This window comes from Bidens hawaiensis, unplaced genomic scaffold (genome assembly GCF_021521415.1).
Source record: "Bidens hawaiensis isolate Kalapana, Puna unplaced genomic scaffold, B.hawaiensis_p1.1 tig00002602_1, whole genome shotgun sequence".
NCBI lineage: Eukaryota > Viridiplantae > Streptophyta > Magnoliopsida > Asterales > Asteraceae > Bidens > Bidens hawaiensis.
The window spans coordinates 2620874-2692962 of record NW_027491141.1 but is presented as its reverse complement, the minus strand read 5'-3'; the positions used below and the strand labels follow the sequence as shown (position 1 = coordinate 2692962).

At 38.1% G+C, this 72089-nt stretch overlaps 1 protein-coding gene across 1 annotated transcript; it reads right to left on the bottom strand.

Annotated features, from left to right (window-relative positions):
• Positions 1–24721: 24721 nt before the first annotated feature.
• Positions 24722–33272, bottom strand: LOC143620550 (bifunctional 3-dehydroquinate dehydratase/shikimate dehydrogenase, chloroplastic-like). Its single transcript, XM_077092225.1, has 10 exons — positions 32923–33272; positions 27215–27320; positions 26896–27114; positions 26485–26825; positions 26359–26422; positions 26156–26264; positions 25573–25722; positions 25314–25462; positions 25052–25214; positions 24722–24970 (listed from the first exon to the last, which is right to left on the bottom strand). Exons 1-10 carry the CDS (start codon positions 33135–33137, stop codon positions 24927–24929), a joined length of 1560 nt encoding a protein of 519 aa, XP_076948340.1. The 5' UTR covers positions 33138–33272; the 3' UTR covers positions 24722–24926.
• Between the last annotated feature and the right edge of the window lie 38817 nt (positions 33273–72089).

The window sequence follows — 72089 nt, the reverse complement described above, 5'->3', positions numbered from 1 at the left end:
CTGCTTCAACACCCATGGACACTCATGAGAAAATGATAGCAGATGAAAAGGGGGAGCATGTAGATGAGCATGAATACAGAGCCAAAACTAGATCTTTAATGTACCTAACTGCTTCAAGACATGATATTATGTTTGTTGTATGTGTGTGTGCAAGATTTCAGTCAAGTCCAAAGGTCTCTCACATGACAGCTGTCAACAGGATTTTTAGATACTTGAAGGGAAAACCAGATTTTGGGATTCGGCACCCAAAGAACCAATCCTTTGATCTTATTACCTACACTGATAGTGATTATGATGGATGCAACATAAGCAGAAAGTCAACCTCTGGTGGATGTCAATTTTTGACAGATAGGCTAGTATCTTGCCAATGCAATAAGCAAACCAGTGTGTCCATCTCAACTGCTGAAGCTGAGTATATTGTTGCATCTGCCTGATGTGCACAAGTTCTTTGGATTCAGAATCAAATGTTGGATTATGGTCTGAATTTCTTGAACACCCCTATTTTCATTGATAATACTGCTGCATATTTTATTGTTAAAAATCCATTCCAACATTCTAAGACCAAGCACATTGAAATCAGACATCATTTCATTAGGGATTGTAATGAAAAAGGTCTAATTGAGATGAAAAGAGTTGATACAACTAATAATTTGGCTGACCTATTCACAAAATTACTTGATAGAACCAAGTTCAACTTTCTTTTGAAAGCCCTAGGAATGATCAACTCTGATGAAGTCTGATTAATGATGTGTGCTCTATGTGTAAATTGACTACTTTGATAGAGGGTCTAAGTAATTGTTTTGTGTGTTTGACTATGCTATTGTTTGATGTTATTAGATAAGTGCTTAATTGATTATTTGTGCAACTTAGGTGTCTTTGATGCTTATGATTGTTTATCAGTTGACTTGTAGGATGTCATGATAAGTATTTTTGAATTGATATACTTGAATATATGTTTATCTGATGTCATAATTGAGTGTTTGATTATGTGTGTAATCTGATCTGATGAGGTTGTTAGGATTTGTTAGACTATGCATCGTGTGAAGTCGGTTTGTTTTAATGATGTCATTGATGATTATGATTTAAATATGTTACACTTGTGTTTGTGTCAAAATGTGCTTGTGTGTCAAAAAGATATGCTCAAATGAAAACTCTTAAGCAAATTTTTGATCAAAACAATTTTTTTAAAACAGATCAAGTTGTTTAATGGTGCAAAGATATGATAATACTATTCAGTTCAAGCTTTATAGAAGCTCAAAAAAGGTTTTCAATGAAAAGACTCAAAAAAAAAGTCACTTTTGCTTAAAATTATGTTGTTTGCTTAAGTTGAAAGGACATATACTTGTATATGTTTGGTCCTGTCATCTATTTCTAGATTCAAAGGTAGCCATTAACCTAAATACTGAAAGCATTCGGGGCAATTGTGATGTGTTTTTATTCTTTCACTTAAAATTATGCCAATAACTCTAAGTTGAAAGGACATGTATTCTCGTATGTGTTTGAACCTGTTAGCCACTTGTGGACGATCAGGATAGCCATTTACCTGACATCTAAGAGTGATTGGGGTGACTGAGTTTTTTAAAATGAGTTTTTCAAAATGGGAAATGATAGTACATTGACTACTTAGCCAATCATATGGATTTAATAGGCTAAAAGGACACTTAGTACAGTCATTAACATGCATGGTTGCTTTCCCATGATGTGTAAATTATAAGGTTATATAAACATAAAGAATCTGCTAAACTTAATGTGGAGTTACATTGTTGTCTATGCATGTTCCAAGATAAATCTTTCCGAATGATAGGCAGAATAGTGATTATCCAGTCATACACGAGCCCGTTGGTATTTGGTCCCCAACATGAAATATTTATATGAATATTACAAAGAACTCAAATGAGCAAAATATATTAAGATTAAACAAAACAATGTTGTTATATGCTCACAACCTTATAAAAAATCATAAGTTATGTCATTAAAAAGTTTTTACCAAATATCAGGGGGTCAGAGTCAAATCGGGGTGATCTGGAGAAAGCCAAATAAGCCTTCAGAATAGATATGGAGCATCAGAAAGCAATATGTGGTATCCATTTAGTATTATGCATCTTAAATGAACCTTAATCATATCACCAAAGAAATGAAATTAATGCTAAGTCTAGACCTGCTGTTAACCTGTCTATACTGTCATAATAATGCTGAGAATGAAGTATTGAGAAAGCTACTTAGTCAATATGATCCCATGATTGTGATCTTTTAAGAAAAATATAGAAAATGTTTTGAAAGGAAAGATAACTGAAATTTGATCTCTTAATGCACCATTTGCTCTTAAACAATGATCTTTAAAGATAAATATGTATGACAGTTGGTTTAAGTCAAAAAGAGTTGCATTTTACCTTCAAAAGGTCTGAATATGATTTTTCGTGTAAGTTTTGATGTTTTATAATCTTTTCGAGCAAACTTAGACATTTTGGTCTAAGTTTATCCTTTTCGAGAATGCTTTGAGGTTTTTAACATTTTCGGGTAGAGTTTATTGTTTTACTTGAAATTTAACATTCCTAGCAAGCTCAATAGGTCTAAATATGATGATACTAGCAAACTTTGTAATTGAATATGTTACTTCTAGCAAGCTTTAATGTTTTTTAGGTTTTCTAGCACACTTAGGTGGTTTTGGTTGATTGTTTGAATTCATTCTAGCAAGCTTTGTGATTGTAAGTGTGTAAGTGAATTTGTCTTATGTCATCAAGTACACTCTAAAATTCTAGCACACTTGTTGATTATGTGTTACTTGTGAATATGAATATGTTTCTTTGAAATTACAAGTGTTTTTAAGCAAGCCTTGTTTTGCGGGCACACTTTATGTTTCGAGCACACTTTGAAATCTTCAAGTGTTCCCTTAACATACTTGGCAATTTTAAAACTTTTCTTTTCGAATACACTTTGTGCTTAGAGTCTTTCTCTAGCACACTTTGCACTCTTGAAGTATTTCAAGCATACTTTGCTTTAAAGTATACTTGTTTGAATATTTGTTAACTGTTTAAGACTTTTTCGGGTAAGGTTTATGATTATACAGAAATTCGAGCACGGTTGACATTTAGAAATAGGTCTAAGATATTATTTTGGGATTCTTAATTGATTCCTAGCAAGGTGGCCTATTTGATACTTTATACTTGATTATTTGTCTTGTGATTCATTTCTCGAGCAATCTTGTATTTCGAGTATGCTTCCTTCATTTGACTTAGTTTTATTTCTGGATACTTTATAACTTTTGAAATAAATGTGGAATGAGCAAGCTTTGAGAAAGTGGAAGGTACCTAGCAAGCTTTGTAAATAATCACTTTTTCGAGCAAGGTTTGGTAAATGAACTTTATCGAGCAAGGTTTCAAATGAGAATATATTTAATGGATAATGTTACTATTTGACAGATATTTACTCACTAAATGACAAAATGCATTTAAAACCCACTTTCAAAAAGGTATAAGAGAGGGACTTAGAGAATTTGTTCACATTTTCATCTCTCGCTCCTTCCACTTTCGCTCTCGTTTCAGAATATCAACCGACTAAACTCAAATTCCTAACCCTAATTTAACAGCCCACACAATCCAACTCGGTAAGCATCAATTAAGTGTTTTCCGACAATGATTATGTGATTATGGGCTTTTAATATTCATCTTTACTAACTCTCTGTTTCTTTTGTAGGTTATAAATTTGTTGAAGATCAGGTTCTTAGAGAAATTTCATATTATCTTCTTCAAATTATAACGTAAAACTATTCAAAGAAATGAACTTTATGACTAATCTTTGGTTTGAATATGTTTATGTTTGAACAGGTATGGCAGACAATGACCCGACATACCAATTTGAGCACAAGCATAACATGTGTGCTCTGTTACAAGTTACTTCGGACAATGAGGAGGTGGCATACATGATAAGGTGGCTTCAAAGATCAAACATACGATTTGCATTAACAAAGTGCCCTGTTCTCTATCGAAATCATTTTTTAGATTTCTGGCGCTCAGCCACACTTCGTGATGATATAAATGATAGGCGTTTGGAAGCTACCATGGCAAACCAAGAAATCCGAATCACTGAGAGACTTATCCGGACATGCTTACAACTTCATGATGATAACCACAACCCAATAAATTTTAACACTGATCATCTGCTGAAGATCTTTACACAAACGATGGGTTTTCAAGGGAATGTCCATGAGGGACAGTTCCAGAAAGGCATGTTTCCGAACATTTATTGGTTCTTAATTCATCACATTATACAAGGATTTGCTCTTCGAAAGGGATCTTGGACTCTGATGAGTAAAGATTTGGGTAATGCAACAGTAGCCGTTGTTTATGATCTACCATTCAACTTCTCACGGATGATCTTTGAAGGGATGGTGGGTATCTTGAGGAAGCCAAACAAAGAGAAATTCTTAGCTTACCCAAGATTTCTCCAAATCATTGTTAACCGAGAGCTAGAAGATTTACCCACAATGGGGACAACTCACGTGCTTCAGAATCCAAATGTATACAAAAGGATTGCACAAGAAGATTTAATCCAAGAGTTGAGTTTGATATACTTCCCTGGTTAATTAATCATGATACAGAGATAATGCATGTACCTGAGTTGACATCAAAGGAGGAGGAAGAAAGTGAGGAGGAGGATAATGAGTCTGACGATAGTGATGATGGAGATGAAGGAAATGATGGTGCTTCTAATAATGTTGGAGTGATTGATGAAAATGTTGGACATAATGATGACATGGTTGATGCTCAGGGGGAGTTACATAATATACCTTTACCTACACCAACAGCCACACCACTACCCATACCACCAACCACACCATTAGTTACACCACCAGCCACACCACCATCCCCACCACCATAAACAGACACATATATTCCATCCCCACCAGCCTCACCAATAACCCAAAGCCCACCTGAAACCTTAAACCGAACACCACCTCAAACCATTGACCAAACTACATCCCAACCCTTAACCCAAACCCAAACCTTTAACCAAAACCTAAGCCAGCCAACACATGAACCTTATATCCCATAAACACTTCCAACTCACTTGCAAACTTTCCCATCCACACCAATTCAATCCCCAACACACTCACAGACATTAGACCAACCCAACCAACCATCATTCACAATAACCCATACCAGAACACTTTTGGTCCAAAACATCAATCCTTTGCCATCAACTAGTGAAAACATTTTTGAGAACCCAAGCCCTCCTACTGACCCAATCCTTCCACAAACCCAAACCATAAATCCACCCACCAATCCTATATCTGAACCTTTCTTTGACTCACCACCTAATACCCCTCCCCATGGTCATAATGTTCAAAGAAATCTTGATTTGATACGTGAAAATGTGGAGTTAAGAGGAGAAAATGATGAGTTGAATAAAGAAAATGGTGATTTGAAAGAACAGCTGGACCAAGCTCTTCTGAAAATTCAATCCCTTGAGGCAGAAGTTGAGAAGACCTCAGCTTCCCCAAAGCAGGGGTAGAATGTATCTATGGCCACTGTTGCTGAAGAGGTTATAGATGAAGAGATGGCGGATGTGGAAGTGGAGGTTGAGGCTGATGGACTAACAAGTATCTTGAATACATATGGAGACAGTGATATTGAGGACAGTGATAAGAGAATAGTCATGGATGAGGACTATGAGGTGACAAATCTGGTGATGATGAACAAAATTATGATGTGGATGATGAGGTGTTGAATACCCTATATGGAGATTTTGATGATGCTTTGTTGAGAAAAGAAAATGAGATTGATGCTGAGATGGAGAATCAAACCACTGATAATGTGGTAACAACAGAAGCAATAGCAACTGATGTTGTTGTTACTGATGTTATGACTGATGTAATTACCACAGATGTACTGACTGATGTATTGGATGAAGGTGCTGCAACTGAGGAACTAATTTTAATAGAACAAGAAACTCATGAAGAAAGTTCCAAAAAGTTTGAGCATGACAAAGAGAGGGAAGATTTATTGGATGATATTGACAATTTCCCCTCTGAAACAGAAGAAGAAAAGAAAAAAAAGGATAGAGAAGGGGAAAGCCATAGCTAATGATGAATAAGAGCCTGTTGTTACACAGGAGGTAGCTGATGAGGATGAAGAGGATGAAAATTTTAAAGCTGTTAAAAGGCTTGAAAATGTGATAAATGAAACAAGGAAGAGGGAATTTATGCAGTTGGTTGAACAAGAATCATTAATTGAATAAGCAAATATTGTCAAAACCCTTGACCAGGAAGAAAATGTTGAACAAGAGGTGATTGAGGTGCTAATCAAAATGAAACAAGCTGCGGAAGTTGAAAACACCTTAGCAACAGTTATAAGCAAGTTTTCTCAGCCGGATGCACCAACTACTACTGAAAAGCCTACTGATGAAACTGACACACAAATGGTAGTAGATGAGGCTGGAGAATCTGTGACAAAAATTGCAACAAGAAAATGGATAAAGCAAGCAGAGGAGGAATATGTGAAAAATCCTCCAGAAATGTGGAGTTATGATTCACCACCTCAGAAGAAGTTTGGAAAGACCTATACAAGAAAGAGGAAGGCTGATGAGCAGACTAATAAAGAAAAGTTAGCAAAAAGGGCTAAAAAGGATGGTGATCCTGATTATAGAGTTGAGAGTCACAAGGAACATGAAAGCCCTGTGATGGCTGTTCCTATTCAAATTATGATGCCAGATGATAAACCTAACCTTAATGAACCCACAATAGAAGCATTTGATGACTCAACTGAGAAAGAAGATGACACTGAAGTTGATGAAAGTGCTGAAGATGATTATGATAATGAAATGATGATGGTTAAGGTGAAAAATCAGAAAAGGTTGATATTGTGTCACCTCAAGTTGAAATGGCTGATGAACAGAGGGTAAATATACAACAAAGTTTGGATGAGGCAAGAAGGAGTAATCCTTTGGTAATAAAATTGATAAGATTTGGATATGGATTTGAAAGATTGGCTCCTCTGTCTGATGAGGGGTTGCAAAAATTGATTGATAAGGAAGATTATGAGATAAGGAAGATGGTTGAAAAGAAAAATATTGATTCAATGAGGTATAGAGAGTGTTCTCTAAAACAAGGACTTAATGATAAAGATCTGAGCAGAATGAGTTTTGATGATTTGCAAAGACATTACAATACAACCAGAGAAACAATTGAGAAAGAGGAGAAGGAGAGATTTGAAAAAGAAACAAGACTAAATGAAAGATTATAGGCTATGATGAAGAAGTATGGAGGAAAATGTAAATACTTGATAGACAGAGGGATGGCTCCAGAGCTTGTTGATAGCCTTACAAAAGATCAGGTCGAATCCCACTTTAAAAGACTATCTATGAAATCTGAACCTGAAATATCAGTGAAGAGGCCAAGGCTGGTAAAATTGGCTGATAAGATCAAGGAGGATAAGAAGAAAAGTTGGGAAAATGAACAACTGGTTTTGTTGGAAAGGCTGATGGAAGCAAGAGGAAGACTTAATGAGCTTGAAGGAATGAGCAGATCAGACAAACTTGCTCTACTCATGTCTGAACTTGAAAAAGGATAATTTGGAAAGAGCTGGAGCATCTAACACTCCTATTCCTGTGGAAGTCAAACCAGAATCTGTTGAACACAGATACCCATGGTAAGATGAGGAAATGATCAAAACCCTGAAAGAAGTAATGAAAAATAAGGGTATGAAGGAGAATGTTTTTGATATGCTAGGAAAAGCTCAACTGAAAGAATTATTTTATGAGCAAAAGGCTGAATGGGAGAAACTGTTGACTGAGGAAAGAAACCCCAGAAGCTTTGTAGCTGGACCTGGTGGAGTGAGGTTTGTGCCAGCCGGTCAGCTAGGGGATGAAAATATAATGAATATGATTGGAAGACTTTCATATATGGATGTGAAAACCTTGTTGATCTGTTGAATATGCCAGCTGAGATGGTGATTGAAGTGTATAAGAAGAAATTTGGAATAGTAGGGGCCTCTAAACCTATGAAGTCTATTTCCTCAAGGACCTCAGCTTCAAGAAGACCAAGCTCCACAACCAGAAATAAGCCAAGAAGAGATGCACCACAAAGACAAGAAAGGCCACCAACTGATGTGGACCTGCCAATAAAACTGTTTCTATGACTCTGTCTCTCAAACATTGAAATTTGTAATGAAAAGTAGAGAACTGAGAGAGATTATCACAAATATGACTTTGCTGATTACAAGAGAGAACAACTAGAAAGGATGGAAACACTAGAGTTGTAAGACTACCATAACAGGAACAAGCTTGTAGGTGGACAACAAAATGAGCTGTCCAAGTACTTGAGAAGTGAAGCAGGGATGGGATTCCCTTTGTTGAATCAAAAGAAGAAGTGGAAATTGACTGAGCATGAAAAGATCAAGAGAGGGAAAAGATTGAGTGACATCAAGCATGCTGAATTTGGCAACCTCTCAAAAGTCAGAAACAAAAATCCACTGGCAAACTTAAACACTTGCATCAGCATGAGAAAGGAAATGACAAGACCCAATCACGAAGTCCAGATTAATGGTAGGATTACCCAGATTGACTACAACAAAAATGAAGACTCGTACATTCTTCGCAAATCTGATGGACTTATCTTGGGTATAATCAAGACTAATGAAGACCTTACTTTTCTGCATGATGAGGATTTAAGAGATATAATGCACTGGACACTTCCTAAGAATCATCCTCATCAACAACGATTGTTTATATTCAAGGAAAATGCTACGAACAGTAAGAGTAGATCGAAGACAAGCAGCCTCAAGCTCCAGAAGACAATGAAGATCTATTTTAGCTTAGGCTTTGCTTTGTAATGTCTACAGACAGAATTTGAACTTTGTAATATTTTGACTTTGTTATGTAATTTGACTTTTATTTGATGTGTATTTTTTACTGAATGTATGTAACCTTATAGGTGTTTTGGTACAACTGAGGTGTTCCAGTCTAAGGGGAGATTGTTGGGTCAAAGATTTGACATGATATGACTTAAAGGAGATTGGAATCTTCTCAACACTCTTGCAAATATGGCTAAGTATGGATACCGAGCACACTTGGACCTCCTAGCAAGGTTTTACTTGTCCTATCAAGGTATTTTGCCTTTCGGGCAAAGTTATATTCTTGAATTCTTCTTAAGTGATAATCCGAGCAGGGTCCACTTTGTCTAGAAAAGGTGTTCTTCAAGTCGAGCATAGTTTGTTTACTAGCAACCCCTTGACTAAACCAAGCTTATGAAGACAAGTATTTGGAAGATCTAGCAAGGTTTCATCAATAAATAGTAGTCCGAGCATGCTTGAAGAATGTTAATCAAGAAATATTCTAAGTACTTTCTCTAGCAAATTTCAACCCCGAACAAGCTACAGTGCTACCAACACAAGTCAAACAGTGTTACCAGTACACATGAGTTTGCTTAATAAGTTATCTTTTAACAGATGGTTGAAGAGATTCATGAAAAACAGTTTTCTCGTAGGACCATATCGATCAAAGTTTGCTATGGTCAAGAATATTGAATTCTGCTAGGTGAGTATTTTCTAAGGAAAATAGTAAAGTCTACCCGGAGAACTGTTTGCCGGCACACTTCAAGGTTACTAGGTCTGCTCGAAGAAGACAAAAGACATAAAGTCTACCCGGAAGACCTGTTTTTACACTTAGAATCTTTTGTAATATGTTTTATGAATATGTATCAATCGTTAGGGTTTCTAGAAGTCTGGACAGCTGTCAGGGGGGGCAGGCCTATAAAATGAATGATCTAGGGCACATCTCCTAACGACAACAGATAATCCTTTACACTTTTCAGACCTACTGAATATTCCTTAATAGAGTGTGACGGTTGTCCTATGATTTGTATGAATAAGCATTCCTTACAGAAACCCTAATTGACTTACATTTGTATGAATCTTTCTATAAATGGGAATCTTTTGAGTTAATGTTTGTGTGTGTAACACTTAACAATCTTTAAGCAACAATCTTGTGTGTTAGTGATTCCGCCGTTAACATACATTTGTTCTTACCCAAAATAGCAAAGTCGTTAACCCTCTTGTCGACACATTTACTGTGTGGGTTGCGACATTAATATTGAGTGATTGAGTGATCATACGGGACCGACAACTCAATGTGTAGGCTTTGTTCAAACTGTGTAGGTTTAAATATCCAATCTCGTTCTTTATAATTCAAAACCTACACAATATTATATACTTACACAAAACTATTTAATAAAATTTATTCATACATATTTCCAAAATAAGCCCTCTGATGTATATAAAAATATACATCTTTTTAGCATCAAATAATCTCAAAAAACTACAACTTCTATCGTATAATATAGTTAAAATAACTACTTATCATAATAAAACATAATTTCAGGTGAAACCAAGCCCCAAACAAAGAAACAAGCGAAAAGACGAAGAAAAACAAAAGAAAACACAAGAAAACGAAGAAACACGCCCCCATGCCTCAAGAAACATGCCCCCATGCTTCTAACATAAGAAAAGACAAAATCTGGAAGCAAAAGCACGGGGCCGTGCTTATCACGCACGGGGCCGTGGACGAGGATACAGAAAAGACAAAAAGAATTGAGCACATGTCACTAAAAAAGCAAGGGGCCGTTCTTATCACGCACGAGGCCGTGGATGAGAATACAGAAAAGACAAAAAGAATTGAGCACATGTCACTAAAAAACACGGGGCCGTGCCTACCAACCACGGGGCCGTTGCCACCTCACACAAAAGACAAAACAAATCTGGCACATGTCAAAAAGATACACGGGGCCGTGCTCATCAAGCACGGGGCCGTGCCTCACTATCCAGATTGCCTATAAATAGTGGCTCATGTTGCACTCATTTGGTGTGCCTTGAAAAGAATTCTCTCCGGTTTTCACTTATAAAAGCACACACTAACACTCACTTTGAAGATCTAGTGAAGAGTTTGAAGGCTTGGAGGTCATCACCACTAGTCATCATCATCAACCATCATTACCATCATTAAGAAGAAAGATTCATCTACATTTGGTTAGATTGTTCCAAGTTTAATCATGTATTTGTTATTATCATCCATCTTAATGTTTATCATTATGCTCATTATGAGCTAAACTCCATTTACCATCTAAAATCTATGAAGAAGCTTTGTTTTACTTGATGATTATATAAAACATGTGGTTTAGTTTGGTAAATTACATGGTTATCATACAATTATCTTTTGATGAGAAATGTTTCACCATCTTAAAATACTAATTCAAAGTTGGTGATTGTCAATTATATTGGCAATCGTTCATGATCGATTCATGTTCTTGAAAGATAGAAATACTTTGATACATTATCGAAACATGGATCCTTATATTGTACTTAGAAATGATGAGATATAAGTTATGATGTATTTCTCAAAGTCTTGGTAATCCGAAAATGGCTTTGCTTAGGATATCATGCTTGTTAAAGAAATCATATGTTAACGGAATGTGTAATTATAACCTACATAAATCAACCAAGGGGAGGTTGTGTGAGTTAACTACAACCACTCAAAGTTGTTAGGATTGGTATTTGAGAAATCGAAGTCAATTATAATCATTCTACTTTACCAAGTGCTTATCTACTTAAATTGACATTCTCGGGGTAGCATGCTATTAAGCATAGGATGGACTTGAAAATATACATGCTATTATTCATTATGTCATAGAATGTGTTCACTCCAAAACAAGGATCATAAGTCCATCATATATTATTAGGACAAGTCTATCACATGTTTAACTATTAATCATCAAGGAACAATGGAGTGGACTCTAGATATTAGATGGTAACCTTCGCATAATTGAATAATTCGTTTAGAATTTCTTATCTTGGTCACCTATGTATTATATATAAGTATCTACATTTTATTAAAAGTTCAAAAAAATTAACCCCAAAATGATTAAAACCTCCGATTAAAGTAAAACAACGATTTATTATTAGAAACCTTTGTGTCCACGGATCGATACTTGGTTCTTACCAATACTATTCTACATATACTATAAGTACACTTGCCTATTTTTTGTGTATTTAGTCTTTGTAGAAATCACTTTTATAAATTTAAAACACGATCTTGTGCAAAAGCAAATCATCCCATCCTATCATATTTTTATACAAGCCGCGCACACGCACATCAAAGTTTTTGGCGCCGTTGCCGGGGACACGGTACGTTTCTAAGAACGATCCAAGTTTTAATTTAATCATTGTTCATAATTGTACAAATTTTTAACTTTTATTTTATTTTATCTTATTTTATTTTATTTTTACTAAATATTAAAATATATAATTTTACGGCTAGCCTAATTTTTTTTTTACCTTACCTTACTTTAATTAATTTAGACCTTAGTTTAGTTTAGTTTAAAGTAGCTTAACTTAACTTGTAGTTTAATATTAGACTAACATTTTAGACTAACTTTAGCTAACTTTCACTTTAGTTTACTTTTGCTTTAGTCCCATGTATGTCCTCTACTTTTGAGCCTGAGCTTGTTTCTCCAATTTCGGAACCGGAACGACTCTTTAGTCGACGAACTCGTAAACGGACATTAGAAACGGCCGAAACAATCAAAGACGAATCGGTAGACGCCACAACATCAGGAGAAAATCAAACTGAAGAAATGATGGCAGCCCAGAACACTGAGCCGAACATGAGCCAGTATGCCAAGCCAACTCTCGAAGGCTACGGCAATGGAGTGGCTCCACCCGAAATCACCGAAAATTTCGAAATCAAATCAATCACCATTCATATGGTGGAAAATTCAGTTCAATTTCATGGTCTCCTCGACGAAGACCCTCTTTCTCACATATCCCGATTCTTACGAATCTGCGGAACCTTTAAAATCCAAAACTGTTCAGAAGATCAAATCAAACTCAAACTCTTTCTTTTCTCTCTAAGGGGACAAGCCCTAGAATGGATAGAATCTCTTTCTTCTGGTTCCATCAACACTTGGGACCAGATGGTTGAACAGTTTCTCCTCAAATATTTTCTGCCCGATAAAACTGCCAAATACCGAGCCAGCATTACCGAATTTCGGACCGATGATGATGAATCATTACACGCAGCATGGGAATGATACAAAAGTCTTCTAAGAAGATGCCCACATCATGGACTGAGCTTATGGTTACAAGTTCAAACTTTCTTTGATGCATAATCCAGTCAAAACAAACAGGCCATCGACCAAATAGCTGGTGGAGACCTGGGATCAAAATAACCTAACGAAGCATTTGAAGTCCTGGAGAAAGCCGCAAAGAAGAGTTTCGCTTACAACCCACCAAGATCTACACCTACCCATAAAGGAATAGGTGAGTGACTGTAAACAAGTCATCATGTTGATTCCAACACTCTTGTCACAGCACAGCTTGAAGCCCTTTCTAAAAAATTCGAACAACTTCAAGCCGAACTATCAATAACCAGACTCACCTGTGACACTTGTGGAGGAAATCATAAGATGAGTGACTGTAAACAAGTCATCATGGCCATGGAAGAATTCGATTTATTCACTCGACAGAACAACGTTTTCAGCAAAAACTACAATCCAGGATAGAGAAACCACCCGAATTTCAGCTGGAAAGACGGAGGTAACACTCAACCTTTATCCGGATTCGAAAAAGACCAATGAATCAACCCTTCCAACCTAAACCTCAATACCAAGATCAAAGTTCTAGTAGCCATCAAAACCCAAGCTACTCTAAGATCGAAGAAATGTTAATCCAGTTAATGACCAAAACAAATGAAGCAAAAAAGAAAGCCGACTCAAGAGCTGTTGATATCAGCGGAGTATTATTAAAACATGAAGTCGATCTCAAAAGTCAACAAGCATCACTTCAGAACCTAGAAACCCAAATCGGACAAACTGCCCGAAAATTATCCAAAAGACCACCTGGCGCTCTTCCAAGCAACACAATCACCAACCCGAATGCAACAGCTAACGCCATTACACTCAGGAGCGGTACGACCACTGTTGTCTCACCAACTTCATAATCAGTTATGGAGAAAAAGTCTCCTGATGAAACACCGGAAAAGCGGACCCCAACAAGCATAGTCCAGCCTAAGGAGCCAGTCCGAACCTATGTTCCACCTATTCCTTACCCTGGAAGACTGAAGCAGGAGCGATTGGAAGCCCAGTATGGGAAGTTTCTAGAACTCTTTAAACAACTCCATATCAACATCCCTTTTGTCAAAGCTATTGCTCAGATGCCAAAATATGCCAAGTTTCTCAAAGAAGTGCTGACAAACAAAAGGAAGCTGGAGGAGCTCTCGCATGTCACCCAAAGTGAAGAATGTTCAGCTGTCCTTCAAAGCAAGCTGCCACCAAAAATGACCGATCCAGGGAGTTTTACTATCCCTTGTCTCATAGGAAATTTGTCTGTTAGCAATGCCCTGGCTGACCTAGGAGCTAGTATTAATTTAATGCCTTAAGCGGTTTTTGCAAAACTAGGGATAGGAGAACCAAAGCCCACCCGCATGAGCATTCAGTTAGCTGACCGATCTGTTAAATATCCTCGGGGCATTGTTGAAAACATGCTTGTCAAAATAGACAAGTTTGTTTTCCCAGTAGATTTTGTGATTCTAGACATGGAGGAAGACAAAAGTGTACCTCTGATTTTAGGAAGACCCTTTTTAGCCACCGCAAAGGCTATAATTGATGTTTGCACCGGCAAACTCACTCTCAAGGTCAATGACGAGGCAATCACTTTTGACATAGGAAAATCTATGCAATATCCGCAACATCATGATGACACATTATACTGTGTCAACATAATCGATTCTATCGTGAGTTGCTATGTGTGAAAATCTTCCATTAATACCTCATTAGAAACGCAAATCTTAACTGACACTATTACCAAACCCAATTTAGAAAATGATAATCTCAATACTGTCAATAACTATCAGGATACATCAGAAATAGTATATGAGATTACTGAATGTAATGAAAAATCAAAACCATCAATCGAAGAACCACCAGCCTTAGAGTTAAAAGAACTACCAAGCCATCTCGAATACGCCTTTCTAGAAAAAGACTCTCAACTCCCAGTAATTATTTCGTCTCACCTTTCTAAAGAAGAGAAAGACGAACTTCTTAAGGTTCTAAAAAACCATAAGAAGGCTATCGCATGGAAGATCATGGATATCAAGGGCATCAGTCCCTCCTTTTGTACTCACAAAATTCTCATGGAAGAAGAATACAAACCCGTGGTCCAACATCAAAGACGTCTCAATCCCAACATGCAATATGTGGTGAAGAAGGAAGTAATCAAACTGCTTGATGCCGGATTAATATACCCGATCTCGGATTCACCTTGGGTTAGTCCCGTTCAAGTAGTACCCAAGAAGGGACGAATGACGGTCGTAATGAAAGAGAAGGACGAGTTAATACCAATGAGAACCATCACAGGATGGCGAGTTTGCATTGATTACCGGAAGCTTAATGACGCCACAAGAAAAGATCATTTTCCTCTTCCTTTCATCGATCAAATGCTTGAACGATTATCTGGAAAAATGTTCTACTGTTTTCTTGATGGATTCTCCGGCTATTTCCAGATTCCCATTGCTCCTGAGGATCAGGAAAAAACAACCTTTACATGTCCGTATGGCACCTTCGCCTACCGAAGAATACCATTTGGACTATGTAATGCTCCAGCCACCTTCCAACGTTGCATGGTAGCCATCTTTCATGAAATGATCGAAAACTCTATGCAGGTTTTCATGGACGACTTCTCAGTCTTTGGAGACTCCTTCGATCATTGTCTAAAAAACCTAGACAAAATGTTAGCTAAGTGTGAAGAAGTAAATCTAGTGCTCAACTGGGAAAAATGCCACTTTATGGTAAAGGAAGGCATTGTTCTAGGACACAAGATTTCTCAAAACGGACTAGAGGTTGATAGGGCCAAAAGAGAAACCATATCCAAACTTCCGCCACCAACTTCAGTCAAAGCCATTAGAAGTTTTCTAGGACACGCAGGCTTCTACCGCCGCTTCATAAAAGACTTCTCCAAAATTGCTAGACCTATGACCAAACTTCTGGAGAAAGACGCACCATTCGTCTTCTCTGAAGAATGTGTTGAATTATTCAACATATTAAAAGACAAACTTGTCAACGCACCAATCATAACTACACCCGATTGGACCCTTCCATTCGAGATCATGTGCGATGCAAGTGACTCTGCAGTTGGCGCCGTACTCGGACAACGCAAAGAAAAACACTTTCACCCAGTTTACTATGCCAGTAAAACACTTAACGATGCACAAGAGAATTACACCACAACAGAAAAAGAGTTACTAGAAGTAGTCTTTACCTTTGAAAAATTTAGATCCTACTTAGTTCTTTCGAAACCATAGTTTACACCGATCATGCCGAAATACGATACCTATTCAACAAACAAGATGCCAAACCCAGACTCATCCGATGGATTATACTACTCCAAGAATTCGACATTGAAGTTAAGGACAAAAAAGGAGCAGAAAATGTAGTCGCAGACTATCTTTCGTGCTTAGAATGCCCAGCTTCAAAAGGACACCACGAGGAAATTATCAATGATAATTTTTCACATGATGTTCTCATGCATATCCAAGCAGTCATGCAGGAGGAAGATGAAAGTCCTTGGTTTGCCGATTTCGCGAACTATTTAGCATGTAGAATCTTAAGGAAAGGGATCACTCATCAACAGCGGAAGAAATTCTTCTCCGACCTTAAGTTCTACTTCTGGGAAGACCCTTGTTTAGAATAGGTGCTGATCAGGTAGTTCGTAGGTGTGTATCAGGAAAGGAAGCCTTAGATATTCTCAAACACTGCCATGAAGGACCTACTGGGGGACACCACAGTACCGCCACCACGGTCAGAAAAGTGTTTGATGCAGGATTTTTCTGGCCCACCATATATAAAGACACACATGCTTTGATCCAAGCATGCGATGCTTGTCAAAGAGCCGGAAACATCTCAGCCAAAAATGAGATAGCTCAAAAAGGCATTCAATTATGTGAGGTCTTTGATGTATGGGGAATAGATTTCATGAGCCCATTTCCTAACTCATTAGGAAATAAGTACATCCTTGTAGCAGTCGACTACGTGTCTAAATGGGTAGAAGCTCAAGCTCTTCCCACTAACGATGCTCGAGTAGTTGTACGATTTCTGAAAAAGTTGTTTTCACGATTCGGTACTCCAAAAGCCCTAATCAACGACAGAGGTACCCACTTCTGTAATACCTTAATGGATAAAGTCTTAGCACGATATGGAGTTCACCACCGTTTGGCAACACCATATCATCCTCAGACCAGTGGGAAAGTAGAAGTCTCGAATCGGGGAATTAAAAGGATCCTAGAAAGAACCATAGGAATGAATCGCAAAAATTGGGCAGAAAAGTTAGATGACGCTTTGTGGGACCTCAGGACGGCTTACAAAACCCCCATAGGAACAACACCATTCAAACTTGTTTATGGGAAGGCATGTCATCTACCCGTAGAACTAAAACACAAAGCGTATTGGGCTCTAAGAGCAGTGAATTTTGATCTAATGTCCGCCGGTAAAAACCGAGAAGATCAAATTCACGAGCTCGAAGAACTAAGAGCACTGGCATATGAAAATTCCTGGTCTTACAAAGAAAAGACTAAACATTTACACGACACCCATTTAAAAGGAAACAAGAAATTTCAAGTTGGCGATCGTGTACTCTTATATAACACACGTTTACGTTTTTTCCCAGGAAAATTGAAATCTCGTTGGACAGGTCCACACATAGTTGAATCAGTTTTCGACTATGGGACAGTTGAGATTTCAAATTCTGACGGCCACAAGTTCAAAGTTAATGGACATCGATTAAAACCATACATCGATGGACCATTCGAGACCGTCACAGAGGTACTAATCCTCCACCAGAACTAATGAACATATTGAAATTAGGGTCTGGCCAAGACCCTAATTAACCTAGGCATTGTAAATAAAAATAAAAATAAATAAATAATAATAAAAATTTTTAGTGTTATTATGCCTTGGATGTTTGTTTGCAGTTTTATGATTTAGGTACACTACAGGAAAACGGACGAAAAACATGGGACGCTCTGTCGAAATTTCGTTGGCCCGTAGGGAAGTTCCTTTCCATTTTACCCTCCATACTTTATATGAATCTTATTATTAATCTTTTTATGAATCTTTTCACATTGAGGACAATGTGAGATGCAAGTGTGGGGAGGGGAATTACTTGACCAATTGCTTGCTCAACTAATTATAAGATACTCTAATAACAAAATTTTTGAAAAACTATGTTTATAACAAAACCAAAAGAAAATCCAAGAGAATTTTTTGCAAATAACCAACTACAAATCTATTATAACCAAAGAAAAGTGAAAAAGTAAAAAGAAGTTTTGTAATATTGAGAATAAATTTATGCAAAATATGGCGTTAATACCCAATTCCTCCGTTACTGTGAGATAAACCTCATGCCATATAAATATTTTTTCGGAAGCTTTGAGTGAGTAATATGTTTCATGTGATTTAGAACTTGTCGCAATTATTCATTTCAAGACCGCATGAAGTGTGGCATAAGGAAGAAGGTAATATCTACACAATTCCATCAAACCCATTATCAAATTACAAAACCCAAGAATCCGATCACCTTATCCACTTTCACCGGTAAAATACAACACTGGTCTTTTACCGGCAGACCCTAAAGAACTGGAAATGCATTCTTTCGATTTCAATTTCCTTTGTTGCATACATTTCGCAAAAACCTAAGTTGCCTCCAGAACTTAGTGAGAGAATCTTTCTCTTTAGCAATGAGGTAAGGAAAAAGTGGCGCCAAGATGAACAAAGGCCACAATTCTGTGGAATTTCCAAAAACGCAATGAAGAGAAGAGCAAAAAGGTATGAACGATGCTTAGGTTGCGGAAACTGGTCCCACGAAGGAAGATGTAGAAAAAGTCAAACTCAGTCTCAGCATGAATATACTAAATTAATGAGGGTGGGGGCTATTAGGCTCAAAGCCGAACGATCCATTAAAGTTGGGAGTTATGTTCAGAGCAGGATTGAGGAAAAACTAATCCACATCCTCGACAAAACTGGTCTTGACGATCTGACCTTAAAAGAGTCACTAGTTAAAAAAAATAGCAATCGGGAGAAATGAGCTAACCGTTGAAGACATCTTAAGACACCCGACAATCAGCAGAAGTTGTATTTACCATCCTCATTAACCTAAAACCCTTAAACCACCACCAAATACCAAATCCCTACCCAAAACCAACCCATATTACCTTCTAATCTATGCAACCTTTCACAAAGGTGGAGATTTGAACTTGTTACAAGCTTATTTTCACAGGTTACATCTTGACTAAGAGTGTTCACATACATACATCACAGGTATGATCAGATATAAAACCGAGTGTGAGTGAACATTGTGAGAACGTGACGTTTTGCATAAACGGAAACTCATAAAAACAAAATCACCTTTTTTATATATCACTACATATATTCCTATGATTTAAGGTTAGTTATTTTGTTCCCATTTTCTTGGAACTCTTTTGGGGATGTTTAAGCTATGGTCCTAACTTGCTATTTTTAGAGAATATTTATAAGTAGCTTGCTTGAGGATAAGCAAGGTTCAAGTGTGGGGATGTTTGATGTATATAAAAATATACATCTTTTTAGCATCAAATAATCTCTAAAAACTGCAACTTCTATCGTATAATATAGTTAAAATAACTACTTATCATAATAAAACATAATTTCAGGTGAAACCAAGCCCCAAACAAATAAACAAGCGAAAAGACGAAGAAAAACAAAAGAAAACACAAGAAAACGAATAAACACGCCCCCATGCCTCAAGAAACACGCCCCCATGCTTCTAATATAAGAAAAGACAAAATCTGGAAGCAAAAGCACGGGGCCGTGCCTCACTATCCAGATTGCCTATAAATAGTGGCTCATGTTGCACTCATTTGGTGGCCTTGAAAAGAATTCTCTCCGGTTTCACTTATAAAAACACACACTAACACTCACTTTGAAGATCTAGTGAAGAGTTTGAAGGCTTGGAGGTCATCACTACTAATCATCATCATCAACCATCATTACCATCATTGAGAAGAAATATTCATCTACATTTGGTTAGATTGCTCCAAGTTAAATCATGCATTTGTTATTATCACCCATCTTATTGTTTATCATCATGCTCATTATGAGCTAAACTCCATTTACCATCTAAAATCTATGAAGAAGCTTTGTTTTACTTGATGATTATATAAAACATGTGGTTTAGTTTAGTAAAGTACATGGTTATTTTACAATTATCTTTTGATGAGAAATGTTTCACCATCTTAAAATACTAATTCAAAGTTGGTGATTGTCAATTATATTGGCAATCGTTCATGATCGATTCATGTTCTTGAAAGATAGAAATACTTTGATACATTATCGAAACATGGATCCTTATATTGTACCTAGAAATGATGAGATATAAGTTATGATGTATTTCTCTAAGTCTTGGTAATCCGAAAATGGCTTTGCTTAGGATATCATGCTTGTTAAAGAAATCATATGTTAACGGAATGTGTAATTATAACCTACATAAATCAACCAAGGGGAGGTTGTGTGAGTTAACTACAACCACTCGAAGTTGTTAGGACTGGTATTTGAGAAATCGAAGTCAATTCTAATCATTCTACTTTACCAACTGCTTATCTACTTAAATTGACATTCTCGGGGTAGCATGCTATTAAGCATAGGATGGACTTGAAAATATGCATGCTATTATTCATTATGTCATAGAATGTGTTCACTCCAAAATGAGGATCATAATTCCATCATATATTATTAGGACAAGTCTATCACATGTTTAACTATTAATCATCAAGGAACAATGGAGTGGATTCTAGATATTAGATGGTAACCTTCGCATAATTGAATAATTCGTTTAGAATTTCTTATCTTGGTCACCTATGTATTAAATATAAGTATCTACATTTTATAAAAAAGTTCAAAAAAATTGACTCCAAAATGATTAAAACCTCCGATTAAAGTAAAACAACGATTTATTATTAGAAACCTTTGTGTCCACGGATCGATACTTGGTTCTTACCAATACTATTCTACATATACGATAGGTACACTTGCCTATTTTGTGTGTGTTTAGTCTTTGTAGAAATCACTTTTATAAATTTAAAACACGATCTTGTGCAAAAGCAAATCATCCCATCCTATCATATTTTTATACAAGCCGCGCACACGCACATCAAAGTTTTTTGGTCACCCTACACTTGAAATTACAAACAAGAAAAAAAATATATAAAAATGTTGTCTTGATTTATTCTAGGCGGCCACTTGTTTCCATTTTCATATTCAACAATCAGATCACGAGTTTTATAATTAGGAAATAATATTAAAAGTAAACACCAATAATTACAACCTTCCAAAGTTATCTCTATACATCAAAAATACTAAAATACCTCATTAAAACACATTAAAAATAGGAACCTAATAATTACAATAATACCACAATCAATGTAGTCTATTGATCAATCTTAATCAAGGGTTATAGATAACTTCTAGCATTTCTTGCAATAAATTGATTTCTCTCCTGAACCATCCCATATATATATATATATATATATATATATATATATATAAACGAGGGTGTTATTTAGAGAGAACTCCTCTTAAAGAGAGAACTAGAGAAATAATAAAGAATTATTTTAACTTTTTTTTAAAGTATTTTGTAATTTTTTTTCTTTCATTTTTCTAATAAGTTGATATTGTTTCTTAAAAAAACTGTCGATATACTGCATATGTGCAATAGTGTGCATTTCATATACATAATAGTTTTTTATTTCATATAATATAACACAATTGCATTATACAAAACATACTATTGGATATATGAAAATACAACATTATTGCTTGTATGCATTACACGCTATTACATATATGTAATACAACACTAATGCACATATGCACTAAATGAATTTTTTTTATTTTTGTATGTAAAATAACATTATTGCACATATACAATACAAACAATTACACATATGATATTCAACACAATTGCACAAATAATATACACACTAGTGCACATATGCAATATAAAAAAGTCGATGTATTACATATGTGCACTACAACAAGAATTTTTTTTTTCTGATGAAGAATAACAACATATAATTAAGATGAAAGAATAAAAAAAATAAAAATAATTTTTTTTAATTATATTAAAAACATTTCTTTATTAGTTCTGTAGTTCTCTCTCTAAAAAGGAGTTCTCTTAATCATATATATATATATATATATATATATACATATATATAAATGCCTGATACATTAATCCTTTATCGTAAAATAGGTAGGCGACACTATGGAACGTCGATTTTCAATACCCGCGCCAACCCTAAAATCACAACCACGTGAGCCGGTCTTCGTCCACCTCTGCTCCCATCGATCCCGTCCACCTTCACCATCACCGTTCATGTAACATCTCGAATTTTTGTATTTGTATTCGTTTGTGTTTAACCCGACTTGGAAATATTATTTGGATCTTTTATATTAATAAAAATTGTATTCAATTTGGTTTAACCTATTTTATATCCTCATAACTTTCAAACATGTCAAACAACTCTTAGAAACCCTTAAAATCACTTATTTTGATTTATAACGCATTTTTATAAGTATAGGGGCTAAAATTGTTAGAAAACAAACTTTGGTCAGATACCCCTCCCCGAGTCACGCGTAGGAAACATCCTTGCTCCCTTGCACCGAGCGCGAAAAATTGTTTTGACTCGTTTATTCGTTTTTAATGTTAAATCTTACGTATTTTGATCTAAATCCCGAAATTTAAGCCCCAAGATAAGTCATACGATATTGTAACATGTCCAAATTCATACCTATGATTTTATAAACAATTTTTGTTAGTTAAAATACTTGATTTTGTCATTAATTGATTATTTCGTTTCCTAATCGAGTTTTTTTACCTAATAAACAAGTTTTAAACTTAATATTTAAACAAGGCATATCATAAAACCCGAAATTGTTACTTCAACATCAGCCACCATCTCTGTATTCTCGAATTCCCTACCCACATTGTCGATTTATTCATGATTATTCAAGTTCTTCAAGCCTCCGTTGACTTTCAAGCTTCAAAACTCTTTGACCTCGTTTGTCTCGTTGTTCCTTAATCGACCCGGGTAAGTTGTCTTCTGGTAAAACATGTATTTTCATCTAATTAACAAAAACACACAGTCAATTTCGCTGCTTGAGGGAGATTCGGTGGTCAATTTGATCCCGGTCCGTTTAAGGGCAACAAAGTTAGTTTTAATGGTATTTCAATTACTACTAATTCTCGTCAAAACTAGCTTTCTGACCAGAGGACTTTTTTATTCGTCATGACATTTTGAGTGTACTGGCCAGAACCCAACTCCCAGTTCGAAGTTCAAATTATGAACAGTACTAGCTTGCTGATACATTAAATATTTCATATCTTGAGTATTATACATTTGTTTGACCTGATTCCAACGACTATGCTCTCGATTTTAATTTTGCTTTATTGTCTCCAAGTTTTGGGTTCATTCCTGTCGGATCAATCAGCACGTTATATTCCTCGTTTAACATTATTTTATTATAATCTCGCCTAATTAAAAATGTGAGTAATCACTCCCCCGTGTTATTGTTTTTAAAAAATTTTTGGGGACTCTATGCGTACTTATTAATGCTATCATTTGCTTGCATTTTAACTGTGGATACTCACGATATTGGTTTGCTTATTTGTTTTTATATATATCATATTATCTATCAAAATCTGGTGATTACTTACTCAACATTTGTTGTTGACAAACCTATTTTTACGCATATTGCAGGAGGTTTATCTTGGATGGTTGAAGTTATTGACTGGCTTAATTATTTGACTTTAAAATATTTTGAATATTGTGTACTTGGTTTTAATTTAATAAAGTAATTAGATATTGTCCCTAATATGTATGTTAGTGCCTTGTGAGTTGTGAGCAATCACTTCGCGCCCACGCGTTTCCGCCTTAGGTTTGGGTGTGACAATTCAGCAATTCGTGACCGTCCAACGATTCCGTCCACCGTCGAAACCATCAGCCACCGTCGTGATACACCATCGCCTATTGTTGTTCACAGGTTTGTTCAGATTTTTTATAAGAACTGAAATTAGAATTGAAGCAAATTGATCATTTAGTCTTTGAAACCAATCCAATTAATCATCAATTTGAAGCTTCAATCGATAAATTTTGACTTTGAGTGGTGGTTTTTAACCTTTGAAAATATCATATTATAAGGCTGGACGTTTTAGGCTTTAACCTTGAACGTTTTTCACGTACGTAATGTACATTAAGCGATTATTGTATGTTAACTCACCCCTATATATATATATATATATATATATATATATATATATATATGTATGTGTGTGTGTGTTGATTTTATAATTTATTAAAATTCTTTTATATATATATACATATATATGTGTGTGTGTGTGTTGTTTTTTTAATTTATTGAAATTCTTTTAATTAAATAGGTAAATTGACTAATTTGTCCTATTGCGCAAGACACATGACTTGAATTAACGAGAAAAACTAACTAGGTTACGGCCAAAGGACAAAACAGTGTTGAATTTGTAAACAAATCAATTTTGAAGATTAAGAACAACGAGTGAAATTGAGTTTAAACATAAATAATAATTTTTGTAATTCTGAACCAATAAACCGCCAAAGGTACAATAAACACCCATACAATTAAACAAGTCTAATGAATAAAAAATCAAGAGATAGTAAAGAGTTGGTACAACATAAAGTTTCTACAAATATACATCAGACTGTATCCAAACAATCAACAACAGCAACCCATGTTCATATCGGAAGCTCTTCATCTGATTCTGAACATTAGATCTGTTTCATTATTAATCAATAGATCTTCTTTCTTATAAACCATTCAATCAAAACTTTGATAACACAATCTCTCTCATGAATTCTTCAGGTGCTGCAACAAACACAGAAACCACACCTCAGACAAAAAAAGAACATTAAATATTGTTTTTGGTCATGTTTTATATGTAAGTACCTTTGCCACCAGTGAAAAGATTAAACTGCCCAACCGCCTGTCGCAGGAACATCTCGACCCCACTAACAATAATGGCACCTGCCGCTTCAGCATCGGCTAAAAGTGTCGTTTTCCTAGGCGTGTAAACAGCATCAAATACAACAGAGTAATCTCTCAAGGTTTCCTAAAATAATTATAATAAGAAAACATGTACTGTCACTTATTAGAATATTAACTAGTACATTAAATTTTGTTAAGGACAGTTAATGTTTGAATAACTAACCTCGGAAACAGGGATTCGGTTTTTATTCGGGTGCATCCCGATGGGTGTTGCATTGGCAAGGACCGCGCCTTTTTCGGGTTGGAATGTCGTCAACTGTTCAAATGGCAAAGCTTGACCCGACACTGCTTGAGCTAGTGATTTTACTCTATCTTTAAAAACAAACAATAGAGTATTAGCTTTCATTATTCACTTGGCACATAAACTTAAAACATAGAGACAGTAAAGTTGATATACTTTGGCTTTTCAAAGTCAAACATACCATAGTCAATATCAAAAACTATAACTCGGGCTCCCCTACTTTTGGCGCCAAATGACAAAGCTCTCCCTGCACCACCGGCACCAACCAACACAAATTGTTTCCCGGTTAAGGGAGAAGGAAACGATGCTTCTCCATTCACCAGACCTCGAGCTGCAGTTAAAGGGTAGTTTGGTCATTTTCTAAAGTTTAACAGAAAATTTAAGCCACGTTCATTTTAGGGAACGTCCATGTTACAAACCTGCAAACTATTGGACTAAAGGCGTCCATCAATGTATTATTATTATTATTATTATTATTATTATTCTAGGGGTACGTATTTCTGTCACGACACGAACCTAAAATAAAATTTGAGGGTTTGGATCAGTTTTGGGTTGAACCCATTGGTTGACCTGACAAATTTGCTATGTGACCCATATATAACCCATTTGATATTATGTGTATATTTTTGAAATGTTCTTCTATGTTATAACTAAACTAATTCGATATTATGCAGCATTAAAAAGATGAAATTTTAACAAGTTTATATAGTTTAAATGTAGTTATATTAGTTTTCAAATGTTCTTTTTCTTTTTTTTCCTAATACCTTTAAGTGCATCTTCAATTGCAGTTATAGAAGCTTCACAATCTGTATTATATCCAATCAGTTTCCCATCACTTAGCCTTTTTACAATAGTGTTAACCGCGCCTATAGCCTGAAAGACAAACCAACATTGCATAGGTTATTAAAAAAACTATAAGTTTAGCAAATCAAAAATAAAATTAAATAGCTGAAATGATAATATCAACCTTAGCTAGAGGATGCACTTCATCACAAAATTCCATCACTGCTTCCTTGTATGGTATCCCAACACTGCAAGTAATAATCAAAAGTCAAATCTTGCGGTCAACGTGTATGAGTATGCACATACATACCTGTAACCAGCAAAGTCAGGACTTTCATAAACATTAAAGAACTTTTTAAGATCATCCACAAACATTGGAACATAAACACCATTATAGCCCACATGTCTGAAAGTAGGATTATGCAAAATCGGGCCTTTGCTATGGCTAACGGGCTTTGAAATCAACCCAAAAACTTTTGTATCTGCATCAATATGCTCAACTCCGTATGCTTCTCTAAGGCTAGCAAGAGTTGGTAGACCAGCCACTTGATTCCCTTCAAGTGACCCATACACTAGCACGCCCCCAAATTTCGGACCGAGTAATTGACTAATAAGCCCACGTTCACCCGTTGAGTATGCAATTAAAGGTACCTGCATGGATACAAATATTTTAAAGGGCAGGCCTTCTTAAAGTCTTTTATAAAAGAAAAATAATTTGTACCTGGCAATGTGAAAGCAAATGAAAGATTCTTGATAGTTCTGTGATATCGGTTGCGGATGTGACAAGTTTAATAATATGTGCACCGGTTGATTGCATTCGTGTTACAAGATGGCTTAAATCCTCCTTTGAAGACGTGATTTTATCAACAAAAGAAGAAACTATTATCTTGCAGTTGTTTTGCTGACTCAGCTTGTGTTTTTCCATTATTTCAAAAGCTACCTGAGTATTATATAAATGTACGTGCACATATTATGATAAGTTGATATCTATGTATTGTTTGCATACAGTCAAATAATTGTTAATTACTATATATTGTTACCTGAAGCTCCAAGTCAATATATTCTGCTCCTAATTCTTTAGCAAGTATAAGTACTTCTTGCCTTGTCTTTTCATCACCATCATATAATCCACCATCCCTTTTTGGTCTAAAAAAAGATTAATACCTTATTAAATTGTTAGGTGGATATTAATGTTATAACCAAAGTAAGAAACAAAGGGAAAAGTGCTGCTATTTTGGGTGCCATTTTTCTACTTAGGCAGCATTATATTATGAGCATATATATATTTCTTTTAGCCAAGGTTTAAAAAGGCGGAAACGAGCCTCGAGGCGGACCGAGACGTAAGCCTCGAAACATAATTAAAAAAAAATAAAAAAATATATATAATATATATTAATCACACTTTTAATACTAAAAAAATAAATATGTATATATTATATATATTATCACACTTTTAATACTAAAAAATTAAATATGTACTTGGTTTTAAAAGGCGCGCCTCAGGCGTGAGGCGCCCGAGGCGTTTTTGAAAGCGCCTTATTTTACGTAAGGTGCTAAAATACATGAGGCGCCATGAGGCGGCGCATTAGCTGGCGAGGCGTGAGGCGCTTGAGGCAACGCCTCATGTGATTCAGTCCAAATTAGATTGAAAATGTAGCTGTTTGGGCCATCTGCTTAAAATAATAACGTTGGGGCTCATCTATAAAACATTACCCAACCGTATTATATATATTTATCACTCTATATTTAATTCAAACCACTCTTTAATTTTCGTATTCAAAGTTTATCTTCTCCAAATATCAACCTTATAAACGTTTCAAGTTTATCTTCTCCTTAGTTATCACTACCATCTTTTAAATCAGTTCAAACTCACCTAATTATTACACATATGTTTATAACTCAAGAGGTATTTTTCTTCATTATTACTTTTTACTATACCTTTTACTTTTTACTCTAAGAATTTAAGTGTTTTGCAACTTCTAAATATGTTTTTATAATGTTTAACCTACGTATTAAGTATTCATGTTTAGTTTTACAAATATTTTTTTATCTTTATGATTGATTTTCAAGTGAAATATGCCATGTATAATTAATTTTTAGTATTTTTAAATTGAGCGCCTCACATACGTGAAGCTCTCGCTTCGCGCCTAGCGCTTTGCGCTTCGGAGTTTTGAACCAAAATGCCTCGCCTCGCCTAACGCTTTTATTAAACCAAGAATATGTATATATAATCTAAATAAATAATGTTAGTTTTATAAATTTTATGTAAAATTTTATAAGTTTATGGATCAAATATAAACTAGTGAAGATAAACGGGCTAAATGTTAAGGTACACACACTAATTTTACACTTTTTATGTAAAAGTTAAAAACTTTTAGAGACTAAATGTAAACATGTTTTAGATAGAAGGTTAAATTTTAAAATACCGATACTTTATTAAACCTAAAAGGCTAAAACGCTTCTTCACGCAGCTTCTACTTATTCCTGCAGCCGCTCTTCTTAATTTTCGGTAGGCTTCCGGCATGCTTCCGACGCCGGAATTAGCCGTCGGAAGTCGAGAAGTGCCTTGTATCTCTATTAATACCATATTCAACAAAAAAAAGTCCAAGAAATAAAAAAAATTGGCATATTTTACAACTTCTAGTGAGGCTTAATCCTCACTGCCTCGCCTCGACGCCTCACCGCCTCGGACCGCCTCAAACCGCCTCACAAAGGTCAAGGCTTAGGTTTCGGTATACCCTTATGAGGCTAAGCCTCTTAGGCGTTTTTCTATCGAGGCTGCCGAAGCGTAAGCCTCGAGGCGCGCCTCGGAACGCCTTTTTAAACCATGCTTTTAGCTAGAAGATTTTGAGCTTGATGTACATGATGTTTTTAGGATCAACAAATGTATTTATGTTGGGCTCAAAATTGATAGGAGTTCTTGAAACTGATAATGGTGACGTGGAATTTTAATGTTCAAGGTCCTACAAATTATCACATCTTTGTGGTTAATAAATTATGTTTGGGGACCAGATCCAGAATCCCTTAAAAAGATGAAGAGTTTCTTAAAAAGTTTAATAAAAAAAATAAATTCCAAAGAGTGAGCAAAATTAGGATGTCAGGCTGGTGGGTTGAATTTTTTTCAACTCAAACACGAACTGTATTTTAATTCGTGTAAAATAAATCAACCACAACCCGCACACCTTTAATATCGTTTAATGAAAACATGATCTGTTTAACTTATTAATCAAAATGTGACATATAGGTTGGTTATTTATTATCAAGTTGTAAACATGTTAATTTGGTTGAGGGTTGTGAAAATAATGGGTTAAAGACTTAAAGGCATCAAAAATGGGTTGAATGGTTTGATTAAAGAGGCTGCTAGTTGAGTTTCTTAACTAAACGAATCAAATAGGTAAAGCCATGTACAAACCATTTAACTAAGGTATATTGGTTTTTATTAATCAAAACTATTACTTTTTGGTCGCTACCGGTCTTAAATAACGAATTGGCTGCTGACGTTTTCATGTTTTAATTTTAATGTATTTGTTCCTAACGGTCCGCGACTAACAGAATCCTAACGCCGTTACTTTCAGGTCACCGAAAAACGCTTTTGGCCGGAAAACATAGTTGTCAATAGCGAATAGCGGAAAATAGCGACACACTACCTGTATGCTACATAGCGAATAGCAGTAAATAGCGACTGCTATTTCGTGTTTAGCGGTAAAGTAGTAAAAAAATTTATAAATATAAAAAATAGCTATTTATAATCTTTATATATATATATAATGTCAATTTTAAACTTATTTATGTATAGATTTATAAGGACTAAATGTAAAGTAGTAATAATAGAAGGGTTAAATATTGAAATAGACAAACTAATTTCAAACTTTTTATGTTAAAATTGATAAGTTTTAGGGACCAAATACAAACAACTGAAAGGTAAAAGGGGTTAAATGTTAAAATATGTAAAGTTATTTAAACCTAAAAAACCTAAAACAAAGACACAGCCGCTTATGCAGCCATGTATTCTTCTTCTTCCTTGTTTCCGGCAAAAACTGCAGCTCCGGCACCGGAACCGCCAGAAGTCACTATATTGTCGCTATTTAGCCGCCAAGTAACATGTAGTGGCATAAGGCCGATACGCTATGAAGCGCGCTATAGTCGCTATTGACAACTATGCCGGAAAAGTCACATTTTTTGCCGGAAAACTCAACCTGAACATCGCCACCACCACCAACTGACTCACCAATCATCACCAACCAACCACCACCGCTTGAGCACCACAAGCCGACTTCAACGATGGTTCTAAGGTTCTGACAACCTCAATAATTAGGGCTTTTGTTATAAAAAGGTTTGTAAAGGTCCAATCCAAGGTTACAAAGATGTTTAGGACGAAAATGTTAGAGTTTTTCGGAAAAAATGTGAGTTTTCCGGCAAAAAATGTTTTATAGGCGACCTGCAACTACCGCGTTATGATTATGTCAGTCGCGAATCGTTAGAAACAAATACATTAAAAGATTGGACCGTCAGCAGACAATTCATTAGTTAGGACTGGCAGCGACTAAAAAAATAATATTTGAGATGAATAAAAACCAATACACCTTTAATTAAAAAGTTCAAGTAGAACATGACATGTTTTTAAATGGTTAAAATATCAACTCAAAACTGATTAATTTCATGTTATGTTCGTATCATATCAAAAATTGTCACCTAAGCAACATTATGTTATATTTAGGCCATTATTATATACCTTTAGGCTTTTTAATTAATAATATAAAAAAGTATCATTACAAATTAAAGAATATTTAGATGAGATTTTAAAACTTGTTTATTTACTTGTGAAAAAACAAAATGCATCAAACTATTTCAAAAATTTGAAATTAAAGCTTTTAGTATTTCGTTTTGCTCTTCAAAAATACAAATAAGAAAAAACTAACAATTTTAGTAGCTCACACAAACACTATTATACGGGAATATGAGATAACCTTTGTACGAAATAAAGGGCCACAATAAATAAATAACACCAGCAAAAAAAATGTATTGGAACCGGTTGTGGGTCCCACTCAATATTTTGCAAGCTGGCGTAGAAAATCAAAGAGCATATAGACTAGTTGGCTTTTTGATCTTTGTTTGTTTGTTCTCATTTTGTTTTTATATAATTCCAAATTGTAATAGTTGGAAACAATACAGACACATGAACGTGACAAGCAGCATAAAAATCGTTCATGTGTTTCTAAAGTCAAGATTGTCACCCATTAACTATATGTATTGTTTTTGGATACGTAAATGAATTCAGTCACTTTGCAAACCAATTTCAAATTAAAAAACTGTAAAAAAATACATAATTACGTGTAGGTATTTCTCTAAGTATGATATGCAAATCATGTAACTAACCAACTATGTTAACCTTATACGGTTCTTTATTCAAAATTTATTCTGATACGCTTGTTTATTTAAAAATGGATTATTATGTAGATAATTAGTGAAACTAATAAGCTTTTTTAAGTTGAAAGTTTGTATAGACAGGAATGTAACAGCGAATTGGAAAAGAACTTTAAAATAAGTTCGGTAGGAAAATGACATCTTCGGTTTCGATTATTTTTTTTATGAGTAATAAATTACAAGAAAATGACAAGCTTTATTAAAAAACTTAATAAATTGAATTTCTAAAATTTTGAGTGTGGGTTTAGTTTAAAAAGGTTCGCATTAAACCCATAAACATTTTAGACAAACAAGTTTTTGTGTTAACGTCACATATTTACGGGTGTACTTGTTTATCTAATTTACTTAACCTTTTTTTTTCTATTTAATAAATGTGTTTTGTGCAATAACTTAAACTATCTTGTCATTTAACATATATCTTGCTATGTATATCATGTTTATATTATGTCATATTGTAATATTAACAGTGTACATGCTAATCTAATTTACTTAACCTTTTTTTGTTTAATAAAATGTGTTGTGTATGGTAACTTAAACTATCTTACTATATATTATGTTAAATTTTTAGTTGACAGAGTATAGATCTATAATTTCTTTAAAAAAGTTAAAAGTAATATCTGAATTTGTAATTTTGCAATATTAATATATAAAAAGAAAAAGAAAATAAAGTATTTTATTCAGGTTCAACAAGTTGTGTTTATGTAAATTCACGAGAAGTCATGTATTAAGTTCGATTTCATGCTTATTAAAGCATTCGCATCCATTGTTTTATTTAAAAATTCAAAATTACATTAAAACATACTAAATATTTTTTGATAATTAAATAATATTTTTTATTCACTATTTTTTTTCTCTCGTTAACTCACAATCATTTTCAAAAAATATTAGAAATTATAATTTGAAACATGAACTTTTCAAATATAGACAAAAATCACTGAATTTTTTATATTTTACTTACAACAACCTAAACCATTCTATGTTTAAAAACAACTCCCTGTATAAAAACAAGGGAATTTAATAGACGAATTATGAATGCTTTTAGACCACTTTCAAGTTCATGTCAGGTTCAATTTGATAACCACAAACATGACCGGTTTCAATAATTCTTCTTATTGTAAACTAATGCCACTCGACATGAATAATATAATCTTTCAAAATCCATTGTAATCACCAATAGGTAACCAGAAAACTTAAATTATAAAATAATCATGTATATTATACTAATAATAAAAACCATGAGAAACAGTCCATGAACGGTAACGTAAAAGAGGGAAAGATGACGCAGCACACGAGTTGTACGCCGTGCAATTCTAATTGTACGTACCGGTAGACGACAACAATCGGCAACGGTTTGTTACAAACAATGGTTGGAAGATCTCGTGCCGGTTCGAAAGCCGTCAAGCAGTCTAACCTGACCTCCACAAGGTCTGCACCTTCATTCTTGGCCCGGACCATATCGTCGACCATGTGTTCAACGGAATGACTCATCAACGGTACACATACCATTGTTGTTTTTTTCAACAAACCCACACTACCCATTTTTCTAACTATTAGTATTGGTATCCAAGAACCAACAAAATCTTTTTTTTTTTTTTTAAAAAAGTTGGCTCTTGTTAATGAGGGAGGATTTGGATTGGGAATTTATATTGGGAAAAAAGTTGGTAAGAGATTGGGGGTTGGTGAGTAAAATAATGTGGCAGGTATTAGCTGTTGGGGAAGATTAATTATTAATTTATTAATTACATTGAATTGGACAAGTCAAACATGTGCAAATGGAAGTGAAGAACCCTTCAATGATGGTGCAAAATGATTAAGAAAATGGTGATTTTGTGAACAAGACAGGAGGAAATTTGAAAATGGAAGGAAGGAGTTTGAAGAGGTAGGTCCCAGCAGAGCCCAGTTGGACCCGCAAGACTTACCTCGAAGAGGGACGTCTGCGCAGTTGAACCCGCAAGACTCCTCGAAGAGGGACGTCTGCGCAGTTGAACCCGCAAGACTCACCTTAAAGAGGGACGTCTGCGCAAAGACCAACTGGATCCGCAGGACCCACCACGCTTAGAGAGATGACGTCCTTACGCGCAGTACGCAAGCTGTTCCCGCAGGAAAAGCCTCCCAATGGTGAAGTACCCCGCCCGTTCCCGCAGCTGCGGACACAAGCCATCAGGGAAAGCTACCCTCACTAACAACAAGGCTACACGCACAAGGCACTAACTCTCAATAATTCAGTAGTCACCTGAAGTAATGAGCAAGGCGGGAATACTCCCGCCCAAATGAGCCAGTCTGTACGCTTCTGGAAGATCTGTTGTACTATATCTTGCTCATTCCTTCATTTAACGTTACTCCGGTCCCAAGGCCAGCGAGTAACCGAGAAACCCCGGTAACCACAACCCCAGCTACTGGGGGGAACACCGACGAGCATACACATTTTACGAACACTACCCCGGTTACCCAAGCCGGGGCAAGTGTAGTAAATTTTACGAACACTACCCCGGTTACCCAAGCCGGGGCAAGTGCAGTAAACAATCTCTCCCTGGGATTCACCGATGCCCAGTTGGAGAGACAACAGACGAGGCTCCCCCGCCAAACACTCGATCAAGTTAAAGCGTGGGCCGAAACACGTCAAAAGGAATTCCAACCTGAGTTGGATGAACGCTTGCGTTCACTCCAACAGGCTGACGAATTCGGAAGCACTCGACAACAGCTCAACATGAGCAGTGAGTGCGAGTACTCGGACGAAGATCGGGAGGAATCCGACACCGGCGCAAACCCTCGCCATAGGGCGAAAGGGAAGCGTAAGGAAATGGACTTCCAACCAAGAAGGAATTTCGGAGAAACTTTCAAACCGACGAATGCGGGGAAACCCACGTGACTTCTCCAGAACCTTTAGACCAACTGCTGCAAATGCGGGAACGTCCAAGTTTGCAAGGGACATTGCGGAAGCAATCGCCCCGAGAAGTGCCAAACAGATGTCCAACATCGGCACTTATGATGGTATATCCGACCCAGACGATCACCTGAACAGATTCATAGCGGGGGCAACCGTCAGCAACTGGACGGAACCCACGTGGTGTTATATGTTCCAGATGACGCTGGTTGGAGCGGCCAGGGCGTGGTTTGATCGTTTATCGGTCCACCACATCTATGATTGGGCGGACTTCCAACACAAGTTCAGCCAGCACTTCAGTCAACAGAGGAAATATACTGAAGAGCAGTGGACGATCCTCAACTGCGTTAGAGAGGAGGATGAATCTTTACTAGACTTCATCACTCGCTTCAACTCGAAGAAGCTGAGTCTGGGCACCATAAGCGAAGATCTTGTTCGCGCCGCCTTCATCCAGGGTGCCGAATACCCAGAGCTTATCCGCACGTTGACGGGTAAAGACGGCATGCCATCCACGTGGGATGCCATCATGACGGCGGCCAAGCGCTTTGCCGAAACGGAGAAGCAACTGGGTAGGGATCTTCCCCAGAGTACACACCTCTACACGCAGAGGACTAGAGAAAACAACGTCCGGACCGCCCGGCAAAACAAAAAGAGGAAGCTGGGTATCTGGCAGTCAAGAGTAAAGTTTGACACCTCATCCAGCTCTCGCCCTCTAGTAGGCGGAAGGGATAACACGCACCCATCAAGCCGACAATCCCGATGGACGCCACTCACAAAAAGCGTCACGGAGATATTTGCCACCGAAAAACTCCCATGGCCAAAAGCTCCAATAATCCGGCAGCGACCTAATGCGGATCAGAGCAAATCCTGTGACTTCCACGGGACAAAGGGTCACAACACTGAGGAGTGTACATCCTTGAAGGATATTGTTGAAACATTCGTCAATGATGGAAGACTTACGCATCTCGTGGCATCAATCAAGAATGGAGGGAGGAAAGCCCGTTGACATCAGCATCCACATGGTTCATACTAACATCAGAGGAAGAAAAAGACGAACGACAGAACCATGCGCGTGGAAGGAAGCTGAGGTGCGCTTCCCGCGAGTGCCAAGAGGACCCAGCAAAGAAGGCCCTATCGTCATCAAAAGCCAGCTGGGGCACTACATCAATTCCCGCACTCTTGCTGACAACGGCGCCTCGTCAACGGTGATGTACAGGCAGTTCTTCGACAAGCTAGATGACGAAGACAAGGAACGCCTGGAAACGGTCTGCGCCTCGATGGAAGGGTTCGACAGCAGCACAAACACCCCCCTGGGTATCCTATCTTTCCCCGTCACTCTCACGGACGGGAAATACTCCCGCACAGAAGATGTGGACTTTGTCGTGATAAGGAAGCCACACCACACATACGACATTCTCTTCGGGAGAGACGGGATGGCAAGATTCAACGCCGTGGTATCTTCAGTCCACGGCATGATGGGATGGCCAACAGCTGAGGGTGTAGCGATGATCACCGGCTTTCCCCAGGTATGCATCGCATCTGTCTCATCTAAACCCAAACCAAAGATGGCTAAACCAACCATCACCAAACCGGAAGAATGGGCCTTCAATGGCAAATACCCTGACCAGGCCGTTACCATTGGCCCAACAGTCATTGATCCCACGCGCACCTTACTCAAACGCTTACTACTGAAAAACGCTGACATCTTCGCATGGACACCAGCTGACATGACTGGTGTACCTCGAAGTAAGGCAGAGCATAAGCTGAAGTGTGACCCGGCTTTTACGCCAGTCATAAAAAAGCGCAGAGTAATGGGGGCGGAACAAGCTAACGCGTGTAGAACCCAAGTCAAGGAACTCCTTGACGCGGGCATCGTACGCGTTAGCAGATATCAAACATGGGTTGCAAATCCCGTTATGGTACCGAAGAATAACAAACAATGGCGCATGTGCATAGATTTCAAAGACTTAAACAAAGCATGCCCCAAAGATTGTTATCCGTTACCCGAAATTGATCTTAAGGTAGATTCGTTAGCACCGTTTCGCATTAAATGCTACCTGGATGCGTATAAGGGGTACCATCAAATCCACATGGCCGTTGATGATCAGGACAAAACCGCTTTTCGAACGCCCGATGGCACATTTTGTTATCAAATGATGCCATTCGGACTTAAGAATGCCGGGTCCACATACCAACGCCTGATGGACAAAGAGTTTCATGCCCAAATTGGGAGGAACTTGGAAGTCTACATGGATGACTTGGTCATCAAAAGCCCTGACGCAGAAGCGATGTTGAAAGACATCGAAGAAACTTTCAACACGCTCAGGAAGATAAACATGAAGCTCAACCCGAGCAAGTGTTCCTTTGGGATGGAAGAAGGGAAGTTCTTAGGGGTCATCGTCACTAAAGATGGCTTCAGAGCGAACCCTGAAAAGGTCGAAGCCATTATCAAAATGGAATCACCTACTACCATCAAGCAAGCTCAGACACTGAATGGACGACTAGTCGCACTTAACCGCTTTTTGGCAAACCATGCGGATAAGTCGTTTCATTTCGTGTCAACATTGAGAAACTGTTTAAAGAAAACGCACTTCCGCTGGACACCAGAAGCGGAAGCAGCTTTTCAGGAGATTCGGTCACGCTTGATCGAACTCCCAACGCTCACAGCACCAGAAGCGGGGGAGGAATTAATCCTATACCTTTCCGCCACAGATAGAGCAACCGGAGCAGTCCTGCTAGCAGAGCGGAAAGGCATCCAGATGCCAATCTATTATGTTAGCCGTGTCCTAACAGACGTAGAAACCCGGTACTCTACCCTGGAAAAATTAGTCTTAGCACTTGTACAGGCTTCACGCAGGCTAAGACGATATTTTCAAGGTCACCCTATCACCGTTCTCACCAACTTCAAACTTGCAAACGTTCTAGGCAAACCCGAATTGTCGGGACGCCTAGCCAAATGGGCAATAGAATTGGGAGAATACGCGATAAAGTACAAGCCAAGACCAGCCATAAAAGGCCAGGTCTTGGCCGACATTATTGCAGAAGTCCCCGCTTCGCGGGAGAAAGAGTGCCAGGAGGCTCAACCCTCCCCAGCACAGGGCATCCATGAGGTTTGGCGACTCTACGCTGACGGAGCAGCCAGCAACGAGGGTTCAGGCGTAGGGTTGAAACTAACCAACCCAGCAGGCCAAGAATATACTTACGCTATTCGACTGGATTTTCCAAGTACGAATAACGAAGCGGAGTATGAAGCATTCTTGGCCGGGCTGAGAATTGCGCGTAAAATGGGAGTAAAAAACTTGGAAGACCACGTGGATTCCATGTTAGTAGCCAACCAAATAAACGGGACGTACACGGCCGTGAACGACACAATGGCCCTGTACCTCGCGCAAGCAAAGACCCTTATGCGCAATTTTAACGATTGTAAAGTCATACACGTCAAGCGTAGCGAAAACAAATCTGCGGATGCGTTAAGCAAGCTTGCATCGTTAGCCTTCACCCACTTGGGAAAGGATATCCGCATTGAACTCCTTGGAGCACCATCAGTCCCGCACAAGGAAATCTGTGTCATCCAAACCGGCACAGAAACGTGGATGACACCAATAATAAATTACCTTGCGGCGGGTATACTACTAGAGTCAAAAACACAGGCAAGAAAAATACGTTGTAAAGCACTGAACTATCAACTCATCGATGACATCCTTTACAGACGTAACTTTCTTGGCCCACTCCTAAGATGCGTAGACAACCAAGATGCTGACTACCTCCTAAGGGAAGTACACGAGGGCATCTGTGGAGTACACGCAGGTCCACGCGCTGTTGTAGCCAAGCTAAACAACGCGAGATACTTTTGGCCGGGGATGCATACGGATGCGCAGGCATACATCAGAAAATGTAGGTCTTGCCAGCTCTACGCACCCAACACGCATCGCCCGAAGAATGAACTTGTTCCAGTCACCTCTTCATGGCCATTCCAGAAGTGGGCCATCGATGTGACAGGCCCATTTCCCACAGCAGCAGGAAATGTTCAATTCCTAGTGGTAGCCATCGACTACTTCACCAAGTGGATTGAAGCAAAACCCTTAGCCCAAACAACCGCAAAACATATCAAAAAATTTATTTGGGAATTTATTATTTGTCGTTTTGGACTTCCACAGACTTTGGTGAGCGATAACAGCACCAACTTTGCTGACAAGAAGCTACAAAAGTGGCTGGAAGAACTTCAAATCACCCACACCTTTACCTCAGTGGCACACCCGCAGGGTAATGGTGAGGTGGAAAGAGCAAATAAGAGCATCGTCGACGGCATAAAGAAAAGACTTCTGGAACACATATCCGGCTGGGTGGACGAAGTTCCACACGTCCTTTGGGCAAACAGAACGCTGAAAAAGGCCAGTACGGGAGAAACCCCGTTCAGCCTCACTTATGGCACTGAAGCCATGGTCCCAGTCGAAATTGGTTTACCCTCACCAAGGGTCTTGATTCAGCCGGAAGACAATGATGCGGAAAGACGGTTAGACCTTATGCTAACCGAGGAACGCAGAGACTTAGCCGCTGTGCGTGAAGAGAACTACAAGCGACAAATGCAAAAGTACTACAACACGCGGGTAAAACTCTGCAACTTCAATATAGGAGACTACATACTGCGTAACAATGAGGCTTCGAACCAACAACGCCCAGGAAAGCTGGCCCCGGTCTGGGAAGGGCCATACATTATCAAAGAAGTTCTGGGAAATGGCGCATACCGGCTCGAAAGGCTCGATGGCACTCCCATCCCAAGAACATGGAATGGAGCTCAATTACGCAAATGTTACATGTAGATCAATTCCAAACTTGTAAAGAAAAGGCCTAGAGCCACTTCTAATGGAAATGATTCTCCTTTCACATTGTGTTGATAGCCTTACATTTATACTTATGAACTTCCCACACTGATATGCCGGTATTCACCGCATAAATATGGGAAGAAGTAAGTCGTTGCGTGTGGAAGGCGGCAAAACCCGCATAAACACATAAAACGGTAAAAATTTCTAAAGAAAAGATAAGGAAAACCTTCACGCAGGTCAGTTATAGGTAAAGTTTGGTCATCCCACTAAATGAAAGTGACGGTCCTACCCGCACAATCATGATAGAGGAAACTGAACACTAACCTATTAACAACCGCGCGTACAAAGGCTAACTTATTCAACATACTTAGAAAATTTCTAAGGAAAAGATGAGGAAAACTTCCACGCAGGACAGATATAAGTAAAGTTTAGCCATCCTACTAAGTGAAAGTGATGGTCATACCCGCACAATCACGAAAGAGGAAGCAAAACTTTAACTTATTTATCTGCCACGTTGAAAAGTTAACTTATCCAAGTACTCAAGAAATTGCTAAGTTAAATCAAAATATGCGTGAAATAAACAAGGCAAGGCATTAGCAAATAATCTTTATTCCATCGAAATTCAAATATTACAAGGATTGCTAGGTACATACCCGCATATAAGAGAAGCTATACAAAAATAAAAATCTACTCTAATGGTGGAAAGAGATCTAATGGATCAAGCTTCAGGACCACTTCCACTTGGACCCGCACCATCAGTAGAGTGTGGCGGTTCAAGGAAAGCTTTAAGGATAGCTAGCCCATCATCAGCAGCAGCAATCTCGTTCACCTTCTCCACCACCGGATGCGGGAAGGCAGCATACTGATTCACTGCTTGGTCATACGCAGCTTCAGTATCCACATTGTAAAGAGGGAAGTTGGAAGGCGGGATGCCTTGTTCAACAAACCCTAGACCAAGCAGAAAGCCAGCATTTTCCCCATCCTCATGAGAAGCGTTGAGGGCTGCGCTCATCACATCGTCATATGATGTGTTCGTGATGCACAACCTACAAAACAGAAGTTTGTCAAAAACTCAAGTGTAAGGAAAAGAGTAAAGAAGTTAGAAGTAAGGAAGCTGCGCATACCTGCGACAACGCTTCTCGAAGAAGCCATTCCTTGGCAACCAGAGCCTCCTTGAGGGCAGCTTGAGCTTCATTACGGGCGCGTTCGGCTTCGTTCTTTGTGAGGTTGGCAAACAACACATCTTTGGCTGCAGCCTCTTCGACGCCCTTTAGCTTACGCTCAGTGTGGTCAAGCACCCCCCTCTGGTCCAAGATCTCTTGGAGCTTCTTGGCATCTTCCATGGCCAAGGCATCATGAGCCTGCTGGAGCCTCTCTAATTTGGCTTTAAGTTCCTCATTTTCGATGCGTAGAGGCTCAGCAACAGCTTCAGCCTTAGTGGCCCTCTCGGTTGCGTTCCGTGCAATTTCCTTGGCCAGCTGAAGCTGTTCGTTAACAGCTTGGGCAGCCTTGGAACGGGCCTCGAGCCGGGCCTGAACTTCAACCTCGAGGGCCTGAAGGCCTTCTCCTTTTCCGCAGCAACGGCGGCAAGCTTCGCATTCTCCTCCCGGATAGCCCGCGCCTGAGCCACTTCCAGGTTACGAGCCGCCTTTAACTTGTCGTTTTCACGACAAAGCAGCTCGACGCGCGGCTGCATCCGGGCAACGAGAATCCGAAGCTCGTTGGATAGCCTACCCTCCTGGTAGCTGGCCATGGCTTCCCCCAGCGCACCAGCGGGGGCGGCGTGGCGTGTCCACTCGACACAATCCTCAGCAGTCCGGAGGGTCGTTCCCCGGCGGATACTCCACCGAGGAGCGTACACCTCGTTGGAGTCACGAACTGCAATAAAGCAAAAAACAGTTAGCAAAAGAAATGATATAAGGAATATATGCCAAATTAACCCTACGCACCTGTAGGGTCGACAACAGGCCGATAGCCACCAAACCCATCACCTGAACCTAAGGGATATCCATCCAAAAGGTCAGGGAGATGGGAAGGAGGAAAGGATTGGCTAGACGCCCCAACCCCGTGCATACCTGAAGGACCGGCCTTAGTCGCCGGCGCCGGAGGAGGCGTGGTGGAGGCTGCCGCGGCGGAAACCAACGGAGGTGAACTCACCGGAGGTGAACTCACAACCGTGGCCGCGGCTGCGGAAGAATCCACAGAAACACTCACCGCCGGCTCAGTGAAGGAATCAGTGAATATGGCACTGACAGCCGGCGGAGACGTCGTCACAGTTGGAACAGTTGGCTCAACCGGGTGAGCAACTGAACCAACAACTGAAGCAGGCGCAGTCGCCTGGGTCATCGCCGCAGGTAGGTTGACCAAGCCTACCGTCATGGGTCCGGAGGTGCTCCTCCCCGCTCCACCATGGAATGCGGTAGCATCCACGCCTGCAGAAAGAAGATATATAAGTATAATGGCGGAAAGCTATGCAGTTAAGATAAAGGAAGTTTATACTTACGGGTCCTTTTGAGCTTGAAGGTGCGAACAGGCGGGGACGAACCCGATGGAGCCGTCCGCTTCATACCGGTCACCGCCGTCGTCCGGGGCTGCTCGGAGGTGACGGTCGTCTCAGCCTCCAGAGCAGTGGTCTCAACACCACCTGGGTTCCCCGCCGCCTCCTCGCTATCGGTCTCCGAGTTAGACCGGTTCCTCTGATCGGCAGATGTACATCGTGTCTCTCCAGAACACGGTAAACAAACTTCGTCAATGGGAACCGGAGATTCCCATAGACGAAGAAAGCAACATATACCCCTATCTTGCCTTTGGGGACATCGTACACCGTCTGATGAGGCCCAGGAAACTCAGGCTCGAAAGGCTCGAGCATGAACTTCCTGACAATGTACTGATACGCTTCGACGGTAAGAGCACATTGACATTCGCCAGCAGTACTCTTATCGTCCTTATCAGACGATGACATCGGGTTCTCCGTGTACACATCAGACTCCTCGGCAGTAGCCTCAGGATCATGAGTAGAAGACATGTTTTGGATGTAAAGAAGAACGATTTCAGGAGAATGCTCGACGGAAAAGTTAGAGTATTCGCCGGAAATCGTTTAGAAGAAGAGAGAAGTGAAGGTGTGGATTAAGATGCACCCTCTCCCCCTTTATATACTCATCGCAATGAATGCGATGAATTTAATTCGGAGGAGAGAGAAAACGTAGGTGCAATGAAACTATGACACGTGGCAAAAGCAAGCTGGCAACAGCTGTTGACAGGACGCGTGCCGTAAATTTCGCGGCCACGCGCCCGAAAACTTGCGCCCACGCGCCTGAAAAAGCGTCTGGAATGACCATATACTGTCACGTCGCCATAACTTCCTGCACGTCCTGAAACTGTCAGAAGAAACCGTCGGACTACGCAACCGTCCCTTCAACAGTTTGGACTGTTCTTATCCTTTCACCAACTCTTCGAATTTCAAAAAGATTCAAAAATATTCAAAAATTCAAAAATGAGGGAATATACCCCCTTACCTTGGTACCCAATAAACCGTAAGACAAGTGCGGGTACAGTGTCAAGGCGAAACCCTTCACATACCTAGCACTTGCAGGGAATTGAAGCCAAGAATACCTTGGAATAAAAGAAACTATAAGACGAGTGCGGGTACAGTGTCAAGGTGAAACCCTTCACATACTTAGCACTTGCAGGGAATTTAAACCAAGAAGGATCTTCTGGGCCGTGCTTGCGGAAAGGGAAATAACATCCCCGCATAGCGGGAACGTTGAGGACTAGATTGTCTGAAGCTCCAAGATGGAATTGGTTGTCTGACATAATTGATCACTATGTCCAACTATCAAAACCTCGTGGAGAATCTACACAAGTGAAACTCAACGCTCCTGACTTGCGAGGAGGTTACACACCTACCCGCATCATACCCAAAGATCAGGCAGAAAAGTCGGGAATTTCTGCGAGTGACTTTAGGAAAACCGCGGGAAGAATCCCCAAGGAAAACCTTAAAGCTAAAAACCCTTTTCAAAAACCCTTGCTTAAGTCCAAAAGTTCACCTCACTTATTAACAATTCATGAGAAGAACGTTGGACTGGGGGGACTTGAAGAGGTAGGTCCCAGCAGAGCCCAGTTGGACCCGCAAGACTCACCTCGAAGAGGGACGTCTGCGCAGTTGAACCCGCAAGACTCCTCGAAGAGGGACGTCTGCGCAGTTGAACCCGCAAGACTCACATTAAAGAGGGACGTCTGCGCAAAGACCAACTGGATCCGTAGGACCCACCACGCTCAGAGAGATGACGTCCTTACGCGCAGTACGCAAGCTGTTCCCGCAGGAAAAGCCTCCCAATGGTGAAGTACCCCGCCTGTTCCCGCAGCTGCGGATACAAGCCATCAGGGAAGGCTACCCGCACTAACAGCAAGGCTACACGCACAAGGCACTAACTCTCAATAATTCAGTAGTCACCTAAAGGAATGAGCAAGGCGGGAATACTCTCGCCCAAATGAGCCAGTCTGTACGCTTCTGGAAGATCTGTTGTACTATACCTGACAAGTTATGGACAAAATAGACAAGATCTGACTAAAGCAGCCCATGATCCAATCACAGGGTGACAGCTCACCGACAACAGTACGAGGAGGAGCATGCTCTAGTACAAAATGTCACCATCAGCCGCTGCCTACCCACCAACCCTCATCGTGACACGTACATAGCCTGCAGTTGGTGGAATAGGAATAGTACACAGCCGCCCATGTCACTATCAGCCGCTGCCTATCCACCAACCAGCATGGCATGTACGCAGCCCACAGTTGGCGGAACAGGAATATTATACAGCTGGCTGTACCTGCTTGGAAACCTAGCTTCGGCTATAAATACTCCAACACTTTGGAACGGTATTATCATTTTATCTTCTCTAGCAATCTCTTAATATACACTTATATTCAGAGCAATCTAGTCTGATTCTCACACCGGAGGGTGGTCACAAGGAGGAACCCCCCCCCCCCTTCTCAGTGACGAGCTTACGGTGTCTGTTTTGCAGGTCACCTGAAGAACAACCTTCTTTGCCGGACATAATCCTCGTGGGAAACATCTATTTAACCCCCAGATTGTCCATAATCTGCCCGGGGTCGATTAGTGTTTCTTCAGAGTTGGTGGCCACTATTTATTTTGAGGATTAGGATTGGGATTAAGAGTTTGAGGGTTATTCTTTTGGTAACCAACAATGTATGATGTGGCTTTAAGATTCACCATGAGTTCCTGTAACATGGTTACTACTATTTCATTTCATTTCATTTTAAGTCTTTACGCCACTTGGAACATGATTTGATAAATGGGTTCATTGAAACACGAACATTATTTTAATAAGTGAGTTAATATGTTATCTCGTTTAACGGTTTTTGAAATGTTTATATTCATATTTTAAAAATGAAAGATGATGAATTTGAGATTCTATATTTAATTCTTACACTAACCTTTTAACTTTTAAAGTGAAACCAGTATTTACGAATATGTATCTTGTGGTAGTACCGTTAAACTGATAAAAAAAACTAGACACAATTTTTAACAATGTGCATGCGTTGCGACATGTCAACTCATAAAATTTAGATCAAAACGTAGAATATTATCGTTAAAAAGGATAGCTAAGTCCAAACGGTAAAAAACATTGTTGAAGCATGTTGGAATGAATAATAATAGTAATTAAATAAAATTAAAAAGTAAACCATAAGGGTAATTATGTACTCTTACTAATATTATAACGGTGGTGGGACGGTGGCCTGTGGGAGTTTCCATTCTGCACCAATTCATCTTTCAACCCCTTTAAGCTCGCATCAGTGCCACACGTCATTCCTTAAAATGCATCTTTCAATTGTGATAAAACCCATTTTACATATTTATTTATTTTTGAACTATATTAACTAAATCCTTCTCAAAAAAAAAAAAAAAAAAAAAAAACTTAAAATAAAAATAGCAAAACAAAAATAATAAAATACAAGACTTGATTAAAAGAACATAAATAAAATTTAAAAACTAAATTAAAATTTAATTTTGGAATTAAAATGTAATAATATATATTTATAAGATTTTGTATATATATATTAAAATTCCATATGATCGATTAAATTTAAAACATCTTAAAAATTAATTTGGGCCACTAAAAATCAATTTGGGTGATTATTAAAATTTGTAGATATCACAAATTTCCTAACTCATATCTTTTTCGTCTTCAAGATGCAGCCATCACGCCACCACCAAATCAAGCACCGCCACTTTGCAACCACCAAATCAAGGCCTCATCATAGCGCCGCAACTAAATTAAACCTTTGATGATCTTCATTTCTTTAATAATTTACATTTAAATAGACATTTAAATGGAGCAGGACAATCGAGATGGCTACTCCGAGCAGGGTGTGTTTTTGTCGTGCTAATGAAGGCAGGTGGTGTGTTGGGAAAAACGACTACCTAGCCACGAACAGTAAACAAAAAGTGCGGAATTAATCTTCGTTTAGCTAAACTTTTTCCCGACCCGAATGAACCAATGAGGATGCAAACAAATAGGTAATCTAAAAGTAAATAGGACACAATAATTTTAGTGTGAAATATCTCTCAAGGCGAGAGTAAAAGCCACGGGACTATTAGAGCCGCTTCAAATCCACTATTATCAATATTAGACATACAAAGTCTTCTCTAGGTAAAACTAGAGGCTTACACAAATTATCATATACTTGGTACAAACTAACATCCAGTATATGGAACCAAAATATAAAAAGTAAATGAGTAAGAGGTATCACCGCGAGAGAATAAACTAATATCTGAAACGTCTCTTATCTCTAAACATCAAAAGAAAGGAGTACCAAAACTTCTCTTCGTCTCTTTTTTGATTGTCGACTGAAGAAGAGGAATTCAAAATAATATTCACCAAACCTTTCTTGTGTGTATTGACGACTGAATAATTAGCTTAAAAAAAAACCTTCTAACTTACTTTCTTTTTTCTTGTTTCTCATGTGAAGGCAGAAGCCCACACAAGGCCACATAGGCCCAAACCCAAAACACCACTTTTGGTTTTTCTTGTGTATTGTCGTGAACACAAAAATACACACATATATATATATATATATATGATGAGTATCATTACAGAACTGTTAAATTATTTAAGAACTTGAAGGAACCCTTGAAAACTAACGTTTTTTATAAAAATTTTTGTATGTTAATGTTATTTGAGTGTAGCTTTATCATTTTTTATATCTATACTTACGAGTTCAGTTTTGAAAATTAGTTGTTATACATATCTATGTTTTGTTTTACATTTAGATAATTTATTAGTACATTAATTTTACACATATGTAAACTTGTGATTAATATATGTAATCAAATTTTTTTATATAAAATATGATAAAACTACTATTAAATATTGTTAATATATGAAAAAAATTAAAAAAATGTTTGGTTGTATAGAGTTCCTAACAGTTCTTAACTTTTTTTAGAGTTCTTAAATGATACTAACCATATATATATATAGTCTTTTTCTTTTTATTAAAGAAAATTACGATTTGCCTCCCTAAGTAAAATCGGCGGGCTACCGTTTAAACCCTGAAAACTAAATTGCGCTTGTTGTACCAATGTATTTTTATAATGGTGACATGAGCTCTTGTTTGAGTGTATTGAACCCCTGGTTTTAAGTTGACCGTTTGGTTCAAGGGCACTTTAGTAATTAGATAAATAATAATAATAATAATAATAATAATAATAATAATAATACTAGAGCAACTCATCATCATCATCATCTTCTCAACCATCATCGTCATCTTCTCAGCTCATCAACATCATCTTCTCATTTATACCTATCTTCTCAACCATACCCAAGCACGAACCCTTTTCAGAACTCTCACCACCAAAAACACACATTGGTATAACAAGCGCAATTTAGTTTTTCAGGGTTTCAACGGTAGCCCGCCGAATTTACTCAGGGAGGCAGATCGTAATTTTATTATTTTATTATTCAATAATAATAGTAATATCCCATGTAGGATAATGTTTGTTGGGCTTTCTCATGGGCAAAAAATACCCCTACAAATCTCCCTTTTTTGTCTATGAGAAGAACTCTGATCGGCGAGCAAGCAACATATCTTCAGTTTCTCTGTAACGATTCCGACGAAACCCGGTATAACCTAACCGGTAGACCATAGTTACGTCATATTTAATGTCGGGTACATGAATTACCATACTAATTATACGAGAATACATGGTTCACTGTATTGATTGTACGTGAATATATAATTCATCGCATTGAATATGCGATTAATCGATCGATAGTTATTGAAACCCGAACGAATCGAGGGTTCAATTATAGACGAGATATATGATATTTAGTGATATTTACGAAGTATTAAAGCTTCGGGATAAGTGAATTAAGCACAGAAAAAGAATTTTGATTTAATGGTACGTCGGTACATTAAATGAAACTTTTAATACCAAACCGAGCAAGAGATGATCGATCAAGCCGAAAAAGATGCGGAATAATTAATGATATGACGTTTTAAGTTAATAAATGTCATGGTTTAGGTTTTTAAAGTTTTTAAATCGGTTTTATATAAATTTCATTTTTAAGCCGAAAAACGACCGTTTTAGCCTCGTTTTAAGCCAAATTAAACATTTAACCGAAAAACGAACTGAACCAGATTATCCAAAACATTATCCGGATATCCGAAATCCAAACATGTGGCCTAGAATGAAGAGGTGGGTCCCACCCCACCCTCCATCATAGACCGATCGGAACTATGAGGTTATACCCATTCCTTATTTCTTTTTTTGAATCAAACTCATCCATATTCATCAATTCTCTATACTTCATCATCTAAAAACCCGAGTTTTTAGCAAGAAAACCGAGGTAAAAGTCGAGTTATTTACGTTTCCATCTTCGTTTCTTGAGTTTATTTGCAAGAAAATGAGGTTTCAAAGATGAAAACCGATTCTTGCGTGATCAAGTGATGTATACGGGTTATACAAGGGATCTTGGTCCAAGAAAGGAGTTAAACGAACCAAAAACGATTTTTTACGGTTTAAATCTTTGTTTTTGAATCATAACCGAAACTATAGTGTAAGAGGCTTGATCGTGAGTGTAACTTGCTTGGTATTGTGGTATGTTGGTTGTAGGTTCTGTGTTTAGTGGTAGATAAGGCGGAAAGACGAGTTTGTAGCTTGTAGTGGCGTAAAACGAAAGGTATATTCGGTTATGTTCGGTTTTGAAGTTTTTGGACAGATTGTTGGTCGTTTAGAGTTAGGTCATGAAATTTTACAGGGATGTTCTACACATGAAAATAAGTGTTCTGTGAATTTTTGGATAAAGGATGAATATTTGGTGAATTTAATGCTCGGTTTTGGCCAAAAATGGTGAAAAATAGTTAAATATTATGAAAAATTCTGGAAAATTTGGAGATAAACTTTTTATATCATGTATAAGTCACACACAAAATTTTAGGTCAGTTGGAGAAGTCTAAGTAGGCTTTTCGGTTAAACGAGTTCTAGGGTTTTCTAGCTAGGTTTTGGTAAAAATGGCATGTAAAAAGAAGATTTTGGTTTTGGAAAAATTACAGGGGACTATGTGGATGGCAGGGGACATCCAGGAAAAATTTGGGATTTTTCTAAGATCGTTTGGTATTTACGACATATTTAGTGTTTAAATGGTGTTTAAAAATAGATAAATAAATTTTAAATATAAGAATTAATTCTGAAAATATTTTTATAAAATTCCCCACTGTTAAAAAATGATTTGTGCAAAATTTCAAGATCCGAGAGTAAACGGATAATTATTTGTGCTAATTATCAAACTTTTAAAGTTAAAACGCGTAAACCGGTGAAGTTCGCTTAAGCGAGTTGACTGGTGTATAAAAACCCTAAAAATGAACTATTTTCATATAAATGAGTTAAACAAGTAAAAATAAATCATCCGAAAATAATTCGGATGATTTGAGTAATTTTAACCTATTTTAACAGTTTCCGGTACGCCAAAGACGGAAACGGGTCCCTCGGCCAATCGGGACGTCTAAACCGAGCTATAATTTCACATCTTTAATTAAATTATCAGTCAACCACTATTTTCGGGTCGTGTGTGACCAAACTCATTTTTGAAACATAAAAACGGATAACCGTGCTAGGCACGCAAAACGAGAAAAACGACTAATAGTAGTTGTGACCATGGAACTCTAAACGACATCACAATCTAAGTCCGGAGAAGTGTTTCTGGGTTAACCTTGCCCCCAGAACGGGTACAGTGCTGGGTTAACAGTGTCCCCAGATGTACCGGTTAACTTGGTTAAAGTTATATTAACAATGAGTGTATAGTAACGATCGTAGGGATCATATTACAGATTGGACGTGTTAACTGATAATGATTGTTGTTACCTGCTTGCATGTGCTAAGGTGAGTTTCACGAGCCCCTTTTTCTGAACTGATTTCGAATATTTTCTCGGGGCGGAAGCATGTTTTTACTGAAATGTTTAAGTACATACTGAACGCATGGATTTGCGTGGATTTATATATATATTATTGTACGGGAATCGTACGGAAATGTACTAAGATGGTAATTGTCTGAGTTGCTAACATTCTAAGGCCCCGGAACACGAGTGATTAACTGAAAGCCGGTAGAGTGTGGATAGTACTATTGGTCTGACAAACCCAACTGGTCCGGCATGGATTTGCTGATGTTTCCCAGCCAGTTGCACATGTCTATTTTGTTGATATTTATTTTGCTATGTAATGTTAGACATAGCGGTTTGGGGCAGTTCCGTGGACGGGGGATATGTCACGGGTCCGTGGGCGGGGGATATGCCACGGGGATTGTGTGTGATAGTCATAGGTTTCACTTGTGGGCTCATCATAATTACATCGTAATTCTGGGTTAACATTGCCCCCGGAATGAGTACGGTACTGGGTTAACAGTGTCCCCAGATAATATTATATTTTGATATGGATTTATCATGGTTTACTCAAATTGTGAAATTCACCAACTATTCGTAGTTGACCCGTTTTCTCACATGCTTTTCAGGTACAACTAAGATGATGTGATTGCTTACGTGCTAAGTGCTTGATGTGTGTAAGATTTGCGTGCAGGATGTTAGGATACATTATAACAAATAAAATTGTGTATCGTATTGTATGATGTGTGTATCACCTAGACGGTAATGAAATACAGATAATGTAATTTGAAGTATATTAATGTATTCAGTTTTCTTTATAAACAATGTGGTTGATATCAGACGAGTCTGTCGCACCCCGTTTACGTTTCCGCTGCGGTTGCGGGGTGTTACAGAACTTGGTATCAGAGCCATTGGTTATAAAAGAATTAGGATGTCTTTAAAAGATACCTAAAATATAACCAGTAGCTCAAGTATAATAGGATCTGAATAACAACTAATAATATATAGTGACGAGAGCTGGATGAACTTGGATGGACAACTGAGTTATTATGGTCCGGAACATAATAACAGACTTGTCCGTACGAGGGAATTCAGGGGAAGTCACGGGGTACATTAATAGGTAAAAATGGCAACATATGTGTAAAGTATATAATATTATTTATACGTGCTAATGTGTATATATATATATGTACATATCTTGTGGGTACATGTATTGAGAAATGGGAACCGGATAAGGAACCGGGGGATGAAATAATAAAAGTACCGAGGATGCTGAAATATCTAGAGCATCGGTTGATAATGAGTCTGACTTATCGGGCCATAGTTATGATAGTACCAAGTTAGATCTCCCGTTTGACATTAACCAGAAATATCTAGTAACCGTCACTCCCAACCAAAATTGATAAATCCCTTACCCTACCAACACCGGTACCGTATATCCTAATAACCCCCTATGTTCACCCGAACCGCCAACCCTCACGTACGGACGGACCTGTACGTGAACCTATTCTTATTCCGTTAAAAAAAAATTGATAATAAATGAGCAGATAAAAATAATATATAGAAATATATATATATGTAATTCTCACTCTCAAACATATGAGACATACCTCCTCCAGATCGAGAATTACTGATTTTAGCAAACCTAGAACGCCTGAGGACATTGACTGAGCAAGTGATAAAGTTTCCCATAATAGTAATTAATAATATATGAAGGCAACCCATGTCGCACGATTACCTTGAACCTTGCAACTCCTTATGTTAACCTTACATCCGTTAGATGCCTATACCCATGTATACTCGAATAGAATGATTACCCATACACAGAGAGGTGTTGGAATCATTATAGCATAGTTGGTTATTCGTTCGTAGGTGGTATACCGTGTATGCCGGATATACGAATAGACACGGATATTATAACTTCGTGGTACGTAATCGTTTGGTGCTCACGGTGAGCATGTATCTGTTATGCTGACATGCAGAAGGATATTGAAATCAAGCATAGTAAACATTAATCTGTGTTGAGAAAGATCTATATGTCAGATGGTGACAAGGGTTATGAATCATATTTAGACGTTAACCGACGTCAGGTTAAGTCCATATGTTATTATATTTGTGGGACATATATACTAGATGCCGGTATGTGTAATATATATGATAATATTTGGTGTGTATGTGTACCTGTTGTTATGATTGAGCTGGTAACGAGTTATATGGTGAGATTAGTATTGATTACTGCGTACGGGATGAGTACGACAGAATGACATAAAAAGAGTAACTCCAATGATGGAGATTGATATGATTCAGTTTATTGCTCAAAGATAGCAGATGATGATACCGAATGTCGTATCACAGATCACTGCTAGTGTTGATGCAAATGTGATCGCAGAATTATAGATCGAGCAATCACATGATTATGAATATTTCAACTCTTAATGTTATTACTAAGAGTGATAATGTTCCACCGAATACTATTATGACTACAAGTATTAGTTATAAACTAAACATGAATAGTAGTCGTAATGAATTAGATCCGGTATGAAGGATATGTTTGTTGTTTGTGTTAAGGGGATTATTAATAGTTTACTGATGGTAAAGGGAGGAATAGATTAGCTAGTGGATAGAAAAGATCGAAATGATTAAGGATATTGGTAAGAGTCTAGAACATTGTGTAGTGAAATATGCTACAGATATGTTGGTAGATTATGTTGTATCGTGATGGAACACGATGGTACAAAATTATAGTTAGAAAATTATTGCTCAGATGATATGGTCAGGATTTAAAATTCTTGTGCTAGAGCACTTTATTCGAGTAATTAAACTCAGAGATTGGAAAACTGAGCTATGAAAGATAGAAATGTTGTGTGCTGATCACTTAAAACACGCTAATCGTTTGAAGGAATTGTCATGTCTGGTAACATGGCTAATTACTTCTGAAACTAAGCGAAGTGAGCGCTATATGGGGGACTAACTCCATCGATAAGGAGTATAGTCAACCCTGTAAAATATACAACCTTTGGAAGGGTTGTGTCACAAGCCAGCATTGATATATTTGACTTTATGGGAAACGGAATGGAAGGACGTTAGGTGAGACGTCGAGTGTTAAAGAAGAGAAATGATAAAGGTATAGTGCAAGATAGACTTTTGAGTAAGTAGGTATGTCCTACAACCCAGAATTATACTAAGACTAGTTCTAGTGTGAAAACATGAACCGCATGAAGGGTCCTTCCCTAAATGTGGAAAATATGGTTATCGGCAGGAAGAAGAATGTCGAGTGATAGTAGGCCACAGGTGTGGAAAAGATGGACCTAATGCCCCAATTGTAGAACCAATTGAAGCCATGTGAACCGGCAACCCCAACCCATTCGTGTACAACCACTCCGAACCCAACAACCTCAATAACAATCCATCCAAAGAAATCAAATTATGCCAAACAGTTGTACTTGCTATGAATGTGGCAGTACAGAACGTTTCAAGAGAAATTGCCCAAAGTTGAACCAAGGTGTCGTTGGAAGACGAACCTCAAGACAAGCATCAACCTCGGATCAAGCAAGGAGCCGTGCTTTTGTGAGTAATTCGAATAAAGCACGTCATGATCCAAAGGTGGTATTAAGTACGTTGTAGTTTTAAATCAATAGGCACCAGTGATATTTTACGGTCGTCGATAGTAGTTAATTCCTGTTAATATCCTACCCTTTGGAAAGATACCGATTAGTGAAACTATAGAACCCTATACTGTAGAATCGCTAACGGTAAATCCCTAATGGTTAACTAAATTGTACGGAATTGTCCTATTATTCTGAACGATTAACCTTTCCTTATTGACCTACGACCAGTAAAGCAAAGAAGTTTTGACGTAATAGTTAGCATGGATTGGCTAACTCAACATGAAGCTGAAATCAAATATGAAAAGAAGATGATTAGAAGATCTCCTTCGGACGATGAAGCGATTTGATACAGAGAAAAGTGTACAGTATTATGTTACCACTCTAATCTCATCTTGAGATGTTACAATATTTACGACAAAAAGACGTGGTGTATTTAACAAAAGCGATTGCCAAAGTATTTAAAAGAAAACATTTAGAAGATATCCCGATGGTACGCGAATTTCCACAAGTTTTCCAAGAAGAACTTCCTGGATTACCGCCAACCCGACAGGTCGAATTTAGAATCGATTTAATACCTCAAGCTGGCCCTGTTGCTAAGGCACCCTACCGACTTGCACCGTTCGAGATGCAAGAATTATCCAATCAGTTGCAATAATTATTGGATAAGGTTTTATACGACCTAGTTAGTCACCATGGGGTGCCCCAGTGTTATTTGGGAAATGAAGGACTGAAGTGTTAGGATATGTATTGGTTAGAGAGAATTGCATAAAGTGACGATCAAGAATAGGTATTCACTTCTTCGAAGTGAATGATCTGTTTAACCAACTGCAAGGGGTGATTTATTTTTAGAAAATTGATCTTAGATATAGTTATCACCAAATGAAAAATCCAAGAGGAGGACGTTGCAACAACAGCGTTTCGGACTCGTTACGGCCATTATGAATTCTTATTCATGCCGTTCGAGCTAACAAATGCGCAGGTAGTGTTCATGGAACTCATGAACCGAGTCTGTAAACTTTATTTTGACAAATTGTCATAGCATCCATTGATGATATTTTGATATATTCGCAACGTAAAGAAGAGCACGAACGACGGTTAAGGAAAATTGTGGAAGTGTTAAAGCAAGAGGAGTTGTACGCGAAGTTTTCGAAATGTGATTTTGAATAAAGAAGGCATAATCCCTTGGTTATGTTGTAAAGCAACAAGGATTTCACATAGACCCAAATAAGGTAGAAACCTTTAAAATTGTGCCGAGCGCCGATTTTAAGTCTCCCCGATGGAGACGATGGTTTTGTTGCGTATTGTGACGCATCGCGTAGAGGGTTAGGATGCGTGTTAATGCAGAATAATAAGGTTATAGCCTTTGCTTCCTGACAGTTAAAAGTACACGAGAAAAATTACACTACTCACGACTTAGAACTGGGAGCGGTTATCTTCGCACTTAAAATGTGGAGACATTATCTCTACGATATGAAGTGCACCATCTTCACCGATCATAAAAGTTGCAGCACATATTCGATCAGAAAGAACTGAATATGAGGCAACGAAGATGGGACGAGTTGTTAAGCGATTATGACTGTGACATCCGTTATCACTCCGGCAAGGCTAACGTCGTAGCCGATGCCTTGAGTAGGAAGGATCGGGTTAAGCCATTGCGAGTGCGAGCGCTAGGGATGATAGTCCAGTCGAACCTTTCGGACCTGATTCGAGTCGCTCAACGTGAGGCGTTGAAAGAGGAACAACTGGAAAAGAAGGAACTTTACGGCAATGAGAAGAATTTCGAACAGCGCGTGGACGAAATTCTCTACTTCAAAAATCGGGTTTGGATCCCGACCCTGCATGACCTTCGTGAATTAATCATGGACGAAGCGCATAGATCGAAATATTCCATACATCCGAGATCGGATTAGAATATTGATGATACGAATATCTGAAAGGATTGTATTAATGACCGAGTTTGGAGAAAGATATGGTTACGTATGTTGGTAATTAATTAAGTTGTGCAAAAGATAAGAATGCACACCGAAAACCCTAGGGAACGCCACAACGACAGAAAATTCGCCAATGATAGTGGGAATAAATTACAATGGATTTCGGGACGCAAATTCCCATGATATATCAAAGGCATGAGGTAAATTGGGTAATCGCGGATCGATTAACCAATCCTCGCATTTCATCCCAATCCATGACGATTACCACAAGGAATTCTCGCCCAAATTCCTGATGGTGAAATGGTATCTCGTCGTGGAGTACCATTTTCAATGATCTCAGATCGAAATAGTAATCCTACTTCCATTATTGGAAGGCGGGGAAGGAAGCATCGAGAGCTTGAAGCTTTCTATGGGTGAAGCAATTATCACCAATTTGATAAATTGAAAATGGGCGACACTCAAGCCGTAATATTTGAATTGATTCGAGAATCAACCAATCGGATTTATAATATTTAAGATAAATTGAAAGCCGCGCGAGATTGGCAAAGGATTTATGCCAACATTCAAAGGAAACCATTGTCACTGGAATGAGGTGACAAGGCATTTTTAAGGCATCACCTTAGAGAGGTGATATGAGGTTTGGCAAAACCGAAAATAGCTCCTTAATATATTGGACCTCATGAGACTATCTCCATGATTGGTCATTTAGTTTATCGATTAAAGTACTCCAGGGGCTAAGTACTATATATGATGTTTTGCCATGTATACGGATTGAAAAGTACCTAAGTGACGAGGCAGCGAAAGTACCAGTAATGGAGGTACTCATAGAAGACATGCTTGTTATCATAAATAATTCCGTAGAGATAGTAGACGGGAAAACTAAACAGTTTGGACATACCAAGCCTTATTGATTAAGATTAAGTGGAATTCACAGCGAGGACCAGATTATATCTGGTAACGCGAGGGTGAATTCTGAAGGAAAAACCCCCACCTTTCCCTCGGAAAGGGATAGTGAGCGTGAAAATTTCGAGGACGAAATTTCTTAACGGGGGGAGAATGTAACGATTCCGATGAAACCCGGTATACCCTAACCGGTAGACAATAGTTACGTCATATTTAATGTCGGGTACATGAATTACCATACTAATTATACGAGAATACATGGTTCACTGTATTGATTGTACGTGAATATATAATTCATCGCATTGAATATGCGATTAATCGATCGATAGTTATTGAAACCCGAACGAATCGAGGGTTCAATTATAGACGAGATATATGATATTTAGTGATGTTTACGAAGTATTAAAGCTTCGGGATAAGTGAATTACGCACAGAAAAAGAATTTTGATTTAATGGTACGTCGGTACATTAAATGAAACCTTTAATACCAAACCGAGCAAGAGATGATCGATCAAGCCGAAAAAGATGCGCAATAATTAATGATATGACGTTTTAAGTTAATAAATGTCAAGGTTTAGGTTTTTAAAGTTTTTAAATCGGTTTTATATAAATTTCATTTTTAAGCCGAAAAACGACCGTTTTAGCCTCGTTTTAAGCCAAATTAAACATTTAACCGAAAAACGAACTAAACCAGATTATCCAAAATATTATCCGGATATCCGAAATCCAAACATGTGGCCTAGAATGAAGAGGTGGGTCCCACCCCACCCTCCATCATAGACCGATCGGAACTATGGGGTTATACCCATTCCTTATTTCTTTTTTTGAATCAAACTCATCCATATTCATCAATTCTCTCTACTTCATCATCTAAAAACCCGAGTTTTTAGCAAGAAATCCGAGGTAAAAGTCGAGTTATTTACGTTTCCATCTTCGTTTATTGAGTTTATTTGCAAGAAAATGAGGTTTCAAAGATGAAAACCGATTCTTGCGTGATCAAGTGATGTATACGGGTTATACAAGGGATCTTGGTCCAAGAAAGGAGTTAAACGAACCAAAAACGAATTTTTACGGTTTAAATCTTTGTTTTTGAATCATAACCGAAACTATAGTGTAAGAGGCTTGATCGTGAGTGTAACTTGCTTGGTATTGTGGTATGTTGGTTGTAGGTTCTGTGTTTAGTGGTAGATAAGGCGGAAAGACGAGTTTGTAACTTGTAGTGGCGTAAAACGAAAGGTATATTCGGTTATGTTCGGTTTTGAAGTTTTTGGACAGATTGTTGGTCGTTTAGAGTTAGGTCATGAAATTTTACGGGGATATTCTACACATGAAAATAAGAGTTCTGTGAATTTTTGGTAATTTTTGGATAAAGGATGAATATTTGGTGAATTTAATGCTCGGTTTTGGCCAAAAATGGTGAAAAATAGTTAAATATTTTGAAAAATTCTGGAAAATTGCAGATAAACTTTTTATATCATGTATAAGTCACACACAAAAATTTAGGTCAGTTGGAGAAGTCTAAGTAGACTTTTCGGTTAAATGAGTTCTAGGGTTTTCTAGCTCGGTTTTGGTGAAAATGGCATGTAAAAAGAAGATTTTGGTTCTGGAAAAATTACAGGGGACTATGTGGATGGCATGGGACATCCAGGAAAAGTTTGGGATTTTTCTAAGATCGTTTGGTATTTACGACATATTTAGTGTTTAAATGGTGTTTAAAAATAGATAAATAAATTTTAAATATAAGAATTAATTCTGAAAATATTTTTATAAAATTCCCCACTGTTAAAAAATGATTTGTGCAAAATTTCAAGATCCGAGAGTAAACGGATAATTATTTGTGCTAATTATCAAACTTTTAAAGTTAAAACGCGTAAACCGGGGAAGTTCGCTTAAGCGAGCTGACTGGTGTATTAAAACCCTAAAAATGAACTATTTTCATATAAATGAGTTAAACAAGTAAAAATAAATCATCCGAAAATAATTCGGATGATTTGAGTAATTTTAACCTATTTTAACAGTTTCCGGTACGCCAAAGACGGAAACGGGTCCCGCGGCCAATCGGGACGTCTAAACCGAACTATAATTTCACATCTTTAATTAAATTATCAGTCAACCACTATTTCGGGTCGTGTGTGACCAAACTCATTTTTGAAACATAAAAACGGATAACCGTGCTAGGCACGCAAAACGAGAAAAACGACTAATAGTAGTTGTGACCATGGAACTCTAAACGACATCACAATCTGAGTCCGGAGAAGTGTTTCTGGGTTAACCTTGCCCCCAGAACGGGTACAGTGCTGGGTTAACAGTGTCCCCAGATGTACCGGTTAACTTGGTTAAAGTTATATTAACAATGAGTGTATAGTAACGATCGTAGGGATCATATTACAGATTGGACGTGTTAACTGATAATGATTGTTGTTACCTGCTTGCATGTGCTAAGGTGAGTTTCACGAGCCCCTTTTTCTGAACTGATTTCGAATATTTTCTCGGGGCGGAAGCATGTTTTTACTGAAATGTTTAAGTACATACTGAACGCATGGATTTGCGTGGATTTATATATATATTATTGTACGGGAATCGTACGGAAATGTACTAAGATGGTAATTGTCTGAGTTGCTAACATTCTAAGGCCCCGGAACACGAGTGATTAACTGAAAGCCGGTAGAGTGTGGATAGTACTATTGGTCTGACAAACCCAACTGGTCCGGCATGGATTTGCTGATGTTTCCCAGCCAGTTGCACATGTCTATTTTGTTGATATTTATTTTGCTATGTAATGTTAGACATAGCGGTTTGGGGCAGTTCCGTGGACGGGGGATATGTCACGGGTCCGTGGGCGGGGGATATGCCACGGGGATTGTGTGTGATAGTCAGAGGTTTCACTTGTGGGCTCAGCATAATTACATCGTAATTCTGGGTTAACATTGCCCCCGGAATGAGTACGGTACTGGGTTAACAGTGTCCCCAGTTAATATTATATTTTGATATGGATTTATCATGGTTTACTCAAATTGTGAAACTCAACAACTATTCGTAGTTGACCCGTTTTCTCACATGCTTTTCAGGTACAACTAAGATGATGTGATTGCTTACGTGCTAAGTGCTTGATGTGTGTAAGATTTGCGTGCAGGATGTTAGGATACATTATAACAAATAAAATTGTGTATCGTATTGTATGATGTGTGTATCACCTAGACGGTAATGAAATACAAATAATGTAATTTGAAGTATATTAATGTATTCAGTTTTCTTTATAAACAATGTGGCTGATATCAGACGAGTCTGTCGCACCCCGTTTACGTTTCCGCTGCGGTTGCGGGGTGTTACATTCTCCCTTGTCAAAGCTTTGGTCAACATATCGGAACAATTATAATCGGCATGAAATTTATCAAGGTCAAATAACTTGTCTTCGATTGCATCTCTAATCTAATGATAGCTCACATCAATATGTTTAGTTCTCTTATGAAACATAGAGTTCTTAGCAATGTGAATATCACTTTGATTATCACAAAGAACCACATAGCGTTGTTACATAAAGCCAAGCTCTTGTATAAATCTTTTCAACCACAATAATTCTTTGCATGCTTCTATTGCTGCCATATACTCTGCCTTGGTAGTAGACAAAGCAACACACTTTTGTAGTCTTGACTGCCATGACACGACCCCCTGCAAGTAACATCAAATAACCAGAAGTGGATTTCATGTTGTCCATATTTCCTGCCATATCAGAATCCGTGTAACCAACAAGCATCGGCTCCCTATTTCCAAATGTTATACCCAATTTGAAAGTACCCCGTAGATATCTAAGGATCCACTTAACTGCTTCCCAGTGCTTCTTACCCGGATTTGACAAGAACCGACTAACAGCATCTACTGCATGGGCAATATCAAGCCGTGTAGATACCATTGCATACATCAAGCTTCCAACCGCTGTTGCATATGGAACACCATCCATCTCTTCAATCTCTTTCGCAGAAGTATAGCCAATATTTTTCAGTTAACTTAAAACTGGGAGTAAGAGGTGTACTAATCACATTAACTTTAGACATCTTGAATCTCCTAAGCACCTTTTCTATGTATTTCTCTTGTGACATGTGCAACTTCTTTGAAGCTCTATTTCTAATAATCCGAATCCCAAGAATATTCTTAGCTGGCCCCAAGTTTTTCATAGAAAACGACTTGCTTTCAGCTGGACAATTCTTTCTGCATTCTTGCCAACAATCAACATATCATCAACATAAAGCAACAAAATGACGAAATCATCATCACCAAACCTCTTAAAGAAAACACAGTGATCAGACGCAGTCTTTCGGTAGCCTTGTTTCCCCATAACTGACTCAAATTTCTTATACCACTGTCTCGGTGCATGCTTCAATCCACAAAGAATTTTCTGAAGTTTACAAACATAATCTTCTTTACCTTTAACTTGAAAACCTTCAGGGGTTGCTCCATATAGATTTCTTTATCCAGATCACTATGAAGGAATGCTGTCTTAACATCCATCTGCTCAACCTCAAGATCAAGACTAGCAGCTAAACCAAGGATCTGTTGGGTCTTTACAAGATTATCAAAGTAATATAAACCCATTTATATGAAAAACGCAGCGGATAAAGTAGTTTCAAATCTTGTTATTTAGATTAATATAAAACCGATTTTATATGTAACAACCCAAGCCCCGGATCCATAAACAAAATTACATTCTTGCCAATATAAATAATCATAGGGTGTTTATGTAATACCTTCAAGACTCCAAGAAATGAAGGAGATGATGATTTGAATGGCTAGTCTTCAAGGAGAGAAGAGCCTCAAGCTTGTGTACCCACAAGCATCCAACAAACATCCTTTTTTCTAGGATTTGGTTACACTTGATTAAGCAAAAAAAACTTCTTCTCTTGTTGTTTCTTCTTTGGCCGAAAATCCAAGAGAGAGAGAGAGAGAGAGAGAGAGAGAGGATAGGGAGATTTCAAATTGAAGGTAATGTGAATGGTTATGTTTGTGTTGTTCTAAGGGAAGAAATAGAGAAAAATGATTGGTTTAATAGGGGGTGAGAGGTTTCCCACCATAAATGGCCGGCCCTACCAGCCCATTTATTATATTTTCTCTTTCTTTTCTTGTAACACACTAATACTCAATGTATTAGTCACAGATCTATTACCCCATGTACTAGTCGCAGGTCTATTAAAACTTTGTGACTTGTAACACTTTTAACATGCCATAAGTTACATGAAATATATCATAACCATTAACACACACACACACACACACATATATATATATGTTATTTAACCAACTTAAATAATATCATAAGATAATCTCTCTAAATAAATTATCCATATAATTTATTGATTTCTCAAGTGCAAATATTTAGAAACCCATTTTCTAAATATCATAAGTGTTAATATTTATTTGTTAGATCATATCTACAATAAATATCATGGTGTTTGTCTAGCTTGTTATTGAGTATGACCCGACTTTGATCATAGCATACTAGCCACATCAATTACAATATGTGTCTTGGGCAGACCGAGGCCAACAATCTTCCACTTGCACAAGATACATGGAAGATTGATGCAAGTAGCAAATACCGCCTAACAACGGTTTACTACCCCTGATACGTATGACGAAGTGCCATTTAATAACATCATCCCCTTCAAGTCCCTTACTTGAAATGATTTATGTAAATCTATTGATGTGCTAAAAGTAGTCAAATAATTATTAACTAAAATTATACTAATCTAGACACTAGGTAATACTCAAGACCCTTAAACTTAACTACTAACGGGCAAGTGAACCGGCCGACTCTAGTACAGCTAAGCAAGTCCGGATATTTAATAGCTTCCTTACGGTTATTTAATAGCTTATGTCTAAGTATCTTTTATGACGAAAACCTACCTTACAGCGCGGTATTCAAAGATAGCAAAGCAGACTCAATTAACTTAATAGACTAAGATGACGATCAAACCTAGACGGACTCCTTATGAAGAACTAAATCTAGCAATCCCGACAAGCAAAGATCTATCAATAGCCTATCACCTTACAATTTTTTAGACTAGCAGCTCACTTTTATCTGTTTAATTGATTTTATTGTTTCTACGATTTTAATCGATATTAATCACAAACTAGTCAAGAACACACAGTAAATGACCTAACAAAACCCTATCCTATGAAACAGTCAACAAGGGCAATGTGAAACATTAAATCCAAGTAAACAAAACCAAGCAATCAAACGCATCAATTAAACCAAACTTAACAGTTTACTTAGAACATAAAATCCATAACTGAACGAAATCCAAACAAAATCAAACCGAACAATGGTTCATCACGACCTAGGTAGTTTATGGAATTTATCCTAGCATCAAAAAGTCTAAATCAAATAAAACAAATATTATTGAAAACATGGTGAAAATCTAAAGAACGAAGGATTAAAGGCGATAAAACCCGTAATCTCTAAACGTGAACGTATAAGTCTTCACCGGCTGTCTCCTTGCCTTCAAACTCACCAAGAAACTTGAAAGATAGCTCCAAGAACTCTAAAAATCGGCTAAGGGATTCAGGTTATGTTCAGTTTAAGTTAAAGATGTTTAAATACCCAAAACTAGGCCCAACTTGAAGCAAAAACGAACTAAAACCCATCTGGCTCCCCTAGGCGCCGCGCGACCAGGGGCTGAGGGCCTGGCCGTGCGGCGCGGCGTGTCCCTCCATAAGGCCAGTCAGACTGGTTATCTGTTCTGGCTCCTTCTTGACGCGTTCCGGATCTCCATTTTGGCTCTTTTTAACTAGTTTTTCGCCCTTTTTAATCACGATCAAATCCCGGAACCTACGAAACATAAAAATGCTAGTAGTATACAAATCTCGACTAAAGACGAACAAAAACTATTAAAATATTAAATAAAATATACACGTGAAACATAAACATTTAGCATTATATCAAATATCCCAACACTTATTCTTTTTCCGTCCCTGAAAAAGTTTGTTGCAGTTGGATCATAATTGGAAAATTACAGTCTAACAAACATAAAGGTTAATTTTTAAAGCTTAGAAAAACGCAAAAACTGCGATCACCGATATTGTTGTCCACTTAAACCCATGCCTTAATCTTTACCGTAACAAATAAGACCCGACAATAATGTACTCAGTGGTTTACACATATAAGACCCGCTTATTTTCAGCTTTTACCGGACCAGACCACCTCAACTTGACTTAAACCTCAAAATTAGTAGATTTAAAACTTTTGTTGCTCTATTTTTTTCATGAATAGTTAAGACGATCAATGGTATTATTTATCCACCTAAGCTTAAGCATCAAAGTCTACCAAGTAGCCATTAGATATTATTAAGGTACAACTAATTTATAGCTAGTGTTCCCCACAACATGACATACCCCCGTTATCAAGCAATACACCGAACCATTAACATAGGTGAGTATGCAAAATTTCATCTGTAGGGATTACATGTGGCGTGTCCCTTGTGGTCCGTTTCTTAATGGTTATGAGACGCGAGCAAGGGGACTCCACATGGCTAACAGCGTGGATGATCAAGTCTGTAATGTATTTGTACTTTTGTACTTTTTGTGATCATGTTTAAAGACTTATGTGACAGAAATATGCGGGTTTGCTCTTTTTTTAGCTTTATTTTAAATATTCACAACCCCATTTGGAATTGTGAATACCTAGATGAATAGACTGCATACAGACCCATGGTCTTCGGACCCGGGGCATCCCATCAATACAAGATTTAAGGTTATAAAACCATACGCCAATGATGTGTAAAACACTAAAACTAGCAGTTTAAGATTTATATCACAGGCTACACGGCATACTCTAACATTAAACTACCCAAGCATCATATGATAACGTATTCAAATTTTTTAAACTTTTCAAACTTTATAATATTTTCATTTTTCATACCAAGAATTGAGGCTTGAGTATGGCCCGACCTTTCATTACTTATTTTCTACGGACAAAACGCTTTACCCACAAGAGATTTCCGACCCATTTTCTCAAATTGCCCTTTCATTTTCAAGGCTGAGCTACCGACACATCCCAAGTTAAGTGCGTTTTCTTTTATTTATCTCATATTATTAGTAGCTTGAAAAACCAATTTCCGATAAATCTTATCATCACCCACTTTCACGCAAAAAACTGTATTCAAGGGACATTTTTAAAACCTTTTTTTATTTTATTTTTTGTTCATAAATTTTTTTAAACTTCTTTTTTTTATAACTCAAGTACGAAAACGAAAACAAAACTAAAATTAGTTGAAACTCTTGTGTCCCATCCCCACACTTAAATTTGCATTGTCCTCAATGCGGGCACGGGAAACACGACTCGAAAAGAATAAAAACAAAAGCTAAAAATTATAAAAATAAAAAGCAAAAACCTAAACGAAAAAAACAAAAAGATAAAAAAAATAAATCATAAAAACATAAAAAACAAAGTACAATGGAAAAGACTTAGCTGGTAATATGCGAGACTGTCAATGTGTCAGTCTATTTCCATGGGTGCTCTCCTCACCGACCACTCAACATGAAATGGTAACTCATTCTCTCTTTCTGAACGGACACGACCACTCCTCTCGATAAACCTAAGTAACATCAAACATAACATCTAAAAAGTAAAGGTTACTTATAAGTTTTCAACATCCACCAACTTCCAACCCGCCAACCCAACCAAATAGTCTAAAATAATATCCGTACAGACCAAATAAAAATTAAAAACATCATAAAAAAAATAAAAACATCCAAAAGATGTAAAACTCCCATGCCGACTCGTCAATCCAAAGCTCAATCCTCGTATTTTTCCTCCTCCGACTCCTGCTCAAAACAGGTAAATGACTCTGCATTATCAAATTCCGGATGACCCAGCCAATAAAAAGGTACTATGACCATACTCCAAACCACCAGGGGCTCTCGACCCGCTCGAACCCGCAACATCCGGCTGTCGAAGAGAAGCAGGCAACCAATCCTCAACTCCGTCATCATATACCTCATATGCTCATCTTGGATCTGTGAAGTGGTCTCTAGTGACGTGTTGGTAAACCGGCTCTCAAAGCCGCAGCAGCCGCGGTGCTTGACGGTGGATGAATCTGTGGGCCCATCTTAACATCCTCCCACGCTAACGGGTCAGTCCCCTTCAAAATACCCACTTTTCTCAAATCCTTGACTCCCAAAAACTCTCTTCCAGGTCCCAATCTCATATACTTCGGTTTAAACTTATCAAGCACACCCAAATTTTTAGCAATGAGTGTAATGTATGGGCCCATATCAAGCCTTGACTTATTTTTGGATCCACCACGTCTCGTCCGATGAAACGAACATGCCAAAACACTCACGCAATTAATTGCGACCTGTTCAACCATCGCCAATAAGCAAAAGATATCCAACTAGTTTGTTATCCCCCGAACCGCGACCAATCAATGTATTCACCAAAACCCGGTGAATAAAACGAAGCACGGGATCCCGAATATCCGAAGCCACATTCGATCCCGAAAACGAACATATAGAAATTTTATTCCAAAAAGCAACCAACTTTTCCTAACCAAAACTCACCTCTTGCTTACTTGTAAACGCACCCCGAATACTTGTCAGAAAACCCGGCACTCTCACCTCATCCTCCGTATAAAACCCACCTACTACCGCAAACTGTGCGATAGTCATGTCATACAACTTTCTTCCCAAAACAAACGACACCGCATCCAACTGAGCAAAGTTACCATCCTTATACTAAAACGTGCTAAAAAATTCTAATGTCAGCTCGTGATATTGCGGTTCGTTTAAACATAGCATGGCCATAAATTTCTGGCCCAATAACTCCTCCACTCGACTTCTTTGACCAATCGTACTCAACAATCCCAATAAATCGTCTTAAAAGTGAGAAGATGCGAATTTATTAACTTACACACTCGACCGTATTCTTGTGAATTCTCCTCGAACTTAAGCAATGAACTATCCATAAGCTTTGGAGCTCTTTTATTTGCCACAATCGCCCCGGTTGGTATTCAATCACACGAACACCCGGCTCCCCAAAAATAACCGGTTCCGGCTCGCCTTGCGGTCGCGCAACCGGGCCTCATTTGCGTTTTCCCGTCACTTTTGACATCTAAACACATTTAAACAAGCAAACAAACATGAGAGTATGAAAATAAACTACAAAGAATAAAACAAAATATTTTTAGAATTTTTGGATTTTTTAATTTTTAATTTTTTATTAATATTATTTTTTAAAACTGAAAATAAATTAGATTTGGAAGTCCGGGTTACAAAATAAATCAAACCGACTCGTTTAAATGAAAATTGAATAAGTGAGAGTGGTTTATATTTTTACTTAAAAGCTAACGGAAAACCAACTTTTTTAAAGACTTTTACTAGTTATAAACCCAAAAACCTTCATACCGACTAAATATTTATCACCTCCTCCCGGCACTTTAATTGTCCCAATTAAACCCAAATGTCAACAAACCGAAAAATTGAGTCGAAAACGAGCGAAAAAACACACTTTGGTAAAATATATATTGCATAAAAAATTGTGTTCCGGCTCGTTGTTAACTTCTAAAACATCAATACCAACATCTCAAACCAAATTCCAACGCTAGATACACTCGGTACAATCCCAAACCGACAACCTGACCGCAACCAAAAATAAATAAAAAATTTTCAACATATTCCAACCCAACCAACCGCACCCAAAATCTCAACTAAACTACCAAACCATACCAAACCGCACCCAAAAACGAACCTAAACAACTTACTTGAACTAAACCCGACAACAAAGTTTGTAAAACTAAAACTAAAACTAACACTATAATAAACAAAAAAAATACAAACATTACAAGAAATCATACATTGGATAGTGAAAACCCGAATGAACTTGCAAAATATTAAGAATTAAAGTGTGTGCACGTGAGAGGATTAATGAAGATTCGGTTAAAATTGATGGTGGGTTATGATATTAGGGTGATAGGAAGGTGATTGGGAGGTTTAATTTGAAAATTAATGGTGAAAAAATGGTGAAATATGGTGGAGATGGGATGGAATCGCGAGTTAGGGTTCCTTAGGTGAAAGAGGGATTTTTTGACAAGTGATGAAAATATGATATAAGATGGTATTTGGCTAAATTTTTTTTCTAGAAACTCCCAAGGCGCCGCGCGACAAGGGTTGATGACCTAGCCGCGCGGCGCGGCGCCCTTTTTTACCTTGTACTGGTCTGCGTCCCACGGAGGAGGAACGCGACGGGCACTCTTGGTAGAAAGTTTTGACGTTTTTGGAAGCCTTTTTACCTTAGAAAAAATTTTAGAAAATTACCAATTCTTCGTTGTGCCCATTTTATGTTATTTTTACGTGCAAACTTACCTGGCATCCTTCTAATTCATGTGAAATCCTCTCTTTATGATGGTTATGATTCCTTGAAATGACTCGACGGCGCAACAAAACTACAAAACTAAAGTTAGTGACGCAAAGAAACGAAAATAAAATAAAGAAATTATACAAACTCTACACTTGAGTTTTCACTCAAGAACCCCGTTTCGATGATTTAGCTCGATGGATCGAGGGGAGTTTCCTCCACCTTGGTTGAATCCTCCGGCCCTCCAAGATAATGCTTTAAACGATGACCGTTCACTCTCCATGAAGTTCCATTGTCCAGATTCTCTAACTCCACTGCTCCATACGGGAATACTTCCTTCACCAAATAAGGTCCCGTCCACTTGGATCTCAACTTACCCGCAAATAACTTCAAACGAGAATTAAATAACAATACTTTATCACCTTTCTTGAAGTCTTTACCTCCCTTTAAACGTCGATCGTGCAACACTTTCGTCTTCTCCTTGATATCCAACGATCGAGAATACGCCGAATCACGAAGCTCCTCTAACTCGTGAATTTGAAAATACCTCTTCCTTGCGGCCTCAGTAAGATCAACATTTACCGTCTTCAACGCCCAAAACGCCCGGTGCTCCAACTCCACGGGAAGACTACATGTTTTACTGTAAACTAACCTAAATGGTGTAGTACCCAACGATGTCTTTTACGCGGTTCTGAATGCCCATAGCGCGTCATCCAACTTCTCCGACCAATCCTTTCGACTTATCCCCACCGTCTTCTCCAAAATTCTCTTCACCCCTCTATTAGAATTCTCGACTTGACCATTCGTTTGAGGATGGTAAGCGGTAGAGGTGCGATGAGTAACTCCGTAACGAGCTAATGCTTTCTCCATGACAAAATTACAAAAATGAGTACCTCTATCACTAATAATCGCCCGTGGAGTTCTGAACCGAGTGAACAACTTCTTTAGAAACTTCACAACAACTCTAGCATCATTCGTGGCCAATGCTTGGGCTTCAACCCACTTTCAAACATAATCAATAGCCACTAAAATATACTTGTGACCACCGGAAATGGGAAATGGTCCCATAAAATCGATGCCCCAAACATAAAAAATTTCAAGAGTTTGTATGGGGTTTTGAGGCATCTCGTTTTTCGATGAAATATTTCCGGTGCGTTGACAAGCATCACAAGTCTTAAAAAATTCCACCGCATGTTTTACAACCGACGACCAATAAAATTCACTATCAAATACTTTTTGAGCCGTGGCATACGCACCATGATGACCTCCCGTTAAACCTTCATGAACATGCTTTAGAATATTCAACCCTTCTTCTTTCGACACACATCTTCTAAGAATCAGGTACCACCAATCTTGAAAAGAAAAGAATCTTCCCAAACATACCGAGTAACATCCTGGAAAAACTTCTTTTTTTGTTGAGAGTCATCCCTTTCAACACAAGGCCAGTAGATAAATAATTTGCAAAATCGGTGAACCATGGCAAACCTTGCTTTTTGGCCATAACAAAATCAATTGACTCATGCGGGAATCTATCACCAATCTGTTCCTCACGAATCTCTTCTCTCTTCGGATCCTCTAAACGGGAAAGATGATCCGCCGCAACATTCTCTGCCCCTTTCTTGTCTTTAATCTCTATATCAAACTCGGAAAGTAACAGAATCCACCGTATGAGACGGGGCTTCGCGTCTTTCTTGTGAAAGAGAAAACACAGAGCTGCATGATCGGTAAAAACGGTGGTCTTTGAAAGTACAAGATAGGATCGAAACTTGTCAAATGCAAACACAACGGCTAAAAGTTCCTTTTCGGTGGTGGTGTAGTTCTCTTGGGCATCATTCAACGTCTTGCTCGCATAATAAATAGGGTGAAAATGTTTCTCACGCCTTTGCCCTAAAACCGCTACAACCGCATAGTCACTCGCATCACACTTGAGCTCAAAAGGTAAATTCCAATCCGGTGACACGAGAATAGGAGCACTTACGAGTTGATCTTTTAGAAACTTGAACGCCTTCAAACACTCCTCATCGAACACAAAAGGGACATCTTTCTCTAATAATCGGGTCATCGGGTGGGTAATTTTTGAAAAGTTTTTAATAAATCTCCGGTAGAAACCCGCATGACCAAGAAAACTTCTTATAGCTTTAACATTTGTCGGTGGAGGAAGCCTACTAATCGTGTCAATCTTCGCCCGATTCACCTCTATACCATCTCTTGAAATTTTATGACCCAAGACTATCCCTTCCGTCACCATAAACTGACACTTTTCCCAATTCAACATCAACTTCGGCTCGATACACCTTTTCAACATCCTCTCAAGATTACCCAAACAATGATCGAAATAATTACCCTACACCAAAAAATCGTCCACAAAAACCTCCATGGAAATCTCTATCATAACTTGAAAAATTGCCACCATACAACGCTGAAAGGTAGCTGGAGCATTACACAAACCAAACAGCATGCGACGATACACATATGTACCATACGAACACGTAAAAGTCGTCTTCTCTTGGTCTTCCGGTGCGATTGGAATCTGAAAATAACCTGAAAAACCATCAAGAAAACAATAAAATTGCTGACCTGCGAGACACTCCAACATTTGATCAATAAACGGCAACGGGAAGTGGTCCTTTCGAGTAGCGTCATTCAACCTCCGGTAATTAATACAAACCCTCCAACCGGTAACCGTACGCGAAGGGATAAGTTCATTTTTTTCGTTCATAACAACCGTCATCCCCCCTTTCGTTGGAACAACTTGAGTTGGACTTACCCATGGAGAATCCGAAATCAGATAAATCACTCCGGCATCCAACAACTTAAGAACCTCTTTCTTGACAACTTCTTGCATATTTGGATTCAAACGCCTTTGGGGTTGAACCACCGGTTTATACTCATCTTCCATCAAAATCCAGTGGGTACAATAAGCGGGGCTAATACCTTGAATATCTGAAAGTCTCCATGCAATCTCCCCTTTATTCACCTTCAACACCTCTATCAACTTTTCCTTCTCTTCCTCACTCAACTTAGAAGAAACAATAACGGGCAAATTCAAGCCCTCTTCAAGATATGCATACTCTAGATGTGACGGAAGAACCTTTAATTCCAACGGAGCGGGTTTTCCCACCTCTTTTTCACAAATAATCTCACTAACCTCCATAATCTCCGCTAAGCAAGAAACGTCATCTACCAATTCTTCCTCACTATCCTTCATAATTTCCGTCAACTCGTCATCCACATCCATCCCAACCAAAGTCGGTTTCAAAAATATAATCAAGACACTTATCCAAACCCGGAATAAAAGAATTAAGAAAATATATCGAATGGCATGGACCACTAAAATCATCATTATCACCCGGGTGCTTCATCGACTTTGCAATATCATAAGTAACATTCTCATCACCATCCCGAAGTGTGATCCTCCCCTCATACACATCAATAAGAGCCTTAGCCGTTCTAAAAAACGGCCGACCAAGAATAATGGGGACCTTCTCGTCGGCCTCCATGCCAAGTACTTCAAAATCAACCGGAAATACAAACTTGTCAACTTTAACTAGCAAATTCTCAATAATACCTCGCGGATACTTAACCGAACGACCCGCCAATGAAAACGACATACGAGTCGGTGTATGCTCACCCAACTCCAACTTCTCAAACAACGAATATGGCATAAGGTTAATACTCGCACCCAAATCCGCCAACGCTTGACTCATCATATCACTTCCGAACGTACACGAGATTGTAAACACACCCGGATCCGGTAACTTTTCCGGGACCCGGTTCAACACTACCGCCGAACAATCCCCACTAAGTGGAATAGACGAAACCTCTCCTAACCGATATTTTCTCTTGAGCAAGTCTTTCAAGAATTTCGCATACTTTGGCATGTGTTGAGAGCTTCAACAAACGGAAGATTAATCTTTAACTGTCGGAACATATTTAGAAAGTGCCCGTATTCCCTCGTGTACTTTTGATTCTTGAGACGAGCGGGATAAGGAACATGGGCAATATTAATTTTGGATGGTGGTCGGAATTTAACCGGCTTTTTCTCAACTTGTGGCTCGATAATTGGTGTTTTAACTTATGACTTACCCGGAGCCTCCATCTCAATCTCTTCATCAACCACTTCCTCTTCTTCAATTCCAACCATTTTTTTAACTACCTCGGGACCCAAAACCCTTCCGCTACGAGTAGTAATTGCTTTCAGTTGAGTGGCCGGATTCGGCTGAGTAGAACCCAAAAACTGTCCTTGAGGCATTTCATCGAGAAGACGAGCAATATCCCCAACGGACCTTTGAAGGTCAAGCAAAGATGATTGTTGATTTTTTAGGAGCAAATCATGTTCGACAAACTTTTTTGTGTAATTTGATCCCTCTCCAAGATTTGCTTCATCATATCTTCTAGACGTCCCATTCCTCCATTAGAATCCTGCACACTATTTTGAACATTAGTACCATTGTTATTATTATTATTATTATTATTATTATTATTATTATTATTATACTGACATTGTCCTTGATTGTAGGAATTTTAGAAGCCTGGTGGTCCGCCCGATGGACGCCAATTGAAGTTATTCTGATTCGGGTTCTTGTAGGTATTCCAATTCTGA

Coding starts and splice junctions, on each gene's coding strand:
- LOC143620550 (XM_077092225.1), bottom strand. CDS start 33,137: ATGGGTAGTGTGGGTTTGTTGAAAAAAACAACAATGGTATGTGTACCG. Junction 26,826..26,895: donor ATTTGCTTTCACATTGCCAG/GTACAAATTATT, acceptor GTATCCATGCAG/GTACCTTTAATTGCATACTC. Junction 26,423..26,484: donor CCTGACTTTGCTGGTTACAG/GTATGTATGTGC, acceptor TATTACTTGCAG/TGTTGGGATACCATACAAGG.